Below are 70586 nucleotides of genomic sequence, written 5' to 3'. Positions count from 1 at the left end.
ACTTGTACATTTTGTATTGCTCTTCTGGTGACAATGTAGTTTGTTTTTTGTCAATTACCATTTTACTAATAGGGTAAAGAAAATTAAGTGGATTTTTGAAAGAAAACAATACTGTCAATATACTATTAAAACAAATTAAAATGGTAAAAGTTATATTACTTTAAGTAAAAATAAAAGAACCAAAATATCAATCCCAGTTTTGGATTACTTTAATTAACAAAAAAAAAATGCATATAGCAGAGGATAGTTTCAATCTGCCTACCTCTGGGTTATGGGCCCAGCATGCTTCCATTGCAGTACTCTGCTGCACATGTAAGTGCAAGAGAACCTGAAGCACTCACTCATCATGGAAAAGTACCAATGTGTTTCTTCGTTGGTTGATGGAAGAAACATCTTACAAAAACTCTCCAGATTATTGACTTTTTAAAGTTTTTCTAGGAAACGTTCTAGATAAATGCTTATTAGCCTTTGTCAGTATGTACTTTTTGCAAAGTGTCTCTGTGGCGCAATCGGTTAGTGTGTTCGGCTATTAACCAAAAGGTTGGTGGTTCAATCCCACCCAGGGACGTAATTGACCTTGTGATCAGATTTTGGTGATCTTTAAGTAGACAAGTCAAAATTTCAAACCCCCTGTTATGGTGTAGGGTACCTGGCCTTCTCTGATGTAATCAGAGTTAGATTTGATTCAGTGATTTTATAAAAACAGCTAGGAAGCACAATTTAGCAGTGGGTTGCAGAGAAAAAGAAATATGCTGCAAAAAAATCCAATTGAGTGATTAAACAGCTCTTCATTTTCTGGCTTTACTTTTATGCTAACAAAGTTGTTCTCTGAAAAGTGTCCACAAAGCCAAGTCTCTGATTAACACCTTTGTAGGGATGGTTTTTCACCTATTACTAAATTAAACTTGCTTCATTGGAAAGGCAGCAAGAAACACTAGACTAATTGGAGGTGCGCCCTAAAGCAAATTACAATGTTAGGATTAGGGGGTTCGGAAAGACCTCTAGTGTATACTGTCACGATCCGGGTATCTGGACGCCATAACTTACCTTTCAGATGCCTCCTAAGGCTGGCTCAGCACTCCAGGACCGGATCCCATCTGTTATTCTGATGTCCCCATTCCTGCCTCCTCTCCTGTCACTCTGAGACGCTGTCACAGCGGCGCCATGTTACATCTTGAATGGCATCTCCCGCGGCCTCCGCCGCCATCCCTGAGTTTCTGCATGCAGGATGTCAGAGTGGCGCTTATGTCAGCCGCGGCCTCCGCTGTTGCCCGCGTGGTTCAAATGTGCACTCATCAGTCTGGCGTCTCCTGTTTACTGTGGCCGGCGCCGCCATTGCTGTTAAAGTTCCCACATGGATTATCAAACCAATCTTCCCTCCAAGTGTCTGCATGGGCGCAGCCATGTTGGATTCTGTCACCTGTTCATTTCCACCAATCCGCTGTTTCCATTGTAATCTGCATAATTGCCTAGCCAATCCCTTCCTTGCTGCAGGTATAAGTATTCTGTGCCTGAGCAAGGAAGGCGTCAGTGATTTGGTTGTCAAACCTAGTTCCAGTTTGTCTCTCTCCCGTGGTTGTTTTCCAGGTTCCAGTTACCATCTCCAAACCTCCACTAAAGAGACCCGCTCTAGTCTACCACCTGCGGTGCAGCCTGACTCTCCAGTCCTCTGGGACTCATCTGTTTCCAGTTACAGATTTACCTGCTTCCAGCCTAGCTTCCAGCAGAGATCAGCTCTTCTTAAAGTGCCGGTATCATTTCCGCAGATTACCACTCACCACCGGCACTATTATTTCACCGCTCTCAAACGCCATATATCAATCATATTTCATCGCTCTCAAGCTTCATTTATTATTTGGCTGGTTCCATCCAGCAATCCACTCCGTGCTTACATCAGTTTGGTTTCAGCCAGTACCCACAGCAGCCATTTTATCCACAGCAGCCCAGCTTTTCCTGGAACACCAGCTAGTATGATCCTGGGCTATCTCCATTGCTACAGTCGGGCCTGGTAAGGACTTTCCAACTAGAAGATAATAAGAACTGTCTCATACTACCAGAGCCCTGTGGTCCTTGTCCTCCTGTAGTACCCAGGAACTGTATTATTTCTCTGCTGATTTTATGTTTCTCTTTTATTACTGCTGTGATGCATGGAGTTTGTCAAAATAAACATCATTGACTTTTATCCTGGTTGTCGTGGGCACGCCTTCGGGCAATTCTTCTACATTTAACTTACATGTCCAGGGGTCTGATACAACCTCCCAGGTTCCACTACACCTCAGCCCCTACAACTGAGGCTGCCTCCAGTCAGCTCAGGCCCTCAGTTGTGACATATACACTGTATATACATTTTAAGATAGGAAGGTACAAATTACATATTCACATTGCATCTATGGGCTGGATTCAAATGTCCCTTTCCTCCCTCAATCGTGCCCGTCAGCAGCTATTCTATTCTATATAAGGAGCCACGAGTCGCCACCATTTTCACTTGTGCATTGGGGATGATAGGGAGAGGACGTGCAGCGTTTTCTCAGTTTCTGTGTTCAGTGTGCTGCAAATATCTGTGCTCAGTGTGCTTGCAAATATCTGTGCTCAGTGTGCTGAAAATATCTACGTTCTCTGCCTGAAAAATGCTCCATATCTGTGCTGCATTGTATTATATAGTATGAGGACAGGGCAGAATTTTGCTGACCACCAGTATATAATATATAGCAGTACGGTACAGTAGGCCACTGCTCTACCTACCTCTGTGTCGTCAAGTATACTATCCATCCATACCTGTGGTGTATTTTAGTAGTTGTGCGCAGTATATATAGTAGGAGGACAGGGCAGAATTTTGCTGACCACCAGTATATAATATATAGCAATACGGTACAGTAGGCCACTGCTCTACCTACCTCTGTCGTCAAGTATACTATCCATCCATACCTGTGGTGTATTTTAGTAGTTGTGCGCACTATATATAGTAGGAGGACAGTGCAAAATTTTGCTGACCACCAGACTTCTACTTAAGTCCAATGGTGTAGGATGTGCAAAGCTGTTTGGCTGTGCATTTATTGATCTAAGCATGCATTTTTATCAAAGCGTGATAAAATTGACACAACGCAGCGTTCAATCAGCGTTAATTTATCTTCAGCTGATATCGATTGTGAATTGACGTTTCTTCTCTTCTTGTCACCTACAGGTAATTACAATTGACTACAACCACCAATCTATTCTGCTGCACTATATCTATATATGCAAAGCTAATTCTGCTGGGTAATTACAATTGACTACAACCACCAATCTATTCTGCTGCACTATATCTATATATGCAAAGCTAATTCTGCTGGGTAATGCAAATTGAAACATTATTGCATAGTATGTTATTTTGAAGTACTTTTTTAAAGTTTTGAATGATATAGACCCAGTTTAATCTTTGTGGAATGCCTGGTTGTTGTTTTTAAGGTAATTTATTGCCTGGCATTTGAGGGGGTGGGGTGTGGTTACAGATTTCAATTATTGGTTTCACTTGTAATAGTCTTCTACTAAAGTCCAATGGTGTAGGCTGTGCAAAGCCATTTGGCTGTGCATTTATTGATCTAAGCGTGCATTTTTATCAAAGCGTGATAAAATTGACACATAACAGCAGTGTTCAATCAGCGTTCAATCGAAGTGAAAAAGAAGGAAAACAGAAGCACACCAATCTAACAAAACAAAGAAAACTGAAGAACTAATAACAAATGTGAGTCACTTACTCCTCAGATCACTCACCTCCTGATTGTTGCATCTGATTACATAGCACAGAACTACCTTACTTGGACATTTCATAAACCATCCATTTCACCTACAAATGCCTGTATCTGTATTATTGTAATTTTGTTTTTTAAGCACAGCTGCACCAATGCAATTTTACCTGCAAACACTTAAAACATCTAACATAATTACCATTGCTTCTTAAACCTCTCACAATCCTTTCATTTCTTACACTCCAAATACATTTCTGCACCCACTTTATCTACGCTTTTGACTCATTTCATACTAAATCTACACCCCTTGAGCCTACACTGCTTTTCTCACCTGCATTTCTACAATTCTTCTGCTCGGATTCCCTTACAGTCTCCTCTCCTACTTCCACTTTCCCTCAACCTATTTACCTACTTAACACTATGTGAATGCTTTCTTATACTCCCCACATCACTCAGTGTCTACCTAATAATGTATCTTTATCCTTCCCCCCTAGTCTCCTCCACCTCCTCCTCTGTCTCCCCTCCATCCCTCTGTTTCCTTCCCCCACCTTTCCTGTTACCCCACTTTCATTCACCTCTGCCCCATGGTCCTGCTACCCCACAACTCAGCCCTGCTCCCTCTCTCCCTTCCCTGTCACCTCCCCACACCCCATCCACATCACACTGACCTCCCTCCCTGCCCACCTCCTGCAGTTTCCCCTCCTATCTCAGGCACCCGTACCATCACTACTCTCTCATCCCTGCCCTCAAAGTTAATCCCACCTCATCGCTACAGCAACCCTGAAAATCTAATTCACATCTCTCCCACAAACTCATACCCCCTATCCTGTGCCCTCTGGAATGCCAGATCCGTTTGTAACAAACTGGTCCCCACTCATGACCTTTTCATTTCCAACTCCCTACACCTACTAGCCATTACTGAAACTTGGATTACGCCCTCTGACACTACTTCTGCTGCTGCTCTCTCTGCTGGGGGCCTTACATTCACACACACCCCCCGACCTGGGGGTCGCCATGGGGGTGGTGTTGGGGTCCTTTTACCTTCTAGTTACTCCTACCAACTCATACCACCAGAACCATCCCTTATATTATCTACATTTGAGGTCCACTCCATATGTCTCTTCCAACCAGTCCATCTTAGAGTAGCTGTCATTTACCGCCCCCCTGGCACTGCTTCCAAATTCATCGACAACTTTGCTTCCTGGCTTCCTCACTTCCTCTCTTCTGACATTCCCACCATTATCCTAGGCGATTTCAACATCCCTATTGACATCCCCACACAATCCCCTGCCTCTAAACTCCTTAACCTCACCTCTTCACTTGGTCTCTCCCAGTGGACCTCCTCACCCTCCCATGTGAATGGGAGCTCACTGGATCTGGTCTTCACTCACCGCTGTGATATTTCTGATTTTTCCAACTCCCCATTTCCCCTCTCTGACCACCACCTGCTCTCCTTCAACCTATCTCTCTCGACTTCCCCATCTCTACCTCCTAAGGCTACCATCACTAAGCGTAACATTGAAGCTATTGACACCACATTCCTTTCCTCCCTGTTTGACTCACTTCTCTCTCCTATTCTCTCTCTCTCTCATGCCCTGAACAAGCCACTTCCACATACAATGCTTCCCTTACTTCTGCTCTTGACTCTGTTGCTCCACCAACCACTGTTCACCCTCGCAAATTAACACCTCAACCCTGGCACACCAAATGCACCAGATATCTGCAAAAATGCTCACGTACTGCTGAGCGACACTGGAGGAAATCACGCTCTAAGGCAGACTTCCTCCATTTCAAACTTATGCTCTCATCCTTCAGTGCTGCCCTTTCTCTTGCTAAACTGTCATACTTCAAGAACCTCATCTCCTCCCAGTCTTCCAACCCCCGGCGCCTCTTTGCCACTCTCAACTCACTCCTCTGCCCACCTCCACCTCATCTCCCTTCCTCACTCTCTGCTCTTGACTTTGCCACTTACTTCACATCCAAAATTGACTCCATACGTCAGGACATCACATCACACCAGACTATCAGAAACCAGCCTTCTCCCATCCCTTACCAACCCTCCCCATCCCTCGCACCAACTCTGTCATCTTTCTCCCATGCATCTGGAGAGGAAGTCATGGCCCTCATTCGTTCCTGTTCCCTCACCACCTCCCCACTTGACCCTAACCCCCCCCGCCTCCTCTGCCACATCTCTTCTTCTGCTTGTTCACATCTTTCCCACCTTCTCAATCTCTCCCTCTCATCAGGCACTGTCCCCTCTGCCTTCAAGCACGCTCTCATCTCTCCTATTCTTAAAAAACCTACCCTTGATCCAAACTCTCTCTTTAACTACCGACCCATCTCTCTTCTCCCTTTTGCCTCCAAACTCCTTGATCGTATTGTCTACAACCGCCTTACTTCCTTTCTTTCCTCACACTCACTGCTTGACCCATTCCAGTCTGGCTTCCGTCCTCTCCACTCCACTGAAACTGCCCTTACAAAAGTATGCAATGACCTCCATGCTGCTAAATCTAAGGGACACTACTCTCTACTTATTCTACTTGATCTCTCTGCTGCTTTTGACACTGTGGACCATCCTCTCCTACTGCAAATCCTTCACTCCATTGGTCTGCGTAACACTGCCCTCTCTTGGTTGTCGTCCTACCTTTCTGACCGTTCATTCTCTGTCTCCTCTCATGACTCCACCTCCCCCTCACTTCCACTAACTGTAGGGGTACCCCAAGGTTCTGTCCTTGGTCCTCTTCTCTCTCTATACGTCCTCACTAGGTAAGCTCATTAGTTCTTTTGGTTTCCAATATCATCTCTATGCTGATGACACTCAAATCTATCTTTCCTCTCCAGACCTCTCCCCTACTCTCCTCACTCGTATCTCCAACTGTCTCTGCTATCTCTTCCTGGATGTCCCAGCTCTTTCTTAAACTTAACATGTCTAAGACCGAGCTGATCATCTTCCCTCCCTCCCGCATAACCTCACCTCCTACAATCTCATTATCTATTGATGGCACTACTATCTCCTCTACCCCCCAAGTGCGCTGTCTTGGAGTAATCCTTGACTCCTCCCTCTCCTTCAAACCACATATTCAGCACCTCTCACAAACCTGCCGTTTTCATCTAAAAAATATTTCCAGGATCAGACCCTTTCTGACCCAGGATGCTACTAAGACTCTTATCCACTCACTGGTCATCTCCAGACTGGACTACTGTAATCTCCTCCTGACTGGCATTCCTGACAAATACCTCTCTCCACTCCAATCTATCCTCAATGCTGCTGCCCGGCTAATTTTCCTCACCAAATGCACTACGTCCACCTCTCCTCTCTTACTAGTCCTTCACTGGCTCCCCTTCCCTTTCAGAATCCATTTCAAGCTTCTCACACTTGCTTACAAAACCCTCACCCACTCCTCTCCCATCTACATCTCTGATCTTATCTCGCTTTACACTCCCACCCGTCCTCTTCGCTCTGCTAATGCACGCCGACTCTCCTGCCTACGGATTACTTCCTCCCACTCCTACCTCCAAGATTTTTCACGTGCTGCACCACTTCTCTGGAATTCCCTACCTCTCCCCCTCAGACTCTCCACCTCTCTACAAAACTTCAAATGGGCTCTCAAGACCCACTTCTTCACCAAACCCAGCCAAATCTCATCCTAAACCTCTGTTCCACGCTCTCTATGTACCCCATCTGTCTCACCCCTGTCTGTCTACCCCTCCCCTTTAGAATGTAAGCTCTCATGAGCAGGGCCCTCTTCCCTCATGTGCTTACTCTTTTCTTACTTTAATAATCTTCAGCTGCACCAAATCCAGCAGTCTTCTGCCACCTGATACTTATTCCAGTGTCATCTGCTGATGTAGCTATGTTTATTTACCCTGTACTTGTCCTATATTGTCGTCAACTGTAAGTTGCTGTTTTCCTGTTTGATTATTTGTTTATGTACTCTGTAATTGGGCACTGCGGAACCCTTGTGGCGCCATATAAATAAAGGATAATAATAATAAATAATATATTATATAGCAGTACGGTACAGTAGGCCACTGCTCTACCTACCTCTGTGTCGTCAAGTATACTATCCATCCATACCTGTGGTGCATTTTAGAAAAAAAACATATCTCGGCAGAGCAATCTATATATCCATCATTTTTCAGACAGCAACAGTGGGTATTGTAATAGTCACCCAATCCATCACTTTTATAGGGTTACATGCATCCACATGCTACAGCCTGTCTCAATAATTTTACTGTCACGGTGTGTGTGTTTGTGTTTTTATTTGGGTATTTTTTGTTGTTGTAGAACTACAGGTACCAGCGAGCCCGTTATTTCCCCGCCTGCTGGTACTTGAGGTTCTCCAAGTACCAGCAAGTGGGGGAGGCTTGCTGGGCCTTGTAGTTCCACAACAAAAAAACAATATTCTTTTTTTACACATATGGCTATCAGCCCGGCACCCACCACACAGGGGTGCTGGGGACAGCCTCGGGCTTCACCCCTGGCCCTTGGGTGCCTCGAGGGGAGGAATCTCTTGATTTAAGGGATCCCCACTCCTCCAGGGAACCCCGGCCAGGGGTGACTAGTTGGAGGGGTAATGCCAGGGACGCAGGGACCTACATAAAAGTGTCCCCTGGCTGTGGCATTATCTCTCTGGCTAGTGGAGCCCGGTGCTGGTTTTAAAAATATGGGGGACCCCTACATCTTTTGTCCCACGTATTTTTGGAACCAGGACCCGTCTAAGAGCCCGGTGCTGGTTGTCTAAATACGGGGAACCTCTGTCCAATTTTTCCCCCAGTATTTAAATAACCAGGACCGGCTCAAAGAGGCTGGTTATACTAAGGAGGGGGGACCGCACACATTTTTTTTAACCCATTCAGACCCTTCTCCTTTAAGTTAATGGAAGCCCTGGACAACAAAATTGCATTCATGTCCTCCTCCCTCACCCTTCCCAGTCCCAAACACTCATTTTTTTTTCTTTAAAAATTTATAATATATCACAAGAACAATGAGCAGGCAGGCAGCGGGCATTGGCGGCATCGGACTGATATAGAAATTAGTGGTGGAGGGCTGGGTCAGTTGATTGTGGGAGAGTTTGTAAGCCATTGGCGGTGGCAGTGGGTATCGGCTCAGAGGCAGTAGCGGGCATTGGCTAAGGGTCATCGGCAGGATTCGGCGGACATTATGGCTGTAGTGCCTCACTAGCCACTGACCTCACCGCACGCCACTGTGGGACAGATGTAACATGCAGAGAGAGGTAGATTTTGGGAGAAGGAATGTCCTAGCATAACTGTTAATTGCAGTGTAATACTGTAATTCAACTGTGCAGCATTTGTGGCTAAATGTCAAAGAAGCCAGTATTTACCCTGCATGCAAAACAATAAATGTATTTGCACATACCTCCAAACTAACCCAATTTTTGCAGGACAGTCACTTTTTTTGGGAATGTCCAGCTAACCCAAATAACCCCCCCCCCCCCCCAGTGTCCCATAGTCATGGGGAAGGGGGGGGTGGAAGGCTCCCTGTAGCTTGTTGCTCTGCAAATATGCACATTGTGGATAATTCAGACCTGATCGCTAGGGTGTGTTTTTTGCATCCCTGTGATCAGGTGGTTGCCGCCTACAGCGGAAGGGAAAATTTGCTGTGCAGGTGTGTGATCACATGTGCACAAGAGCTGCACAGCTCAGCACTTACTCAGCCATTGAGGTGACGTCACAAATCCTCCCACAAAACGCCGGGTCCCTCCAGTGTTTTTCCGGACACTCCCTAGAAACATTCAGTTGCCACCCACACAAACACCCTCTTCTTGTCAATCTTCTTGTGATCTCCGGACCGTCGCACCTATGCATTGTGGCGCATACGCATGTGCAGTGCAGACCTGATTGCCCGCTGGGTGAAAATAAATTGAAGCGATCTGGTCTGAATAAGCCCCAATGTCTATTCACGGGAGACAGAGGGGCTGGGGTATGGTCAGCAGCTCACAGAGCACCTATAATGACAAAAATGGGAGACATGGCTCATGATCGCGATATACCTGCGAAGGTACGCCCTCTATTGATTGACAGGCAGAGGCATTCGCATTTTCTGCGGAGCACCCGGAGAAAATGTAGGCACATGCACAGGATGGACCCTGCGTATATGCCCCCATCCTCTTCATAGTTTTTGGGGTTGGAACGAGCAGTGTGAAAACATCAATCGATGGGGGTAATTCCAAGTTGATCGCAGCAGGAATTTTGTTAGCAGTTGGGCAAAACCATGTGCACTGCATTTACGAACAGATGATTTTTTTATATAAATTTTAAAATGTTAGTAAATGTGTGTTTTTTTCAACCTGGAAGCCCAACATCGATTAAGATCGATCTTAAATAGACCCCTGGGTTTTAAGGATAACCATGGTTGAGTCCAATAATTAATTCACATTGACCGAAGTTCTAATTAAGTAGTGATGTGCACCGGAAATTTTTCGGGTTTTGGGTTCGGTTCCGCGGCCGTGTTTTGGGTTCGGACGCGTTTTGGCAAAACCTCACCGAAATTTTTTGTCGGATTCGGGTGTGTTTTGGATTCGGGTGTTTTTTTCAAAAAACCCTAAAAAACAGCTTAAATCATAGAATTTGGGGGTCATTTTGATCCCATAGTATTATTAACCTCAATAACCATAATTTCCACTCATTTTCAGTCTTTTTTGAACACCTCACACCTCACAATATTATTTTAATTGGTATTTGGTACCGGGGACACAGTACCTCAATCAAGTCTATAGTTGGCTCTGAAATCAGCATTAAACTGGATCCACACTTAGATTATCTGTCCAATTTTTTTTTCTAGTTGAAACAAAATTATGCTAATATGTGGCAGCAAATGACAATTGACCATTTGCTCCCAAACACTGGAAAACATCCAAAAATGGTCATTTAGATAAATTGGTTAAATCCATTTCATTTAGCTAATTTATCCAAACTACCTTTATTGTATCTTTGTGGGTGAATGATGTGTGGGTCAGTGTTGAGGGTGGTGGAGGAGATGGGTAATAGGCACAGCAGGGTGTGGACAGTCAAATAGTGTGCTTAGAGGTGCAGATAAATAGGGATATCTAATAATTCACCCACTATTCTATAGAATTATTAGATATCCCTATTTATCTGCATTACTCACCTAACACTCAGCATTTATCTACATGCTGATGCTATTCATAGCACTTAGCTTGCAAGTATTTTACCCATAAGAAGACACATTAGATGTTCCCTCTCTTTTCATTAAAGACGTCCCCAGCAACCATACTGTACTATACTACAACAGGAATAATTACTGTGGGGGATTATACCATTTGATCTGGAATAAAGGGAAAATATTGTGGAAAGAGTGCTGTAAGTGTATGATATGTAGAACTATTGCCAGGTTCTGACATTTGTCAAGTGAATTACTAATATACATTCAACTAATATTACATAGTGTCCAGTAATTCAGTATCAGACTAATTGATAAAGTCAATTTGGATCAATAATAAAGACACAACACAGGTAGCGAACCTTGATATTAATAAATGTATTTCCATTTATTATATATGGTAATTACATTATACAAACTTATTGTACTTTATCTCGTGTTTAGACAATTTTAACGAATTTATTAAAAGTAAATTTTTAAATCATCATTTGTGCGCCAGCAAAAGAGACATTCTTTTCTCTTCTCCTTTCCTGCATAACATTACTTGTCTCTGGTAGCACCCCCGAACGTCCTACAATTAATATTTAATATAACTGATGGACATTTATTGGGGCCTCTTCATACAAATATTTAGAATTTAATAGCTGGTGCAGAACACATCCCCTTCCCCCCATTCCCTGTATATCTGGATTCACCAAGGAAATGCTGATACTGACTCCAAGAAGAAAGGGAGTCTCTTCCCTTTGAAGGTGAAGCCTTGTTTGGCGACGGCCTAGTTAATTTGATCTCGGCAGCTCCCGCAGGTAAGTCAACCTTCTTGCACTATGTTCCCTCTCAACGGATAAAGACGCATCATTATCTGATGCAGTCATTTCGGCCCAATAGATATGCAAGAAGTTAAGATTCCCCTTTCTTTGCAGGTAGAGGAAGGAGAAGAGGGAAGAGGTCTGTAGCCTCTTCAAGATTGCAGGAGCAGAGATTGTCCTCTGCTTCTGCCAAATCAACTGCATGACGCTAGGGCTTTCTTGCAGGAGCCCGCACCAGTGGGGGCACGTCTAAAACTCTTCAGTCAGTTCTGGATTCATTCGGACCTGGACTCGTGGGTTTTATAAATAGTGTCCCAAGGGTACAAACTGGGGTTTCAAGACGTTCCCCCTCACCGATTGTTCAAATCAGCCTTAGACAGCAGGGAGAAGGTTTTTATTCAAGCCACTTCGTGGTCCCGAAGCCGGACGGCTCAGTCAGACCAATCTGAAATCTGAAATCCCTCAATTTCTACCTAAAGAAATTCAATTTCAAGATGGAATCTCTCACGGTAGTGATCTCCAGTCCGGAGGAAGGAGATTTCATGGTTTTGGTAAACTTAAAGGATGCCTACTTACATGTTCCCATTTAGCCACTGCATCAAGCTACCTGAGGTTTGCAATTCAGGATTGTCATTACTAATTTCAGACGTTGCCATTTGGTCTGTCCACGGCTCCGAGGATTTTCACCAGGGTGATGGCGGAAATGATGGTTCTCCTTCGCAAGCAAGGAGTCACAATTATCCCGTACTTGGATAATAGTTTGCTGTCTGTTTCCACTTCTCTTTTCTTGAGCCGCTCCCTTCTATGCCCTTGCGCACTATCCTAACTTCTCCCGTCTGCTTACTTTGTGCCTTCCAACGCACAATGCGAACTACAGGTAGTGCTGCAGGGCCCACACCTTTTTACTTGCCTTACAGAGCAGCTCTGGAGCTGTTACAGTGCCCAGCTGCTGCAAGAAATCAGCTTGAATGCTTCAGGGGCTGGGGCATAGCCAACATGAGCCCCACACCGAAGGAGGGTGGAGGTGTTTAATGCGAACTAGGGGTCATCCAAGCGCCGCAAAAGGCCGCCATGCCCTGCATAACCCTTTTCTCTTTTCATATGCAGATGAGGGTTCCAGCCAACTTTGGCCCACTGCTTGGATGACATCACCGTATGCAAATCCGTCTTCTGCAGACCTTCTCCCAGGAATGCTTTTACTAGTTGTTGCATTTGGTTTGTTGTTTGGGGGTGCTTCAGTATTAGGCAGCCTTCTACCCTCCCATGTTCATCTCACCTGCCAGGTGAGATACTATGATCATGAAGTTGCTTCTCCCAGGGCAAGGCTCACCCATTGCCAGGCCGATGCAAGAACTGGCAGCCCGACTAGAACATCAGGAGGCTGCACAGGGCCACATCATCCGCTGTCTCCAGGATCTCTCTACTCGGCTGGATGGGATTCAGACAACTCTCCGTGGATCAGGCGCGTCTGGTGCGTCAACCACAGTGACTCCAGCTATAACCCCACCCACCTTACCCATTTCTGCTCCACGTCTTCATCTTCCAACGCCAGCAAAATTTGACGGATCTCCAAGATTCTGCAGGGGATTTCTCAACCAGTGCGAGACTGCAAGGGATATTGGACTCTTGAGTTCACGGGCCAATTTCATGGCAGTCTCGGATAGGAGGGCATTGTGGATTCACCAAGGGAATGCTGATGCTGACTCCAAGAAGAAAGGGAGTCTCTTCCCTATGAAGGTGAAGCCTTGTTTGGCGACGGCCTAGTTAATTTGATCTCGGCAGCTCCCGCAGGTAAGTCAACCTTCTTGCCCTATGTTCCCTCTCAACGGATGAAGACGCATCATTATCTAACGCAGTCATTTTGGCCCAATAGATATGCAAGAAGTTAAGATTCCCCTTTCTTTGCAGGTAGAGGAAGGAGAAGAGGGAAGAGGTCTGTAGCCTCTTCAAGATCGCAGGAGCAGAGATCGTCCTCTGCTTCTGCCAAATCCACTGCATGACGCTGGGGCTCTCTTGCAGGAGCCCACACCAGTGGGGGCACGTCTAAAACACTTCAGTCAGTTCTGGATTAATTTGGACCTGGACTCGTGGGTTTTACAAATAGTGTCCCAAGGGTACAAACTGGGGTTTCAAGACGTTCCCCCTCACCGATTGTTCAAATCGGCCTTAGTCAGCAGGGAGAAGGCTTTTATTCAAGCCTCTTCGTGGTCCCGAAGCCGGAAGGCTCAGTCAGACCAATCTGAAATCTGAAATCCCTCAATTTCTACCTAAAGAAATTCAATTTCAAGATGGAATCTCTCAGGGTAGGGATCTCCAGTCCGGAGGAAGGAGATTTCATGGTTTTGGTAGACATAAGGATGCCTACTTACATGTTCCGTTTAGCCACTGCATCAAGCTACCTGAGGTTTGCAATTCAGTATTGTCAAAACCAATTTCAGACGTTGCCGTTTGGTCTGTCCACGGCTCCGAGGATTTTCACCAGGGTGATGGCGGAAATGATGGTTCTCCTTCGCAAGCAAGGAGTCACAATTATCCCGTACTTGGATGATCTCTTGATAAAGGCGAGATCCAGGGACCAGTTGTTGCAAAACATTGCACTCTCCCTGACAGTTCTTCAACAACATGGTTGGCTCCTAAACTTGCCAAAATCGCAGTTGGTCCCAATGACGCGGTTGTTGTTTTTGGGAGTGATACTGGACACAGAAGAGGTTTTCTTCCAGTGGAAAGGCTATGGAGATCCAGAGTCTGGTCAAACAAATTCTGAAACCAGCAAGAGTGTTAATCCATCAATGCATTCGGTTGCTGGGGAAGATGGTTGCGGCCTACGAGGCCATTCAGTTTGGCAGGTTCCATGCTAGAGTGTTCCAGTGGGACCTGTTGGACAAGTTGTCCGGATCCCACCTACACATGCACCGGAGGATAATCCTGTCTTCCAAGACCAGAATATCACTCCATTGGCGGCTGCACAGTTCTCACCTCCTAGAGGGGCGATGGTTCGGGATCCAGGACTGGATCCTAGGGACCACGGATGCAACCCTCCGAGGCTGGGGAGCAGTCACACAGGGGGAAAACATCCAAGGAAGATGGTCAAGTCGGGAAAGTTGTCTCCACATAAATGTTCTGGAGTTAAGGGCCATTTAATAACTGCAGACACAGTACGCACTGGGACGGGTGCCCAGCATCCTCTACGGACTAAGAGAAAAGGATTTACCGGTAGGTATTAAAATCCTATTTTCTCTAACGTCCTAGAGGATGCTGGGGACTCTGTAAGGACCATGGGGATAGACGGGCTCCGCAGGAGACATGGGCACTTTAAGAAAGACTTTAGTTCTGGGTGTGCAGAGGCTCCTCCCTCTATGCCCCTACTCCATACCTCAGTTTGATACTGTGCCCAGTGGAAACTGTGTGCTTTTCAGGAGCTCTCCTGAGCTTTCTGACAGAAAGTATTTTATTAGGTTTTTAATTTTCAGGGAGCACTGCTGGCAACAGACTCCCTGCATCGAGGGACTGAGGGGAGAGAAGCAGCCCTACTCTCTGAGTTGCAAGGTCCTGCTTCTTAGGCTACTGGACACCATTAGCTCCAGCGGGATTGGTACGCAGGATCTCACCCTCACCGTCCGTCCCAGAGCCGCGCCGCCGTCCCCCTCGCAGAGCCGGAAGATAGAAGCCGGGTGAGTATGAGAAGAAAAGAGACTTCAGCGGTGGCAGAAGACTTCATGATCTTCACTGAAGTAACGCACAGCACTGCAGCTGTGCGCCATTGCTCCCATACACCTCACATACTCTGGTCACTGTAAGGGTGCAGGGCGCCCTGGGCAGCAATATAAACCTCTTTTTGCCAAAAATATAACATATATACAGCTGAGCACTGTATATATGTATGAGCCCCCGCCAATTTTACAGTTTAAGCGGGACAGAAGCCCGCCGCCGAGGGGGCGGGGCTTCTCCCTCAGCACTCACCAGCGCCATTTTTTCTCCACAGCACCGCTGAGGCAGCTCCCCAGACTCTCGCCTGCTGAAACCACGGTAGACAAGAGGGTTGAAAAGAGGGGGGGGGGCACATAATTCGGCGCAAATTACATACAGCAGCACTACTGGGCAAACATTAAGTTACTGTGCTATTCCTGGGTTATATAGCGCTGGGGTGTGTGCTGGCATACTCTCTCTCTCTGTCTCTCCAAAAGGCCTTGTGGGGAAACTGTTTTCAGAAAAAGCATTCCCTGTGTGTGTGGTGTGTCGGTACACGTGTGTCGACATGTCTGAGGAAGAAGGCTATATTAGAGAGGAGCGGGAGCAAATTAATGTGGTGTCTCTGCGACAGCTGATTGGATGGATATGTGGAATGTTTTAAATGCTAGTGTAAACTCAGTGCACAAAAGATTAGACAAGGCTGAAGCTTCGGGACAGTCAGGGTCTCAACCCATGCCTGATCCTATGTCGCAGGGACTGTCAGGGTCTCATAAGCGCCCACTATCCCAGATTGTTGACACAGATACTGACACGGATTCTGACTCCAGTGTCGATTACGATGATGCAAAGTTACAGCCAAAATTGGCAAAATCCATTCGATATAGGATTATGGCAATAAAAGATGTTTTGCACATCACAGAGGAACCCCCTGTCCCTGACAAGAGGGTACATAAGTACAAGGGAAAGAAGCCTGAGGTAACCTTTCCCCCCTCACACGAGCTGAACGAGTTATGTGAAAAAGCCTGGGAATCTCCAGATAAAAGACTGCAGATTTCCAAAAGGATTCTTATGGCGTATCCTTTCCCATCAATGGATAGGTTAAGATGGGAATCCTCCCCTAGGGTGGACAAAGCATTAACACGCTTATCCAAGAAGGTAGCCCTCCCGTCCCAGGATACGGCTACCCTCAAAGAGTCTGCTGACCGCAAACAGGAGATAACCCTGAAGTCCATTTATACACATTCGGGTACCTTACTCAGACCGGCAATTGCGTCGGCCTGGGTGTGTAGTGCTGTAGCAGCATGGACGGATACCTTATCTGAGGGGATGGATACCCTAGATAAGGATACTATTTTATTGACCCTGGGGCATATAAGAGATGCTGTCCTATATGTGTGTATGCAAAGTACAGGTGGTGCTGCAGGGCTCACACCCTTTTACTTGTCTTGTAGAGCAACTCTGGAGCTGTTATTGGATCCATCTGCTGCAGGCCTTCCCCCAGGAATGCTTGCACTAGTTGTTGCATTTGGTTTGTTGTTTGGGGGTGCTTCAGTATTAGGCAGCCTTCTGCCCTCCCACATTCATCTGAAAATGTGTTCTCCCTGCAGTTGTTGTCCCCAGATGAGAGTTCCCTTGTGCTTCCTCAGTTGAATCTCCTTAACTTGACGGGGGTGTGCCCGAGCAGCCGCCCTCCACAGCCCTATCCCAACACATACTTATCTTGCATATGAGATCTCTTGATCATGAAGATAGTTCTCACAGGGTGAGGTTCATCCATTACATTTTAAAGTAGGAAGGTACAAATTACATATTCGAATTACATATATGTGCTGGATTCAAATGTTTTCCCCCCTTCCTTTCTCAATTGTGCCCATCAGCAGCTATTCTTATGTTGCTGCCAATGGTTGTGACACATTTTTTTCTTCTGTGGGGTACACTGGACTCCACAAGGATTCATATTGGGGTGTAGAGTAGGATCTTGATCTGAGGCACCAACAAGCTCAAAGCTTTTGACTGTTCACAAGATACTCAGCGCCCCCTCCTCTATAACCTCGCTTCCATGAACAGGGAGCTCAGTTTGTAGTTGGTGCCTTCAGTAGCAGGCCACTTAACAGGGGGCTGCCTCAGGCATCCTATTCTTAGCTATTAATTTTAACAAGAAAAGAAGAACTTTTTTTAATAAGAATCTACAAGGGCTGCAGCAGGCTAGGTCTAATAGACATATTTACTGCAGCTCCATCACTCCCAGCGGCACAGTATACTCCAGTGCCCCGGTTGCTGGGTCACTGCAGCGGAGGCTCCGGTTTCTTCCTGAGGTCAGTCACACACACACCGCCCTCCGGGATCACGAGGCCGCTGATGAAAGGGTGGTAAGGGTCTTCTGTGCCCGCTTTATACTGTGATCCAGCGTGGCTGTAGGGGGCGGGCCGTGTGCGCACTGGCGTGGACACTGATTACTGGGCAGCTGCTCCACTAGCCACCAGGGACAGTTAAGGAGCACAGCTCTGGGGGGTTTTCTCCTATATTAACCCCATTTTGTACTACCCGCAGTGCATTGTGATAGGTAATAGGGCCTGATTCGGGTTGGATTGCAATCGCAATAAGCAATCCAACTGCAAAAATTGCTAAGAGCATACGCATCCGCCTGCAGATAATGCGATCGCCTCTGCCAGTCAATCGGTGCAGGGGGGTGGAGGGGGGTCAACAACACTCCATTCCCAAGTCAGAGATGGAGCGGTGCGGGGGCAGGGTTTCAATATTGGGTCGGCAACGGAGAAACAGGAGGCGTGGTCAGAGCGGCTGCATGACATCTCATGGGCCGGACTCCGCCAGTGGAGCCCCAGCGTCATGCAGTAGATTTTGTAGAGGCCGGGGAGGACTTCTGTTCCTGGGAGCTAGCTGTGTTGTGCATCTTTTTTCCTCTGCCCCTACCTCTGGCAAGAAAGGACGCACCTCACACTTTCTTGTTTCTTTGTGACCGAAAGGACTGCATTTGATAATGCAGAGCTTTCTTATGCTGTGAGGGAACATAAGGTAAAAAATTTGATTTTCCAGCTGTAGCTGTGCGTGTTAATGCTTTGTCCATCCTAGGGGAGGATTCCCATCGTAACCTATCCGTTGATGGGAAAGGATACGCCATAAGAATCCTTTTGGAAATCTGCAGTCTTTTATCTGGAGATTCCCAAGCTTTTTCACATAACTCGTTCAGCTCGTGTGAGGGGGGAAAGGTTACCTCAGGCTTCTTTCCCTTGTACATATGTACCCTCTTGTCAGGGACAGGGGGTTCCTCTGTGATGTGCAAAACATCTTTTATTGCCATAATCCTATATCGAATGGATTTTGCCAATTTTGGCTGTAACTTTGCATCAACGTAATCGACACTGGAGTCAGAATCCGTGTCGGTATCTGTGTCAACAATCTGGGATAGTGGGCACTTATGAGACCCTGACAGTCCCTGCGACATATGATCAGGCATGGGTTGAGACCCTGACTGTCCCAAAGCTTCAGCCTTGTCTAATCTTTTGTGCAATGAGTTTACACTAGCATTTAAAACATTCCACATATCCATCCAATCAGGTGTCGGCGGAGACACCACATTCATTTGCTCCCGCTCCTCTCTAATATAGCCATCTTCCTCAGACATGTCGACATACGTGTACCAACACACCACACACACACACAGGGAATGCTTTTCTGAAGACAGTTTCCCCACAAGGCCCATTGGAGAGACAGAGAGAGAGAGTATGCCAGCACACACCCCAGCGCTATATAACCCAGGAATAACACAGTAACTTAATGTTTGTCCAGTAGCACTGCTGTATGTCATTTGCGCCGAATTATGTGCCCCCCCTCTCTTTTCAACCCTCTTGTCTACCATGGTATAAGCAGGGGAGAGTCCGGGCAGCTTCCTCTCAGCGGTGCTGTGGAGAAAAAATGGCGCTGGTGAGTGCTGAGGGAGAAGCCCCGCCCCCTCGGCGGCGGGCTTCTGTCCCGCTTAAACTGTAAAATTGGCAGGGGCTCATACATATACAGTGCCCAGCTGTATATATGTTATATTTTTGCCAAAAAGAGGTTTATATTGCTGCCCAGGGCGCCCCCCCTGCGCCCTGCACCCTTACAGTGACCGGAGTATGTGAGGTGTATGGGAGCAATGGTGCACAGCTGCAGTGCTGTGCGTTACCTCAGTGAAGATCATGAACTCTTCTGCCGCCTCTGAAGTCTTCTTTTCTTCTCATACTCACCCGGCTTCTATCTTCTGAATCTGCAAGGGGGACGGCGGCGCGGCTCTGGGACGGACGGCGAGGGTGAGATCCTGCGTACCAATCCCTCTGGAGCTAATTGTGTCCAGTAGCCTAAGAAGCAGGACCTTGCAACTCAGAGAGTAGGGCTGCTTCTCTCCCCTCAGTCCCTCGATGCAGGGAGTCTGTTGCCAGCAGTGCTCCCTGAAAATTAAAAACCTAACAAAATACTTTCTGTCAGAAAGCTCAGGAGAGCTCCTGAAAAGCACCCAGTTTCAAATGGGCACAGTATCAAACTGAGGTATGGAGGAGGGGCATAGAGGGAGGAGCCAGTGCACACCCAGAACTAAAGTCTTTCTTAAAGTGCCCATGTCTCCTGCGGAGCCCGTCTATCCCCATGGTCCTTACGGAGTCCCCAGCATACTCTAGGACATTAGAGAAACTAGAATTTTAGTTTGGGGGTGCTTCAGTATTAGGCAGCCTTCTGCCCTCCCATGTTCATCTAAAAAAGATGTGTTCTCCCTGCAGTTGTTGTCCCCAGATGAGAGTTCCCTTGTGCTGCCTCAGTTGAATCTCCTTTACTTGACAGAGATGTGCCTGAGCAGCGGCCCTCCCCAGCCCTATCCCAAATCATACTTATTTTGCATAGGAGATACCATGGTCATGAAGATTGTTCTCCCAGGGTGAGGTTCATTCATTGCATTCTGGGTATGCTGACCCCTGTGATTTCCCCAAATGTGGGAAACTCGACTGCATTATTTGTGGTAGTGGGGGACTGTGTTTGTGCTTTCCTCTGGTCTGCTCTGGTAAAAGTCAGATTTCTTTGTCTCAGATCTTCCTCTAGCCTTGTTCTTTTTTCGAGAGTTCCCTTGTGCTGCCTCAGTTGGATCTCCTTCATTTGACAGAGGGGTACCCGAGCAGCGACCCTCCCCAGCTCTAGCCCAACTCCTACTTACCTGCCAGGTGAGATACTATGATTATGAAGGTGCTTCTCCCAGGGAAAGGCTCACCCATTGCACTCTGGGTGTGCTGCTCCTGCGATTTCCCCAAATGTGGGAAACTTGACTGCATAATTTGTGTTTCCCCTGGTCGGTTCTCATATAATTCAGATCTCTTTGTCTCAGGTCTCTCTCCAGCCTAGTTTGCTGTCTGTTTCCACTTCTTTTTTCTTGAGCCCCTCCCTTCTATACCCTTGTGCACTATCCTGACTTCTCCTCCCATCCGCTTACTTTGTACCTTACAATGCACAATGCAAACTACAGGTAGTGCTGCAGGGCCCACACCCTTTTACTTGCCTTACAGAGCAGCTTTGGAGCTGTTACAGTGCCAAGCTGCTGCAAGAAATCAGCTTGAATGCTTCAGGGGCTGGGGCATGGCCAACATGAGCCCCACACCGAAGGAGGGTGGGGGTGTTTAATGCGAACTAAGGGTCATCCAAGCGCCGCAAAAGGCCGCCATGCCCTGCATACCCCTTTTCTCTTTTCATATGCAGATGAGGGTTCCAGCCAACTTTGGCCCACTGCTTGGATGACATCACCGTATGCAAATCCGTCTTCTGCAGACCTTCCCCCAGGAATGCTTGTACTAGTTGTTGCATTTGGTTTGTTGTTTGGGGGTGCTTCAGTATTAGGCAGCCTTCTGCCCTCCCATATTCATCTGAAAATATGTGTTCTCCCTGCAGTTGTTGTCCCCAGATGAGAGTTCCCTTGTGCTGCCTCAGTTGAATCTCCTTTACTTGACAGAGATGTGCCTGAGCAGCGGCCCTCCCCAGCCCTATCCCAAATCATACTTATTTTGCATAGGAGATACCATGGTCATGAAGATTGTTCTCCCAGGGTGAGGTTCATTCATTGCATTCTGGGTATGCTGACCCCTGTGATTTCCCCAAATGTGGGAAACTCGACTGCATTATTTGTGGTAGTGGGGGACTGTGTTTGTGCTTTCCTCTGGTCAGCTCTGGTAAAAGTCAGATTTCTTTGTCTCAGATCTTCCTCTAGCCTTGTTCTTTTTTCGAGAGTTCCCTTGTGCTGCCTCAGTTGGATCTCCTTCATTTGACAGAGGGGTACCCGAGCAGCGACCCTCCCCAGCTCTAGCCCAACTCCTACTTACCTGCCAGGTGAGATACTATGATTATGAAGGTGCTTCTCCCAGGGAAAGGCTCACCCATTGCACTCTGGGTGTGCTGCTCCTGCGATTTCCCCAAATGTGGGACACTTGACTGCATAATTTGTGTTTCCCCTGGTCGGCTCTCGTATAATTCAGATCTCTTTGTCTCAGGTCTCTCTCCAGCCTAGTTTGCTGTCTGTTTCCACTTCTCTTTTCTTGAGCAGCTCCCTTCTATGCCCTTGCGCACTATCCTAACTTCTCCCGTCTGCTTACTTTGTGCCTTCCAACGCACAATGCGAACTACAGGTAGTGCTGCAGGGCCCACACCTTTTTACTTGCCTTACAGAGCAGCTCTGGAGCTGTTACAGTGCCCAGCTGCTGCAAGAAATCAGCTTGAATGCTTCAGGGGCTGGGGCATAGCCAACATGAGCCCCACACCGAAGGAGGGTGGAGGTGTTTAATGCGAACTAGGGGTCATCCAAGCACCGCAAAAGGCCGCCATGCCCTGCAAAACCCTTTCCTCTTTTCATATGCAGATGAGGGTTGAAGCCAACTTTGGCCCACTGCTTGGATGACATCACCATATGCAAATCCATCTGCGGCAGGCCTTCCCCCAGGAATGCTTGCACTAGTTGTTGCATTTGGTTTGTTGTTTGGGGGTGCTTCAGTATTAGGCAGCCTTCTGCCCTCCCATGTTCATCTGAAAATATGTGTTCTCCCTGCAGTTGTTGTCCCCAGATGAGAGTTCCCTTGTGCTGCCTCAGTTGAATCTCCTTTACTTGACAGAGATGTGCCTGAGCAGCGGCCCTCCCCAGCCCTATCCCAAATCATACTTATTTTGCATAGGAGATACCATGGTCATGAAGATTGTTCTCCCAGGGTTAGGTGCATTCATTGCATTCTGGGTATGCTGACCCCTGTGATTTCCCCAAATGTGGGAAACTCGACTGCATTATTTGTGGTAGTGGGGGACTGTGTTTGTGCTTTCCTCTGGTCAGCTCTGGTAAAAGTCAGATTTCTTTGTCTCAGATCTTCCTCTAGCCTTGTTCTTCTTTCGAGAGTTCCCTTGTGCTGCCTCAGTTGGATCTCCTTCACTTGACAGGGGGCTGCTCGAGCAGCGACCCTCCCCAGCTCTAGCCCAACTCCTACTTACCTGCCAGGTGAGATACTATGATCATGAAGTTGCTTCTCCCAGGGCAAGGCTCACCCATTGCACTCTGGGTGTGCTGCCCCTGCGATTTCCCCAAATGTGGGACACTTGACTGCATAATTTGTGTTTCACCTGGTCGGCTCTCGTATAATTCAGATCTCTTTGTCTCAGGTCTCTCTCCAGCCTAGTTTGCTGTCTGTTTCCACTTCTCTTTTCTTGAGCCCCTCCCTTCTATACCCTTGTGCACTATCCTGACTTCTCCTCCCATCCGCTTACTTTGTACCTTACAATGCACAATGCAAACTACAGGTAGTGCTGCAGGGCCCACACCCTTTTACTTGCCTTACAGAGCAGCTCTGGAGCTGTTACAGTGCCAAGCTGCTGCAAGAAATCAGCTTGAATGCTTCAGGGGCTGGGGCATGGCCAACATGAGCCCCACACCGAAGGAGGGTGGGGGTGTTTAATGCGAACTAAGGGTCATCCAAGCGCCGCAAAAGGCCGCCATGCCCTGCATACCCCTTTTCTCTTTTCATATGCAGATGAGGGTTCCAGCCAACTTTGGCCCACTGCTTGGATGACATCACCGTATGCAAATCCGTCTTCTGCAGACCTTCCCCCAGGAATGCTTGTACTAGTTGTTGCATTTGGTTTTTTGTTTGGGGGTGCTTCAGTATTAGGCAGCCTTCTGCCCTCCCATGTTCATCTGAAAATGTGTTCTCCCTGCAGTTGTTGTCCCCAGATGAGAGTTCCCTTGTGCTGCCTCAGTTGAATCTCCTTTACTTGACAGAGATGTGCCTGAGCAGCGGCCCTCCCCAGCCATATCCCAAATCATACTTATTTTGCATAGGAGATACCATGGTCATGAAGATTGTTCTCCCAGGGTGAGGTTCATTCATTGCATTCTGGGTATGCTGACCCCTGTGATTTCCCCAAATGTGGGAAACTCGACTGCATTATTTGTGGTAGTGGGGGACTGTGTTTGTGCTTTCCTCTGGTCAGCTCTGGTAAAAGTCAGATTTCTTTGTCTCAGATCTTCCTCTAGCCTTGTTCTTTTTTCGAGAGTTCCCTTGTGCTGCCTCAGTTGGATCTCCTTCATTTGACAGGGGGGTACCCGAGCAGCGACCCTCCCCAGCTCTAGCCCAACTCCTACTTACCTGCCAGGTGAGATACTATGATTATGAAGGTGCTTCTCCCAGGGCAAGGCTCACCCATTGCACTCTGTGTGTGCTGCTCCTGCGATTTCCCCAAATGTGGGACACTTGACTGCATAATTTGTGTTTCCCCTGGTCGGCTCTCGTATAATTCAGATCTCTTTGTCTCAGGTCTCTCTCCAGCCTAGTTTGCTGTCTGTTTCCACTTCTCTTTTCTTGAGCCGCTCCCTTCTATGCCCTTGCGCACTATCCTAACTTCTCCCGTCTGCTTACTTTGTGCCTTCCAACGCACAATGCGAACTACAGGTAGTGCTGCAGGGCCCACACCTTTTTACTTGCCTTACAGAGCAGCTCTGGAGCTGTTACAGTGCCCAGCTGCTGCAAGAAATCAGCTTGAATGCTTCAGGGGCTGGGGCATAGCCAACATGAGCCCCACACCGAAGGAGGGTGGAGGTGTTTAATGCGAACTAGGGGTCATCCAAGCGCCGCAAAAGGCCGCCATGCCCTGCATAACCCTTTTCTCTTTTCATATGCAGATGAGGGTTCCAGCCAACTTTGGCCCACTGCTTGGATGACATCACCATATGCAAATCCATCTGCGGCAGGCCTTCCCCCAGGAATGCTTGCACTAGTTGTTGCATTTGGTTTGTTGTTTGGGGGTGCTTCAGTATTAGGCAGCCTTCTGCCCTCCCATGTTCATCTGAAAATATGTGTTCTCCCTGCAGTTGTTGTCCCCAGATGAGAGTTCCCTTGTGCTGCCTCAGTTGAATCTCCTTTACTTGACAGAGATGTGCCTGAGCAGCGGCCCTCCCCAGCCCTATCCCAAATCATACTTATTTTGCATAGGAGATACCATGGTCATGAAGATTGTTCTCCCAGGGTTAGGTGCATTCATTGCATTCTGGGTATGCTGTCCCCTGTGATTTCCCCAAATGTGGGAAACTCGACTGCATTATTTGTGGTAGTGGGGGACTGTGTTTGTGCTTTCCTCTGGTCAGCTCTGGTAAAAGTCAGATTTCTTTGTCTCAGATCTTCCTCTAGCCTTGTTCTTCTTTCGAGAGTTCCCTTGTGCTGCCTCAGTTGGATCTCCTTCACTTGACAGGGGGCTGCTCGAGCAGCGACCCTCCCCAGCTCTAGCCCAACTCCTACTTAGTTGCTTCTCCCAGGGCAAGGCTCACCCATTGCACTCTGGGTGTGCTGTCCCTGCGATTTCCCCAAATGTGGGACACTTGACTGCATAATTTGTGTTTCACCTGGTCGGCTCTCGTATAATTCAGATCTCTTTGTCTCAGGTCTCTCTCCAGCCTAGTTTGCTGTCTGATCCACTTCTCTTTTCTTGAGCCGCTCCCTTCTATGCCCTTGTGCACTATCCTGACTTCTCCCGTCTGCTTACTTTGTGCCTTCCAACGCACAATGCAAACTACAGGTAGTGCTGCAGGGCCCATACCCTTTTACTTGCCTTACAGAGCAGCTCTGGAGCTGTTACAGTGCCCAGCTGCTGCAAGAAATCAGCTTAAATGCTTCAGGGGCTGGGGCATAGCCAACATGAGCCCCACACCGAAGGAGGGTGGAGGTGTTTAATGCGAACTAGGGGTCATCCAAGCGCCGCAAAAGGCCGCCATGCCCTGCATAACCCTTTTCTCTTTTCATATGCAGATGAGGGTTCCAGCCAACTTTGGCCCACTGCTTGGATGACATCACCATATGCAAATCCATCTGCGGCAGGCCTTCCCCCAGGAATGTTTGCACTAGTTGTTGCATTTGGTTTGTTGTTTGGGGGTGCTTCAGTATTAGGCAGCCTTCTGCCCTCCCATGTTCATCTGAAAATATGTGTTCTCCCTGCAGTTGTTGTCCCCAGATGAGAGTTCCCTTGTGCTGCCTCAATTGAATCTCCTTTACTTGACAGAGATGTGCCTGAGCAGCGGCCCTCCCCAGCCCTATCCCAAATCATACTTATTTTGCATAGGAGATACCATGGCCATGAAGATTGTTCTTCCAGGGTTAGGTGCATTCATTGCATTCTGGGTATGCTGACCCCTGTGATTTCCCCAAATGTGGGAAACTCGACTGCATTATTTGTGGTAGTGGGGGACTGTGTTTGTGCTTTCCTCTGGTCAGCTCTGGTAAAAGTCAGATTTCTTTGTCTCAGATCTTCCTCTAGCCTTGTTCTTCTTTCGAGAGTTCCCTTGTGCTGCCTCAGTTGGATCTCCTTCACTTGACAGGGGGCTGCTCGAGCAGCGACCCTCCCCAGCTCTAGCCCAACTCCTACTTAGTTGCTTCTCCCAGGGCAAGGCTCACCCATTGCACTCTGGGTGTGCTGTCCCTGCGATTTCCCCAAATGTGGGACACTTGACTGCATAATTTGTGTTTCACCTGGTCGGCTCTCGTATAATTCAGATCTCTTTGTCTCAGGTCTCTCTCCAGCCTAGTTTGCTGTCTGATCCACTTCTTTTTTCTTGAGCCCCTCCCTTCTATACCCTTGTGCACTATCCTGACTTCTCCTCCCGTCTGCTTACTTTGTGCCTTCCAACGCACAATGCAAACTACAGGTAGTGCTGCAGGGCCCACACCCTATTACTTGCCTTACAGAGCAGCTCTGGAGCTGTTACAGTGCCCAGCTGCTGCAAGAAATCAGCTTGAATGCTTCAGGGGCTGGGGCATAGCCATCATGAGCCCCACACCGAAGGAGGGTGGAGGTGTTTAATGCGAACTAGGGGTCATCCAAGCACCGCAAAAGGCCGCCATGCCCTGCATGCCAATTTTATCTTTTCATATGCAGACGAGGGTTGAAGCCAACTTTGACCCACTGTTTGGATGACATCACCATATGCAAATCCATCTGCTGCAGGCCTTCCCCCAGGAATGCTTGCACTAGTTGTTGCATTTGGTTTGTTGTTTGGGGTTGCTTCAGTATTAGGCAGCCTTCTGCCCTCCCATGTTCATCTGAAAATATGTGTACCTCCTGCAGTTGTTGTCCCCAGATGAGAGTTCCCTTGTGCTGCCTCAGTTGAATCTCCTTTACTTGACAGAGAAGTGCCTGAGCAGCGGTCCTCCCCAGCCCTATCCCAAATCATACTTATTTTGCATAGGAGATACCATGGTCATGAAGATTGTTCTCCCAGGGTGAGGTTCATTCATTGCATTCTGGGTATGCTGACCCCTGTTATTTCCCCAAATGTGGTAAACTTGACAGCATTATTTGTGGTAGTGGGGGACTGTGTTTGTGCTTTCCTCTGGTCAGCTCTGGTAAAAGTCAGATTTCTTTGTCTCAGATCTTCCTCTAGCCTTGTTCTTCTTTCGAGAGTTCCCTTGTGCTGCCTCAGTTGGATCTCCTTCACTTGACAGGGGGGTGCCCGAGCAGCGACCCTCCCCAGCTCTAGCCCAACTCCTTCTTACCTGCTAGGTAAGATACTATGATCATGAAGGTGCTTCTCCCAGGGCAAGGCTCACCAATTGCACTCTGGGTGTGCTGCTCCTGCGATTTCCCCAAATGTGGGAAACTTGACTGCATAATTTGTGTTTCCCCTGGTTGGCTCTCGTATAATTCAGATCTCTTTGTCTCATGTCTCTCTCCAGCCTAGTTTGCTGTCTGTTTACACTTCTCTTTTCTTGAGCCACTCCCTTCTATGCCCTTGCGCACTATCTTGACTTCTCCCGTCTGCTTACTTTGTGCCTTCCAACGCACAATGCGAACTACAGGTAGTGCTGCAGGGCCCACACCCTTTTAGTTGCCTTACAGAGCAGCTCTGGAGCTATTACAGTGCCCAGCTGCTGCAAGTAATCAGCTTGAATGCTTCAGGGGCTGGGGCATAGCCAACATGAGCCCCACACCGAAGTAGGGTGGAGGTGTTTAATGTGAACTAGGGGTCATCCAAGCGCCGCAAAAGGCCGCCATGCCCTGCACGCCCCTTTTCTCTTTTCATATGCAGACGAGGGTTGAAGCCAACTTTGACCCACTGCTTGGATGACATCACCATATGCAAATCCATCTGCTGCAGGCCTTCCCCCAGGAATGCTTGTACTAGTTGTTGCATTTGGTTTGTTGTTTGGGGGTGCTTCAGTATTAGGCAGCCTTCTGCCCTCCCATGTTCATCTGAAAATATGTGTTCTCCCTGCAGTTGTTGTCCCCAGATGAGAGTTCCCTTGTGCTGCCTCAGTTGAATCTCCTTTACTTGACAAGGGAGGCATTTTGGATTTTTTCTTTGGGTACCCTTACACCTGATGGTCTGAATGAGAGCATCGAACTGAACAACATTGGCAGTCTCTGAAGATTTTATCTATTGATTTACCTAATATATTATTTATTGAATATCCATTTATTGTATGTTTAATAAATAAACAAAATTATTAGAAGTAGCTATTTTGGAAACAGCTTTCCTCTTAGGATGAAACTGTATAACCCTGTTGTGTGTATTTCTTTAAAGTTCCTTAGTAAAATCCACTAGTAATGATGAACATCAGATTTCTTCCTCCATCCTCTTTTTACACTTTCTCTTGGTTCTATATATATATATTTTTTTCTATTTTTATTATTTTCCCCTCCTTCTCCCAAAAGGCCCCCCTCCCTCCCCCCCCCTCCCTGTTTTAAATTTTAAAATCTTTAAATATTTAAATCTTCGAATCCTTAAATTGTCTGTTTAATATTAATTTTTTCTTCAATTCTTTTTGTTGTTTAAACAGCAATGTAATTATTCCAGGGGTTAAAATAATGAAATATAGAAATAATATTAACAAAAATTAAAGGTAAAAATGAATTGATAGAATGATCCCATTAAAAGTAAATAAATAATATTGATGTTAAGCTGAGCGGGTTGGATTCGAACATGGGACTAGCTGCATAGAATGCAGGTGATGTTTCCCCTGCGCCACAAGAACTGCTTTAGTAGTGGCCTGGATTTATGTTACCCTAAAAGGTTTTATATAAGTAAATGGGGATCCTTAGTGCTGAGTCTCTGAATTATGTATATGTGATTATAGATATGAGGTATTGATTGAAAGATTATAGGTTAATCTGTATATAGATTATATATTTTCTGTTATTTTTTAATCCACCTTGTTGCTTATTTTATTATTATTTTTAATCACCATGTTGCTTATTTTTATATTATGAAATGCCTTTATATGTGCAAATGCAATTAGAAAGTTGTTCCATATGTGAGTCATTACATGTATGCATCCAATTAGTACATGTATGTATCCAATCAACTAATTAGTAATACTATTGGTCCGGTGCATTTTAAAAAGAGCCTGCTAGGCTGCTGATGTATCCTCTGACGAAACCGCTCTTGGATAACAGCGGAGAAACGCGTAAGGAAGGTGATTACCGGACACTCTGATTGCTGAGATATAAGCCCGTTCATGAACGAGCTACATCACGGCGGACGTCTGATGTAAAGACAGCGGTGAAGGGGAAAAAGCAATTTGAGACCGAGCAAAAGCAGGTCTCTACCCACGGCAGGAAGAAATATCCCGACCGCGAGTGCCAATAAGATCCAGCCACGGTTAACGGGGGTCGTAGCATACCGCTGTGTTTCACCAACCATCACAGCGCTCTCCCCCTGTTTTCTTTCATTACTCACGTGAGTTACATATGAACTTTAACTGCAGTAAATAAGAGGCGTTGGTTACAACTGTTGCTGTTCATCCACAAGAAGGAATTTAATGTATCAATTACAATTGGAAAGTAACGATTAAATTACAACAGCTGTATCCAGGAGGATTTTTTGGACACTTTAATAAATATTCCGTTGTCATCAAGGGCAATATGAAATAGATCCTGATTACATTTAGATATGGATAGTGGTGCCTATATATGTTGACTCCATTGTATTTTATTGAATGTGGGTTTCTTCTGTCTATATATATTTTTTAAAAATAAAGAGCTTGTATATTTTATTTTTTGCGCTCCCTTGATAACAAGTGTGATTATCTTTAAAATTTGGTTTATTATTAGTAGAACAGTACTACCTATGGGAGCACCATTTTATAATATATGGTGAAAATTAATAGATGTATAAAGATTAAATAAGCAACAAATTGGTGAAATAGATAAGTTTTGAAAGGAGCACTGGGTTCTATATATATATTGACATTTGGTTATATATATGTATAGACTTTATAAATTCTTGACAGAGATGTGCCTGAGCAGCGGCCCTCCCCAGCCCTATCCCAAATCATACTTATTTTGCATAGGAGATACCATGGTCATGAAGATTGTTCTCCCAGGGTGAGGTTCATTCATTGCATTCTGGGTATGCTGACCCCTGTGATTTCCACAAATGTGGGAAACTCGACTGCATTATTTGTGGTAGTGGGGGACTGTGTTTGTTCTTTCCTCTGGTCAGCTCTGGTAAAAGTCAGATTTATTTGTCTTAGATCTTCCTCTAGCCTTGTTCTTCTATCGAGAGTTTCCTTGTGCTGCCTCAGTTGGATCTACTTCACTTGACAGGGGGGTGCCCGAGCAGCGACCCTCCCCAGCTCTAGCCCAACTCCTACTTACCTGCCAGGTGAGATACTATGATCATGAAGTTGCTTCTCCCAGGACAAGGATCACCCATTGCACTCTGGGTGTGCTGCTCCTGCGATTTTCCCAAATGTGGGAAACTTGACTGCATAATTTGTGTTTCCCCTGGTCAGCTCTCATATAATTCAGATCTCTTTGTCTCAGGTCTCTCTCCAGCCTAGTTTGCTGTCTGTTTCCACTTCTTTTTTCTTGAGCCCCTCCCTTCTATACCCTAGTGCACTATCCTGACTTCTCCTCCCGTCTGCTTACTTAGTGCCTTACAATGCACAATGCAAACTACAGGTAGTGCTGCAGGGCCCACACCCTTTTACTTGCCTTACAGAGCAGCTCTGGAGCTGTTACAGTACCCAGCTGCTGCAAGAAATCAGCTTGAATGCTTCAGGGGCTGGGGCATAGCCAACATGAGCCCCACACCGAAGGAGGGTGGAGGTGTTTAATGCGAACTAGGGGTCATCCAAGCGCCGCAAAAGGCCGCCATGCCCTGCACGCCCCTCTTCTCTATTCATATGCAGATGAGGGTTGAAGCCAACTTTGACCCACTGCTTGGATGACATCACCATATGCAAATCCATCTGCTGCAGGCATTCCCCCAGGAATGCTTGCACTAGTTGTTGCATTTGGTTTGTTGTTTGGGGGTGCTTCAGTATTAGGCAGCCTCTGCCCTCCCATGTTCATCTGAAAATATGTGTTCTCCCTGCAGTTGTTGTCCCCAGATGAGAGTTCCCTTGTGCTGCCTCAGTTGAATCTCCTTTACTTGACAGAGATGTGCCTGAGCAGCGGCCCTCCCGAGCTCTATCCCAAATCATACTTATTTTGCATAGGAGATACCATGGTCATGAAGATTGTTTTCCCAGGGTGAGGTTCATTCATTGCATTCTGGGTATGCTGACCCCTGTGATTTCCCCAAATGTGGGAAACTGGACTGCATTATTTGTGGTAGTGAGGGACTGTGTTTGTGCTTTCCTCTGGTCAGCTCTGGTAAAAGTCAGATTTCTTTGTCTCAGATCTTCCTCTAGCCTTGTTCTTCTTTCAAGAGTTCCCTTGTGCTGCCTCAGTTTGATTTCCTTCACTTGACAGGGGGGTGCCCGAGCAGCGACCCTCCCCAGCTCTAGCCCAGCTCCTACTTACCTGCCAGGTGAGATACTATGATCATGAAGGTGCTTCTCCCAGGGCAAGGCTCACCCATTGCACTCTGGGTGTGCTACTCCTGCGGTTTCCCCAAATGTTGGACACTTGACTGCATAATTTGTGTTTCACCTGGTCGGCTCTCGTATAATTCAGATCTCTTTGTCTCAGGTCACTCTCCAGCCTAATTTGCAGTCTGTTTCCACTTCTCTTTTCTTGAGTTGCTCCCTTCTATGCCCTTGCGCACTATCCTGACTTCTCCCGTCTGCTTACTTTGTGCCTTCCAACGCACAATGCAAACTACAGGTAGTGCTGCAGGGCCCACACCCTTTTACTTGCCTTACAGAGCAGCTCTGGAGCTGTTACAGTGCCCAGCTGCTGCAAGAAATCAGCTTGAATGCTTCAGGGGCTGGGGCATAGCCATCATGAGCCCCACACCGAAGGAGGGTGGAGGTGTTTAATGCGAACTAGGGGTCATCCAAGCACCGCAAAAGGCCGCCATGCCCTGCATGCCAATTTTCTCTTTTCATATGCAGACGAGGGTTGAAGCCAACTTTGACCCACTGCTTGGATGACATCACCATATGCAAATCCATCTGCTGCAGGCCTTCCCCCAGGAATGCTTGCACTAGTTGTTGCATTTGGTTTGTTGTTTGGGGGTGCTTCAGTATTAGGCAGCCTTCTGCCCTCCCATGTTCATCTGAAAATATGTGTACCTCCTGCAGTTGTTGTCCCCAGATGAGAGTTCCCTTGTGCTGCCTCAGTTGAATCTCCTTTACTTGACAGAGATGTGCCTGAGCAGCGGCCCTCCCCAGCCCTATCCCAAATCATACTTATTTTGCATAGGAGATACCATGGTCATGAAGATTGTTCTCCCAGGGTGAGGTTCATTCATTGCATTCTGGGTATGCTGACCCCTGTTATTTCCCCAAATGTTGTAAACTTGACAGCATTATTTGTGGTAGTGGGGGACTGTGTTTGTGCTTTCCTCTGGTCAGCTCTGGTAAAAGTCAGATTTCTTTGTCTCAGATCTTCCTCTAGCCTTGTTCTTCTTTCGAGAGTTCCCTTGTGCTGCCTCAGTTGGATCTCCTTCACTTGACAGGGGGGTGCCCGAGCAGCGACCCTCCCCAGCTCTAGCCCAACTCCTTCTTACCTGCTAGGTAAGATACTATGATCATGAATGTGCTTCTCCCAGGGCAAGGCTCACCAATTGCACTCTGGGTGTGCTGCTCCTGCGATTCCCCCAAATGTGGGAAACTTGACTGCATAATTTGTCTTTCCCCTGGTCGGCTCTCGTATAATTCAGATCTCTTTGTCTCATGTCTCTCTCCAGCCTAGTTTGCTGTCTGTTTACACTTCTTTTTTCTTGAGCCGCTCCCTTCTATGCCCTTGCGCACTATCCTGACTTCTCTCGTCTGCTTAATTTGTGCCTTCCAACGCACAATGCGAACTACAGGTAGTGCTGCAGGGCCCAAGCCCTTTTACTTGCCTTACAGAGCAGCTCTGGAGCTGTTACAGTGCCTAGCTGCTGCAAGAAATCAGCTTGAATTCTTCAGGGGCTGGGGCATAGCCAACATGAGCCCCACACCGAAGGAGGGTGGAGGTGTTTAATGCGAACTAGGGGTCATCCAATTGCCGCAAAAGGCCGCCATGCCCTGCACGCCCAGGGGTACAAGCTGGAATTCGAGATGTCTCCCCCCAGCCGTTTCCTAAAATATGCCTTGCTGACAACTCCCTCAGGCAGGGAGGCTGTGCTAGAGGCAATTAATAAGCGGTATTCCCAGCAGGTAATACTCAAGGTGCCCCTACTTCAATAAGGACGGGGTTACTATTCCACACGGGTTGGGGTACCGAAACCGCATGGTTCGGTGTGACCCATTTTATATTTAAAATCCTTGAACAAAAAAATTCAAGTTCAAGATGGAATCGCTCAGGGCGGTTATTCCAAGCCTGGACGAGGGGGATTACATGGTATCCTGGGACATCAAGGATGCTTACCTGCATGTCCCCATTTACCATCCTCGCCAGGAGTACCTCAGATTTGTGGTACAGGATTACCATTACCAAGTCCAGACACTGCCGTTTGGACTGTACATGGCACCGAGGGTGTTTTATTAAGGTAATGGCCGAAATGTTGATACTCCTTCAAAAAAAAGGGAGTTGTAATTATCCCGTACTTGGACAATCTCGTTATAAGGGCGAGGTCCAAGGAGCAGTTGGTAGTCGGGGTAGCACTATTTTGGAAAGTGCTACAACAGCATGGTTGGATTCTAAACAGTCCAAAGTCACAGCTGGTTCCTATGACACGTCTACTGTTCCTGGGGATGGTTCTGGACATAAACCAGAAATAGTGTTTCTCCCGGAGGAGAAAGCCAAGGAGTTGTCATCTCTAGTCAGAGACCTCCTGAAGCCAAAATAGGTAGCGGTGCATCATTGCACGCGAGTCCTGGGAAAAATGGTAGCTTCATACGAAGCAATCCCATTAGGCAGGTTCCATACAAGAACTTTTCAGAGGGACCTGTTGGACAAGTGGTCCGGATCGCATCTTCCGATGCATAGGCTGATAACCCTGTCTCCAAGGACCAGGGTATCTCTACTGTGGTGGCTGCAGAGTGCCCATCTTCAAGAGGGCCGCAGGTTCGGCATACAGGACTAGGTCCTAGTGACCATGGATTCCAGCCTTTGAGGCTGGGAGGCAGTCACACAGGGAAGAAATTTCCAGGGACTTTGGTCAAGTCAGGTTATTTCCCTACACATAAATATTCTGGACCTGAGGGCCATTTACAATGCCCTGAGGCCGGCAAGTCCTCTGCTTCAAAACCAGCCGGTACTGATCCAATCAGACAACATCACGGCAGTCGCCCATGTAAACCAACAGGGCGGCACAAGAAGCAGGATGGCGATGGCAGAAGCCACAAGGATTCTCCGATAGGCGGAAAATCATGTGTTAGCACTGTCAGCAGTGTTCATTCCCGGAGTGGACAACTGGGAAGCAGATCTTCTCAACAGACACGACCTCCACCCGGGAGAATGGGGACTTCCTCCAGAAGTCTTCCAATAGGATTGTACACCATTGGGAAAGGCCACAGGTGGACATGATGGCATCCCGCCTCAACAAAAAGCTATAAAAGATATTGCACCGGGTCAAGGGACCCTCAGGCGATAGCTATGGACGCTCTGGTAACACCGTGGGTGTACCAGTCGGTTTATGTGTTCTCCCCTCTGCCTCTCATACCAAAGGTACTGAGAATAATAAGAAGGCGAGGAGTAAGAACGATACTCGTGGATGGCCAAGAAGAGCTTGGTACCCAGAACTTCAAGAATTTATATCGGAGGACCCATGGCCTCTGCCACTCAGACAGGACCTGCGGCAGCAGGGGCCCTGTCTGTTCCAAGACTTACCGCGGCTGCGTTTGTCGGCATGGCGGTTGAACGCCGGATCCTGAAGGAAAAGGGCATTCCGGAGGAAGTCATTCCTACGCTTACTAAAGCCAGGAAAGAGGTTACAGCAACTCATTATCACCGCATATGGCGAAAATATGTTGCATGGTGTGACGCCGAAAGGGCCCCAACAGAGGAATTTCAACTAGGTCGATTTCTGCATTTCCTGCAAGCAGGAGTGACTATGGGCCTTAAATTGGGTTCCATTAAGGTACAGATCTCGGCTCTGTCGATTTTCTTTCAAAAAGAACTAGCTTCAGTACCTGAAGTTCAGACATTTATAAAAGGAGTGCTGCAGAGTCAGCCCCCGTTTGTGCCTCCTGTGGCACCTTGGGATCTCAACGTGGTGTTGAGTTTCTTAAAATCACATTGGTTTGAACCACTAAAAACCGTGGATCTGAAATATCTCACGTGGAAGGTGGTTATGTTATTGGCCTTGGCTTCTGCCAGGCGAGTATCAAAGTTGGCGGCTTTGTCTTGTAAAAGCCCTTATTTGATTTTCCATATGGATAGGGCAGAATTGAGGACTCGTCCCCAGTTTCTCCCAAAGGTGGTGTCAGCGTTTCACATGAACCAGCCTATTGTGGTGCCTAGGCTACTAGGGACTTGGAGGACTCCAAGTTGCTAGACGTTGTCAGGGCACTGAAAATATATGTTTCCAGAATGGCTAGAGTCAGAAAATCTGACTCGCTGTTTATCCTATATGCACCTAACAAGCTGGGTGCTCCTGCTTCTAAGCAGACTATTGCTCGTTGGATTTGTAGTACAATTCAGCTTGCACATACTGTGGCAGGCCTGCCACAGCCAAAATCTGTCAATGCCCATTCCACAAGGAAGGTGGGCTCATCTTGGGCGGCTGCCCGAGGGGTCTCGGCTTTACAACTTTGCCAAGCAGCTACTTGGTCAGGGGCAAACACGTTTGCAAAATTCTACAAATTTGATACCCTGGCTGAGGAGGACCTGGAGTTCTCTCATTCAGTGCTGCAGAGTCATCCGCACTCTCCCGCCCGTTTGGGAGCTTTGGTATAATCCCCATGGTCCTTACGGAGTTCCCAGCATCCACTAGGACGTTAGAGAAAATAAGAATTTACTCACCGGTAATTCTATTTCTCGTAGTCCGTAGTGGATGCTGGGCGCCCATCCCAAGTGCGGTTTATCTGCAATACTTGTACATAGTTATTGTTAACTAAATCGGGTTATTGTTGAGCCATCTGTTGAGAGGCTCTATTGTTTCATACTGTTAACTGTGTTTCATATCACGAGTTGTACGGTGTGATTGGTGTGGCTGGTATGAGTCTTACCCGGGATTCAAAATCCTTCCTTATTGTGTACGCTCGTCCGGGCACAGTACCTAACTGAGGCTTGGAGGAGGGTCATAGTGGGAGGAGCCAGTGCACACCAGGTAGTCTAAGATCTTTCTAGAGTGCCCAGCCTCCTTCGGAGCCCGCTATTCCCCATGGTCCTTACGGAGTTCCCAGCATCCACTACGGACTACGAGAAATAGAATTACCGGTGAGTAAATTCTTATTATAGTAGTGTATACACTAGAGGTCTTTCCGAACCCCCTAATCCTAACATTGTAATTTGCTTTAGGGCGCACCTCCAATTAGTCTAGTGTTTCGTATTTTCACATTAAATACTTTCTTGCATTGGTTGGTTAAAGATTAGATCGTATATTTTTCTAGATATAGCTGTGCATAGTCTACAAGGCTACATGCTTCTCCCCTAACTAGAGATGTGCAGCGGGCATTTTTCGTGTTTCATGTTTTGGTTTTGGTTTTGGTTTCGGATCCACAGTTGTGTTTTGGATACGGACGCGTTTTGCCAAAACCACCCTTTTGGGTTTTGGATTCGGGTGATTTTTTTTTAAAACCTCAAACAGCTAAAATCATAGAATTTCGGGGTAATTTTGATCCTATAGTATTAAGCTCAATAACCATAATTTCTACTCCTTTCCAGTCTATTCTGAACACCTCACACCTCCCAATATTATTTTTAGTCCTAAAATTTGCACCAAGGTCCCTGGATGACTAAGCTAAGCGACCCAAGTGGGCAGCACAAACACCTGGCCCATCTAGGAGTGGCACTGCAGTGTCAGACAGGATGGCACTTAAAAAAATAGCCCCAAACAGCACATGATGCAAAGATAAATAAAAAAAGAGGCGCAAGATGAAATTGTAGCGTGTCTCTCCTGCTCAGTGTCAGTTCTCAGTAGTATCCTCATCAGTGCTCAGTATCACTGCTCATTGTCTTGTGCTGCATTGTGGTGCTCAGTATACTAGAGTACATTACTAATAGTCCAGTGCTGCATCTTGCTGCTCAGTGTCAGTTCTAGTATCCTCATCAGTGCTCAGTATCACTGCTCATTGTTTTGTGCTGCATTGTGGTGCTCAGTATACTACAGAACATTACTAATAGTCCAGTGCTGCATCTGGCTGCTCAGTGTCAGTTCTAGTAATCTCATCAGTGCTCCGTATCACTGCTCATTGTCTTGTGGTGCTCAGTATACTACAGTACATTACTAATACTCCAGTGTCTTGTGCCGCATATGGCTGCTGTAGGGTGCTGTGGTAGTGTCCTGTCACTGTGCATATGTCATCATTCCAGTCACAGTGACATACCCTCCAACTGTACCTTTTTAATAGGTACAGTACCTTTTTTTCATGGTCTGTACCTATTTTTGGCTCTCCAAACTTCCATTGAAAGTATAGGAAAAGGGGCGTGACCACGCCCCCTTTACCCATGACCACGCCCCTTTTTCTAATTTGTACCAATTTTTGTGTGTAAAATGTTGGAGGGTATGCAGTGATATCTGGTATCTATCTAGTGGTATCTAATTCCAGACATTACCACCGTCTAATTCCAGATATATTACTGGCATATAATTCCACACATAAAAAATGGAGAACAAAAAGGTGGAGGGTAAAATAGGGAAAGATCAAGATCCACTTCCACCTAGTGCTGAAGCTGCTGCCACTAGTCAAGGCAGAGACAATTCAATGCCATCAACATTATGTAATGATTATACGATACATTATATATCATATCATTGTATGGTTGTAAAATACAACTTAAAAACTTTAATGAATAAATACATAAAGTAGCTTTTATGTAACCTTTTTAAACCTATTAGCATAGACCGAATCTCATCGTGTGTATAGGCCTTTAGTTCAACAACAGCATGGGACCAGTTAGTGTGTTTTGACCACTGCACAGCACCTGGTGTTATATAGTAAGCACCACTATGGCATAGTATACAGCATTATGGGCCTGATATGAGTGTGACCAGCGGTGATGTGGAATGCAGTAGGAGGTGCTGTTTAGTAAGCACCACTTCTATATTCACCATGCAGTATATTGTGTGAATATAGAAGTGTTGGCTGTGTTATATATTAGAGTAATTATTGCAGCTCCCAGCTAAAATTGCAACAATGTAATTTAGTGACAAGCTGCAGAGATTAACCCTTTCTGTGGCTGCTGCACAACCTCTATTCATATCGCTGAATTCAATTAGGGAGATGTTCTCACCCCGCGAGCAAGCGCAGGTATATGCCACAGTTATGGTAACATTGGATTTACAGATATTTTCTTGCAGGGGTGTTTCTAAACAATTTGGCTTCAAATGCGTGCCCCCCGCCACCATTGGCATTAAAAATTGTGCCCCTCCCCCATATATATATATATATATATATATATAAAAAAACTATATTTGCGTGAGCGCTCCGGACGGGATGGGGGGGGGCGTGACCTCGCAAAAATGGGTATGGTCTCCATAAAATGGGCGTAGCCTTGCAGGCAAAGACTACCTTACACCCCAGTTCTTGACCCTGCACCAACAGACCTCGGCCACCACAGGGAAAAAAGTACAGTAATTTCCACCATGTTAAGCCCCACACATTAATGCCCTTTGGAACATATTATGTCACTCACCACAATATCTGTGATACACTATGCCCTACAGTAAAGCTTCTAATTACTTTTACAAAAACTGCTCAATGCCAAGAGTTTCACGTGCTGGGTGTCATGCTTATTGCCAGGGGTTTCACTCTCTGGGTGTCATGCTCATTGCCAGGGGGAACGCAGTAGGAGGTGTTATATAGTAAGCACCACTATGGCATAGTATATAGCATTATATATATTGTGAGCACTGGTGATGTTGAGTGCAGTAGAGCTGCTGCTGGGTAATTACAATTGACTACAACCACCAATATATTCTGCTGCACTATATATATGCAAAGCTAATTCTGCTGGGTAATTACAACTGACTACAACCACCAATATATTCTGCTGCACTATATATTTGCAAAGCTAATTCTGCTGGGTAATTACAATTGACTACAACCACCAATATATTCTGCTGCACTATATCTATATATGCAAAGCTAATTCTGCTGGGTAATGCAAATTGAAACATTATTGCATAGTATGTGATTTTGAAGTACTTTTTTAAAGTTTTGAATGATATAGACCCAGTTTAATCTTTGTGGAATGCCTGGTTGTTGTTTTTAAGGTAATTTATTGCCTGGCATTTGAGGGGGTGGGGTGTGGTTACAGATTTCAATTATTGGTTTCACTTGTAATAGTCTTCTACTTAAGTCCAATGGTGTAGGCTGTGCAAAGCCATTTGGCTGTGCATTTATTGATCTAAGCGTGCATTTTTATCAAAGCGTGATAAATCAGCGTTCAATCGAAGTGAAAAAGAAGGAAAACAGAAGCACACCAATCTAACAAAACAAAGAAAACTGAAGAACTAATAACAAATGTGAGTCACTTACTCCTCAGATCACTCACCTCCTGATTGTTGCATCTGATTACATAGCACAGAACTACCTTACTTGGACATTTCATAAACCATCCATTTCACCTACAAATGCCTGTATCTGTATTATTGTAATTTTGTTTTTTAAGCACAGCTGCACCAATGCAATTTTACCTGCAAACACTTAAAACATCTAACATAATTACCATTGCTTCTTAAACCTCTCACAATCCTTTCATTTCTTACACTCCAAATACTTTTCTGCACCCACTTTATCTACGCTTTTGACTCATTTCATACTAAATCTACACCCCTTGAGCCTACACTGCTTTTCTCACCTGCATTTCTGCAATTCTTCTGCTCGGATTGCCTTCCAGTCTCCTCTCCTACTTCCACTTTCCCTCAACCTATTTACCTACTTAACACTATGTCAAGGTTTTCTTATACTCCCCACATCACTCAGTGTCTACCTAATAATGTATCTTTAGCCTTCCCCCCTAGTCTCCTCCACCTCCTCCTCTCTCCCCTCCTCTGTCTCCCCTCCATCCCTCTGTTTCCTTCCCCCACCTTTCCTGTTACCCCACTTTCATTCACCTCTGCCCCATGGTCCTGCTACCCCACAACTCAGCCCTGCTCCCTCTCTCCCTTCCCTGTCACCTCCCCACACCCCCATCCACATCACACTGACCTCCCTCCCTGCCCACCTCCTGCAGTTTCCCCTCCTAGCTCAGGCACCCGTACCATCACTACTCTCTCATCATCCCTGCCCTCAAACTTAATCCCACCTCATCGCTACAGCAACCCTGAAAATCTAATTCACATCTCTCCCACAAACTCATACCCCCTATCCTGTGCCCTCTGGAATGCCAGATCTGTTTATAACAAACTGGTCCCTACTCATGACCTTTTCATTTCCAACTCCCTACACCTACTAGCCATTACTGAAACTTGGATTACGCCCTCTGACACTACTTCTGCTGCTGCTCTCTCTGCTGGGGGCCTTACATTCACACACACACCCCGACCTGGGGGTCGCCATGGGGGTGGTGTTGGGGTCCTTTTACCTTCTAGTTACTCCTACCAACTCATACCACCAGAACCATCCCTTATATTCTCTACATTTGAGGTCCACGCCATATGCCTCTTCCAACCAGTCCATCTTAGAGTAGCTGTCATTTACCGCCCCCCTGGCACTGCTTCCAAATTAATCGACAACTTTGCTTCCTGGCTTCCTCACTTCCTCTCTTCTGACATTCCCACCATTATCCTAGGCGATTTCAACATCCCTATTGACATCCCCACACAATCCCCTGCCTCTAAACTCCTTAACCTCACCTCTTCACTTGGTCTCTCCCAGTGGACCTCCTCACCCTCCCATGTGAATGGGAGCTCACTGGATCTGGTCTTCACTCACCGCTGTGATATTTCTGATTTTTCCAACTCCCCATTTCCCCTCTCTGACCACCACCTGCTCTCCTTCAACCTATCTCTCTCGACTTCCCCATCTCTACCTCCTAAGGCTACCATCACTAAGCGTAACATTGAAGCTATTGACACCACATTCCTTTCCTCCCTGTTTGACTCACTTCTCTCTCCTATTCTCTCTCTCTCATGCCCTGAACAAGCCACTTCCACATACAATGCTTCCCTTACTTCTGCTCTTGACTCTGTTGCTCCACCAACCACTATTCACCCTCACAAATTAACACCTCAACCCTGGCACACCAAATGCACCAGATATCTGCAAAAATGCTCACGTACGGCTGAGCGACACTGGAGGAAATCACGCTCTAAGGCAGACTTCCTCCATTTCAAACTTATGCTCTCATCCTTCAGTGCTGCCCTTTCTCTTGCTAAACAGTCATACTTCAAGAACCTCATCTCCTCCCAGTCTTCCAACCCCCGGCGCCTCTTTGCCACTCTCAACTCACTCCTCTGCCCACCTCCACCTCGTCTCCCTTCCTCACTCTCTGCTCTTGACTTTGCCACTTACTTCACATCCAAAATTGACTCCATACGTCAGGACATCACATCACACCAGACTATCAGTAACCAGCCTTCTCCCAACCCTTACCAACCCTCCCCATCCCTCGCACCAACTCTGTCATCTTTCTCCCATGCATCTGGAGAGGAAGTCATGGCCCTCATTCGTTCCTGTCCCCTCACCACCTCCCCACTTGACCCAATCCCCTCCCGCCTCCTTTGCCACCTCTCTTCTTCTGCTTTTTCCCATCTTTCCCACCTTCTTAATCTCTCCCTCTCATCAGGCACTGTCCCCTCTGCCTTCAAGCACGCTCTCATCTCTCCTATTCTTAAAAAACCTACCCTTGATCCAAACACTCTCTCCAACTACCGACCCATCTCTCTCCTCCCTTTTGCCTCCAAACTCCTTGAGCGTATTGTCTACAACCGCCTTACTTCCTTTCTTTCCTCACAATCACTGCTTGTCTGGCTTCCGTCCTCTCCACTCCACTGAAACTGCCCTTACAAAAGTATGCAATGACCTCCATGCTGCTAAATCTAAGGGACACTACTCTCTACTTATTCTACTTGATCTCTCTGCTGCTTTTGACACTGTGGACCATCCTCTCCTACTGCAAATCCTTCACTCCATTGGTCTGCGTAACACAGCCCTCTCTTGGTTGTCGTCCTACCTTTCTGACCGTTCATTCTCTGTCTCCTCTCATGACTCCACCTCCCCCTCACTTCCACTAACTGTAGGGGTACCCCAAGGTTCTGTCCTTGGTCCTCTTCTCTTCTCTCTCTATACGTCCTCACTAGGTAAGCTCATTAGTTCTTTTGGTTTCCAATATCATCTCTATGCTGATGACACTCAAATCTATCTTTCCTCTCCAGACCTCTCCCCTACTCTCCTCACTCGTATCTCCAACTGTCTCTCTGCTATCACTTCCTGGATGTCCCAGCTCTTTCTTAAACTTAACATGTCTAAGACCGAGCTGATCATCTTCCCTCCCTCCCGCATAATCTCACCTCCTACAATCTCATTATCTATTGATGGCACTACTATCTCCTCTACCCCCCAAGTGCGCTGTCTTGGAGTAATCCTTGACTCCTCCCTCTCCTTCAAACCACACATTCAGCACCTCTCACAAACCTGCCGTTTTCATCTAAAAAATATTTCCAGGATCAGACCCTTTCTGACCCAGGATGCTTCTAAGACTCTTATCCACTCACTGGTCATCTCCAGACTGGACTGCTGTAATCTCTTCCTGACTGGCATTCCTGACAAATACCTCTCTCCACTCCCACTATCCTCAATGCTGCTTCCCGGCTCATTTTCCTCACCAAACGCACTACGTCCACCTCTCCTCTCTTACTAGTCCTTCACTGGCTCCCCTTCCCTTTCAGAATCCATTTCAAGCTTCTCACACTTGCTTACAAAGCCCTCACCCACTCCTCTCCCATCTACATCTCTGATCTTATCTCGCTTTACACTCCCACCCGTCCTCTTCGCTCTGCTAATGCACACCGACTCCTGCCTACGGATTACTTCCTCCCACTCCTACCTTCAAGATTTTTCACGTGCTGCACCACTTCTCTGGAATTCCCTACCTCTCCCCCTCAGACTCTCCACCTCTCTACAAAACTTCAAATGGGCTCTCAAGACCCACTTCTTCACCAAACCCAGCCAAATCTCATCCTAAACCTCTGTTCCACGCTCTCTATGTACCCCATCTGTCTCACCCCTGTCTGTCTACCCCTCCCTTTTAGAATGTAAGCTCTCACGAGCAGGGCCCTCTTCCCTCATGTGCTTACTCTTTTCTTACTTTAATAATCTTCAGCTGCACCAAATCCAGCAGTCTTCTACCACCTGATACTTATTCCAGTGTCATCTGCTGATGTAGCTATGTTTATTTACCCTGTACTTGTCCTATATTGTCATCAACTGTAAGTTGCTGTTTTCCTGTTTGATTATTTGTTTATGTACTCTGTAATTGGGCACTGCGGAACCCTTGTGGCGCCATATAAATAAAGGATAATAATAATAATAAATAATATAATATATAGCAGTACGGTACAGTAGGCCACTGCTCTACCTACCTCTGTGTCGTCAAGTATACTATCCATCCATACCTGTGGTGCATTTTAGAAAAAAACATGTCTCGGCAGAGCAATCTATAAATCCATAATTTTTCAGACAGCAACAGTGGGTATTGTAATAGTCACCCAATCCATCACTTTTATAGGGTTACATGCACCGACATGCTACAGCCTGTCTCAATAATTTTACTGTCACGCTGTGTGTGTTTGTGTTTTTATTTGGGTATTTTTTGTTGTTGTAGAACTACAGGTACCAGCAAGCCCATTATTTCCCCGCCTGCTGGTACTTGAGGTTCTCCAAGTACCAGCAAGCGGGGGAGGCTTGCTGGGCCTTGTAGTTCCACAACAAAAAAACCAATATTCTTTTTTTACACACATGGCTATCAGCCCGGCACCCACCACCCAGGGGTGCTGGGGACAGCCTCGGGCTTCACCTCTGGCCCTTGGGTGCCTCGAGGGGAGGAACCTCTTGATTTAAGGGGTCCCCACTCCTCCAGGGAACCCCGGCCAGGGGTGACTAGTTGGAGGGGTAATGCCAGGGACGCAGGGACCTACATAAAAGTGTCCCCGGCTGTGGCATTATCTCTCTGGCTAGTGGAGCCCGGTGCTGGTTTTAAAAATATGGGGGACCCCTACATCTTTTGTCCCACGTATTTTTGGAACCTGGACCGTTCTAAGAGCCCGGTGCTGGTTGTCTAAATACGGGGAACCCCTGTCCAATTTTTCCCCCAGTATTTAAATAACCAGGACCGGCTCAAAGAGCCCGAGGCTGGTTATACTAAGGAGGGGGGACCTCACGCATTTTTTTTTAACCCATTCAGACCCTTCTCCTTTAAGTTAATGGAAGCCCTGGACATCAAAATTGCATTCATGTCCTCCTCCCTCACCCTTCCCAGTCCCAAACACTCATTTTTTTTTTCTTTAAAAATGTATAATATATAACAAGAACAATGAGCAGGCAGGCAGCGGGCATTGGCAGCATCGGACTGAGATAGAAATTAGTGGTGGAGGGCTGGGTCAGTTGATTGTGGGAGAGTTTGTAAGCCATTGGCGGTGGCAGCGGGTATCGGCTCAGAGGCAGTAGCGGGCATTGGCTAAGGGTCATCTGCAGGATTCGGCGGAAATTATGGCTGTAGTGCCTCACTAGCCACTGACCTCACCGCACGCCACTGTGGGACAGATGTAACATGCAGAGAGAGGTAGATTTGGGAGGGGGAATGTCCTAGCATAACTGTTAATTGCAGTGTAATACTGTAATTCAGCTGTGCAGCATTTGTGGCTAAATGTCAAAGAAGACAGTATTTACCCTGCATGCAAAATAATAAATGTATTTGAACATACCTCCCAACTATACCAATTTTTGCAGGACAGTCACTTTTTTTGGGAATGTCCAGCTAACCCAAACCCCCCCCCCCCCCCTGTGGGGGCCGCAGTGTCCCATAGTCATGGGGAAGGGGGGGGGGGGGGTGGAAGGCTCCCTGTAGCTTGTTGCTCTGCAAATATGCACATTGTGGGTAATTCAGACCTGATCGCTAGGGTGTGTTTTTTGCATCCCTGTAATCAGGTAGTTGCCGCCTACAGCGGAAGGGAAAATTTGCTGTGCAGGTGTGTGATCACATGTGCACAAGAGCTGCACAGCTCAGCACTTACTCAGCCATTGAGGTGACGTCACAAATCCTCCCACAAAACGCCGGGTCCCTCCAGTGTTTTTCCGGACACTCCCTAGAAACATTCAGTTGCCACCCACACAAACACCCTCTTCTTGTCAATCTTCTTGTGATCTCCGGACCGTCGCACTTACGCATTGTGGCGCATACGCATGTGCAGTGCAGACCTGATTGCCCGCTGGGTGAAAATAAATTGAAGCGATCTGGTCTGAATAAGCCTCAATGTCTATTCACGGGAGACAGAGGGGCTGGGGCATGGCCAGCAGCTCACAGAGCACCTATAATGACAAAAATGGGAGACATGGCTCATGATCGCGATATACCTGCGAAGGTACGCCCTCTACTGATTGACAGGCAGAGGCATTCGCATTTTCTGCGGGGCACCCGGAGAAAATGTAGGCACACGCACAGGATGGACCCTGCGTATATGCCCCCTTCCTCTTCATAGTTTTTGCGGTTGTAACGCGTATTACGATCCAAACTATGTCTTATATACACGAGCAGTGTGAAAATGGGGGTAATTCGATGGGGGTAATTCCAAGTTGATCGCAGCAGGAATTTTGTTTGCAGTTGGGCAAAACCATGTGTACTGCAGGGGAGGCAGATATAACATGTGCAGAAAGAGTTAGATTTGGGTGAGTTATTTTGTTTCTGTGCAGGGTAAATACTGACTGCTTTATTTTTACACTGCAAATTAGATTGCAGATTGAACACACCACACCCAAATCTAACTCTCTCTGCACATGTTAAATCTGCCTTCCCTGCAGTGCACATAGGTGGTCATTCCGAGTTGTTCGCTCGGTAATTTTCTTCGCATCGCAGCGATTTTCCGCTTAATGCGCATGTGCAATGTTCGCACTGCGACTGCGCCAAGTAAATTTGCTATGCAGTTAGGAATATTACTCACGGTTTTTTCATCGTTCTGGTGATCGTAATGTGATTGACAGGAAGTGGGTGTTTCTGGGCGGAAACAGACCGTTTTAGGGGCGTGTGGGAAAAAATGCTACCGTTTCTGGGAAAAACGCGGTAATGGCTGGAGAAACGGAGGAGTGTCTGGGCGAACGCTGGGTGTGTTTGTGACGTCAAACCAGGAACGACAAGCACTGAACTGATCGCACTGGCAGAGTAAGTCTCGAGCTACTCAGAAACTGCACAGAGATGTCTTATCGCAATATTGCAAATCTTTCGTTCGCAATTTTAAGATGCTAAGATTCACTCCCAGTAGGCGGCGGCTTAGCGTGTGCAATGCTGCTAAAAGCAGCTTGCGAGCGAACAACTCGGAATGAGGGCCATGGGGGGTAATTCTGAGTTGATCGCAGCAGGATTTTTGTTAGCAGTTGGGCAAAACCATGTGCACTGCATTTACGAACAGATGATTTTTTATATAAATTTTAAAATGTTAGTAAATGTGTGTTTTTTTTCAACCTGGAAGCCCAACATCGATTAAGATCGATCTTAAATAGACCCCTGGGTTTTAAGGATAACCATGGTTGAGTCCAATGGTTAATTCACATTGACCGAAGTTCTAATTAAGTCACCTGTGCTCAAGCATGATATCCTTAAAATCTGGATTGCAATGACAGCATTTGGGAACTATGCCTAAGGGTTTAATTTTTACATTTATCCACTGACAATAAATCTACCTACAATATCCCTGTAACTGTTATGATTACAGTATTTCACTAAATAATGTAATTTGCTGAACCTTCTGTAAAAAGAAATATTAAGATGCTGTAATTCCCAGATGCAGCAAATTTGTTAGCTAGTGGGCAAAACCATGTGCACTGCAGGGATGGGGGGGGCAGATATAACATTTGCAGAGAGATTTAGGTGGGTTATATTGTTTGTGTGCAGGGTAAATACTAGAGATGAGCGCCTGAAATTTTTCGGGTTTTGTGTTTTGGTTTTGGGTTCGGTTCCGCGGCCGTGTTTTGGGTTCGAACGCGTTTTGGCAAAACCTCACCGAATTTTTTTTGTCGGATTCGGGTGTGTTTTGGATTCGGGTGTTTTTTTCAAAAAACACTAAAAAACAGCTTAAATCATAGAATTTGGGGGTCATTTTGATCCCAAAGTATTATTAACCTCAAAAACCATAATTTACACTCATTTTCAGTCTATTCTGAATACCTTACACCTCACAATATTATTTTTAGTCCTAAAATTTGCACCGAGGTCGCTGTGTGAGTAAGATAAGCGACCCTAGTGGCCGACACAAACACCGGGCCCATCTAGGAGTGGCACTGCAGTGTCACGCAGGATGTCCCTTCCAAAAAACCCTCCCCAAACAGCACATGACGCAAAGAAAAAAAGAGGCGCAATGAGGTAGCTGTGTGAGTAAGATTAGCGACCCTAGTGGCCGACACAAACACCGGGCCCATCTAGGAGTGGCACTGCAGTGTCACGCAGGATGGCCCTTCCAAAAAACCCTCCCCAAACAGCACATGACGCAAAGAAAAAAAGAGGCGCAATGAGGTAGCTGTGTGAGTAAGATTAGCGACCCTAGTGGCCGACACAAACACCGGGCCCATCTAGGAGTGGCACTGCAGTGTCACGCAGGATGTCCCTTCCAAAAAACCCTCCCCAAACAGCACATGACGCAAAGAAAAAAGAGGCGCAATGAGGTAGCTGTGTGAGTAAGATTAGCGACCCTAGTGGCCGACACAAACACCGGGCCCATCTAGGAGTGGCACTGCAGTGTCACGCAGGATGTCCCTTCCAAAAAACCCTCCCCAAACAGCACATGACGCAAAGAAAAAAAGAGGCGCAATGAGGTAGCTGACTGTGTGAGTAAGATTAGCGACCCTAGTGGCCGACACAAACACCGGGCCCATTTAGGAGTGGCACTGCAGTGTCACGCAGGATGTCCCTTCCAAAAAACCCTCCCCAATCAGCACATGATGCAAAGAAAAAGAAAAGAAAAAAGAGGTGCAAGATGGAATTGTCCTTGGGCCCTCCCACCCACCCTTATGTTGTATAAACAAAACAGGACATGCACACTTTAACCAACCCATCATTTCAGTGACAGGGTCTGCCACACGACAGTGACTGATATGACGGGTTGGTTTGGACCCCCCCCAAAAAAGAAGCAATTAATCTCTCCTTGCACAAACTGGCTCTACAGAGGCAAGATGTCCACCTCATCATCACCCTCCGATATATCACCGTGTACATCCCCTTCCTCACAGATTATCAATTCGTCCCCACTGGAATCCACCATCTCAGCTCCCTGTGTACTTTGTGGAGGCAATTGCTGCTGGTCAATGTCTCCGCGGAGGAATTGATTATAATTCATTTTAATGAACATCATCTTCTCCACATTTTCTGGATGTAACCTCGTACGCCGATTGCTGACAAGGTGAGCGGCGGCACTAAACACTCTTTCGGAGTACACACTTGTGGGAGGGCAACTTAGGTAGAATAAAGCCAGTTTGTGCAAGGGCCTCCAAATTGCCTCTTTTTCCTGCCAGTATAAGTACGGACTGTGTGACGTGCCTACTTGGATGCGGTCACTCATATAATCCTCCACCATTCTATCAATGTTGAGAGAATCATATGCAGTGACAGTAGACGACATGTCCGTAATCGTTGTCAGGTCCTTCAGTCCGGACCAGATGTCAGCATCAGCAGTCGCTCCAGACTGCCCTGCATCACCGCCAGCGGGTGGGCTCGGAATTCTGAGCCTTTTCCTCGCACCCCCAGTTGCGGGAGAATGTGAAGGAGGAGATGTTGACAGGTCGCGTTCCGCTTGACTTGACAATTTTGTCACCAGCAGGTCTTTCAACCCCAGCAGACCTGTGTCTGCCGGAAAGAGAGATCCAAGGTAGGCTTTAAATCTAGGATCGAGCACGGTGGCCAAAATGTAGTGCTCTGATTTCAACAGATTGACCACCCGTGAATCCTTGTTAAGCGAATTAAGGGCTCCATCCACAAGTCCCACATGCCTAGCGGAATTGCTCCGTGTTAGCTCCTCCTTCAATGTCTCCAGCTTCTTCTGCAAAAGCCTGATGAGGGGAATGACCTGACTCAGGCTGGCAGTGTCTGAACTGACTTCACGTGTGGCAAGTTCAAAGGGCATCAGAACCTTGCACAACGTTGAAATCATTCTCCACTGCGCTTGAGACAGGTGCATTCCACCTACTATATCGTGCTCAATTGTATAGGCTTGAATGGCCTTTTGCTGCTCCTCCAACCTCTGAAGCATATAGAGGGTTGAATTCCACCTCGTTACCACTTCTTGCTTCAGATGATGGCAGGGCAGGTTCAGTAGTTTTTGGTGGTGCTCCAGTCTTCTGTACGTGGTGCCTGTACGCCGAAAGTGTCCCGCAATTCTTCTGGCCACCGACAGCATCTCTTGCACGCCCCTGTCGTTTTTAAAAAAATTCTGCACCACCAAATTCAAGGTATGTGCAAAACATGGGACGTGCTGGAATTTGCCCATATTTAATGCACACACAATATTGCTGGCGTTGTCCGATGCCACAAATCCACAGGAGAGTCCAATTGGGGTAAGCCATTCCGCGATGATCTTCCTCAGTTGCCGTAAGAGGTTTTCAGCTGTGTGCGTATTCTGGAAACCGGTGATACAAAGCGTAGCCTGCCTAGGAAAGAGTTGGCGTTTGCGAGATGCTGCTACTGGTGCCGCCGCTGCTGTTCTTGCGGCGGGAGTCCATACATCTACCCAGTGGGCTGTCACAGTCATATAGTCCTGACCCTGCCCTGCTCCACTTGTCCACATGTCCGTGGTTAAGTGGACATTGGGTACAGCTGCATTTTTTAGGACACTGGTGACTCTTTTTCTGAGGTCTGTGTACATTTTCGGTATCGCCTGCCTAGAGAAATGGAGCCTAGATGGTATTTGGTACCGGGGACACAGTACCTCCAACAAGTCTCTAGTTGGCTCTGCAGTAATGATGGATACCGGAACCACGTTTCTCACCACCCAGGATGCCAAGGCCTCAGTTATCCGCTTTGCAGTAGGATGACTGCTGTGATATTTCATCTTCCTCGCAAAGGACTGTTGAACAGTCAATTGCTTACTGGAAGTAGTACAAGTGGGCTTACGACTTCCCCTCTGGGATGACCATCGACTCCCAGCGGCAACAACAGCAGCGCCAGCAGCAGTAGGCGTTACACGCAAGGATGCATCGGAGGAATCCCAGGCAGGAGAGGACTCGTCAGAATTGCCAGTGACATGGCCTGCAGGACTATTGGCATTCCTGGGGAAGGAGGAAATTGACACTGAGGGAGTTGGTGGGGTGGTTTGCGTGAGCTTGGTTACAAGAGGAAGGGATTTACTGGTCAGTGGACTGCTTCCGCTGTCACCCAAAGTTTTTGAACTTGTCACTGACTTATTATGAATGCGCTGCAGGTGACGTATAAGGGAGGATGTTCCGAGGTGGTTAACGTCCTTACCCCTACTTATTACAGCTTGACAAAGGGAACACACGGCTTGACACCTGTTGTCCGCATTTCTGGTGAAATACCTCCACACCGAAGAGCTGATTTTTTTGGTATTTTCACCTGGCATGTCAACGGCCATATTCCTCCCACGGACAACAGGTGTCTCCCCGGGTGCCTGACTTAAACAAACCACCTCACCATCAGAATCCTCCTGGTCAATTTCCTCCCCAGCGCCAGCAACACCCATATCCTCCTCATCCTGGTGTACTTCAACACTGACATCTTCAATCTGACTATCAGGAACTGGACTGCGGGTGCTCCTTCCAGCAGTTGCAGGGGGCGTGCAAATGGTGGAAGGCGCATGCTCTTCACGTCCAGTGTTGGGAAGGTCAGGCATCGCAACCGACACAATTGGACTCTCCTTGTGGATTTGGGATTTCGAAGAATGCACAGTTCTTTGCTGTGCTGCTTTTGCCAGCTTGAGTCTTTTCATTTTTCTAGCGAGAGGCTGAGTGCTTCCATCCTCATGTGAAGCTGAACCACTAGCCATGAACATAGGCCAGGGCCTCAGCCGTTCCTTGCCACTCCGTGTCGTAAATGGCATATTGGCAAGTTTACGCTTCTCCTCCGACAATTTTATTTTAGGTTTTGGAGTCCTTTTTTTTCTGATATTTGGTGTTTTGGATTTGACATGCTCTGTACTATGACATTGGGCATCGGCCTTGGCAGACGACGTTGCTGGCATTTCATCGTCTCGGCCATGACTAGTGGCAGCAGCTTCAGCACGAGGTGGAAGTGGATCTTGATCTTTCCCTAATTTTGGAACCTCAACATTTTTGTTCTCCATATTTTAATAGGCACAACTAAAAGGCACCTCAGGTAAACAATGGAGATGGATACTAGTATACAATTATGGACTGCCTGCCGAGTGCAGACACAGAGGTAGCCACAGCCGTGAACTACCGTACTGTACTGTGTCTGCTGCTAATATAGACTGGTTGATAAAGAGATGTCTATGTAACTATGTATGTATAAAGAAGAAAGAAAAAAAAACCACGGTTAGGTGGTATACAATTATGGACGGACTGCCTGCCGAGTGCCGACACAGAGGTAGCCACAGCCGTGAACTACCGCACTGTACTGTGTCTGCTGCTAATATATAGACTGGTTGATAAAGAGATAGTATACTCGTAACTAGTATGTATGTATAAAGAAAGAAAAAAAAAACCACGGTTAGGTGGTATATACAATTATGGACGGGCTGCCGAGTGCCGACACAGAGGTAGCCACAGCCGTGAACTACCGCACTGTACTGTGTCTGCTGCTAATATATAGACTGGTTGATAAAGAGATAGTATACTCGTAACTAGTATGTATGTATAAAGAAAGAAAAAAAAAAACCACGGTTAGGTGGTATATACAATTATGGACGGGCTGCCGAGTGCCGACACAGAGGTAGCCACAGCCGTGAACTACCGCACTGTACTGTGTCTGCTGCTAATATAGACTGGTTGATAAAGAGATAGTATACTCGTAACTAGTATGTATGTATAAAGAAAGAAAAAAAAACCACGGTTAGGTGGTATATACAATTATGGACGGGCTGCCGAGTGCCGACACAGAGGTAGCCACAGCCGTGAACTACCGCACTGTACTGTGTCTGCTGCTAATATATAGACTGGTTGATAAAGAGATAGTATACTCGTAACTAGTATGTATGTATAAAGAAAGAAAAAAAAACCACGGTTAGGTGGTATATACAATTATGGACGGGCTGCCGAGTGCCGACACAGAGGTAGCCACAGCCGTGAACTACCGCACTGTACTGTGTCTGCTGCTAATATAGACTGGTTGATAAAGAGATAGTATACTCGTAACTAGTATGTATGTATAAAGAAAGAAAAAAAAACCACGGTTAGGTGGTATATACAATTATGGACGGGCTGCCGAGTGCCGACACAGAGGTAGCCACAGCCGTGAACTACCGCACTGTACTGTGTCTGCTGCTAATATATAGACTGGTTGATAAAGAGATAGTATACTCGTAACTAGTATGTATGTATAAAGAAAGAAAAAAAAACCACGGTTAGGTGGTATATACAATTATGGACGGGCTGCCGAGTGCCGACACAGAAGTAGCCACAGCCGTGAACTACCGCACTGTACTGTGTCTGCTGCTAATATATAGACTGGTTGATAAAGAGATAGTATACTCGTAACTAGTATGTATGTATAAAGAAAGAAAAAAAAACCACGGTTAGGTCACTGGTATATACAATTATGGACGGGCTGCCGAGTGCCGACACAGAGGTAGCCACAGCCGTGAACTACCGCACTGTACTGTGTCTGCTGCTAATATAGACTGGTTGATAAAGAGATAGTATACTACTAATATTATATACTGGTGGTCAGGTCACTGGTCACTAGTCACACTGGCAGTGGCACTCCTGCAGCAAAAGTGTGCACTGTTTAATTTTAATATAATATTATGTACTCCTGGCTCCTGCTATAACCTATAACTGGCACTGCAGTAGTGCTCCCCAGTCTCCCCCACAATTATAAGCTGTGTGAGCTGAGCAGTCAGACAGATATATAATATATATAGATGATGCAGCACACTGGCCTGAGCCTGAGCAGTGCACACAGATATGGTATGTGACTGAGTCACTGTGTGCTGTGTATCGCTTTTTTCAGGCAGAGAACGGATTATAAATAAAAGTGGTGGTCACTGGTCACTATCAGCAAAACTCTGCACTGTACACTACTGAGTACTCCTAATGCTCCCCAAAATTAGTAAATCAAGTGTCTCTCTAATCTATTCTAATTCTAAACGGAGAGGACGCCAGCCACGTCCTCTCCCTATCAATCTCAATGCACGTGTGAAAATGGCGGCGACGCGCGGCTCCTTATATAGAATCCGAGTCTCGCGATAGAATCCGAGCCTCGCGAGAATCCGACAGCGTCATGATGACGTTCGGGCGCGCTCGGGTTAACCGAGCAAGGCGGGAAGATCCGAGTCGCTCGGACCCGTGAAAAAAAACATGAAGTTCTGGCGGGTTCGGATTCAGAGAAACCGAACCCGCTCATCTCTAGTATACACTAGAGGTCTTTCCGAACCCCCTAATCCTAACATTGTAATTTGCTTTAGGGCGCACCTCCAATTAGTCTAGTGTTTCGTATTTTCACATTAAATACTTTCTTGCATTGGTTGGTTAAAGATTAGATCGTATATTTTTCTAGATATAGCTGTGCATAGTCTACAAGGCTACTTGCTTCTCCCCTAACTAGAGATGTGCAGCGGGCATTAGTAAATACTGGCTGTTTTGTTTTTACACTGCAATTTAGATTTCAGTTTGAACACACCGCACCAAAATCTAACTCTCTCTGCACATATTATACACCCCCCCCCCCCTGCAGTGTACATGGTTTTAGCTAATAAATTTGCTGCTGTGATCAGATCTGAGTTAAGCCCTATGTATTTGGCACTGGCAAAGGGTTAGAGGCCTTGCTGTAGAGCTCACACCTTTCTTATCATGCATTGTAATATTTCCTATGTCCTGATGTTGTGCTCTCTGCTCCATCCAAGTAAACAGCAATGTAGCGTGGCTATCAAAGAGCGTGAAGATTGCAGATTTCCTTGGATTAATGCTAAAGAATGCTATTATAGAGGCTGCTGCTTTAATTCAAGTGTCACTGGGGTTAAATGGTGTTTTTACCTTAAAAACACAGGTAGAGTATACAGTACAGTGGTAGAGTGGGAGCATGTAGTGCTATTGATTACAGATTTGATGGAGCTTAAACATGGATAAGGTCCATAGCTATAAGAGTTTATCTTGTGTATCCTTTATTCTTAGTCATGGTCAGATAAGATTAGAAAATACCATTTAAGTGGAAATTTCCTGTTAGCTGTTTTAGCTAAATTGCACCAGTTAAAAAAAAAAAAAAAAACTAAGCTGCTGTAATTCCTGGATGTTTCCTTACTGCATCAACAGGAAGTGACAAGAAACAATGTAATGTGGAACCGTACAGCAGAAGGGGTTGCGGCTACCCCACAATAAGTGCAGCGGAATGTAAGAAGAGGAATTGTTGCTTTGACTGCAGCATTCCCGGGGTTAACTGGTGTTTCTTCAAGTCACAAGGTATGGAGCTACTGTATAGTTACTCGCAAGTCAGTAGTTGTATGATGCTCACACCTGTTAAGCTGGATACACACAGAATGCCCTACACAGGGGGTGAAATGAGCGCCCCCCCACCCCCCGTACGCTCAGTACACATCACGCTGTGCTGAGCGGGGGGAGAGATGTGTGCTGAGCAGTTCGCTCAGCACACATCTCCCCAAAATCGGGCCGTGAATACGGACCTTTAAACTGGATCCACACTTAGATTATCTGTCCAATTTTTTTTTTCTAGTTGAAACAAAATTATGCTAATATGTGGCAGCAAATGACAATTGACCATTTGCTCACAAACACTGGAAAACATCCAAAAATGGTCATTTAGATAAATTGGTTAAATCCATTTCATTTAGCTAATTTATCCAAACTACCTTTATTGTATCTTTGTGGGTGAATGATGTGTGGGTCAGTGTTGAGGGTGGTGGAGGAGATGGGTAATAGGCACAGCAGGGTGTGGACAGTCAAATAGTGTGCTTAGAGGTTCAGAGTCATTGTATGAGACTCTGGCAACAGTGACTTGATGAGTCTGGTGTCCATAGGGTGGGACGCACTAACCTTTTTATGCTATTGAAATAGTTCTCCTCCTGACCGACGCAGTTCCTTGCTCCGAGGTTGGTGCATTGTCCTGTTGCAGCGCCTCTCCACTGTGGTCACAGTGAGCTGTGTGGTGTTGCTGGCGCATGCCAATCTCCCCCCAACCTCCCTCTGGCATTTCAGACCTACGTACGCATGATGGGATCTTGTATGATATGCGCGTGTGCTGTAGAGATGAAAGTGGCGGTGAGGAGGCAGATCGTGAGATGGGGAAACTTTGTGGACTGTTAGCGAAGGGGAGCACTGGGCAATCTGAGTTGCAAAGAGGGCAGCAGAAGAGGTTATTGCATGTGTACTGGTGACAGGTCCATCCTTGGTGGCTAGCCTCAGTGGTAAAGGGGTACATGAGCTAGTGTCCCTTGGTCAGCCATGTACCATGGCCACCTCCCTACCTCCTATATATTCTCCCTAATCTGTCACTTTGTTACGGTCTGCTGCTGGCACTGGTGTATCGTCCTGCAGATGCCGTCTCCACCCATTGATGTGACTTCCCCCAGAGTTAGCCACACAGAGTGACAGATCTGGGAAAATATATAGGAGATCATTACTTTCACTTGCAGCCTACCTTATTTTTTGCAGCCTAGCATGCTCCTGACCCCTTCTCTCACTAATACTTATACAACATTTATGAACTCATCTTAAGGTTTCTTTATTATTCAGTCACACTGTCTTGGATCCAAACCATTTCCTGTGGCATTGCAGTCAAACGATTGAGCTATTTACCCTTGCATAGAAAGGTATAATCTAAGCTAGAGAATTCTATTTGGAGCTCACCTTGTACTTTGTGAAGAAATAATCAGCATTGTGGCTGAGCAGATATATGGAGTGTGTGGCTGCACACTGCATTGATCTGCTGAGTTGCAATGCTAATAATATTTTTTTGCAAAGTACCAATAGCTTCATATAATGTTCACAATTTTTATGCAGGATCAAGTAGCTCAATGGGTAGGGTGTTTGATTAGAATTCAACAGGTTATAGGTTTGAATCCTGGGTATGGTAGTTTGAGGTGTTATTTAATAAAGTGTGTTTATATATTAGTCACACATGGCTTACTTGTACAAATGGCATGTCACCAGTTAGTGCTGACTGCTGATATGCCATTTGCACAAGCAAGCCATGTGTGACTGTATATGCATTTAAGGAGGGCCCCCCGGCAATACCACAAACCATTGAGTGTCAAGTATACTAGATATATCTTCATATCTCATGTGCTTTCTCTGAGACCAATCTTGTTATGCCCCTTCCCCACGAGGCATGCGCCTTTTGTCCATATTGCAAAAATAGTGGGGGGGGGGGGGCATATAATTCTCTGTCACAGGGCACTAAAAAGTCTAGTTATGGCTCTGGTATGCATTATGTAATCTGGCAGACCATCTCTCCAACACTGGCTGATTGGAATAGAAATCCGGTTATCTATGTGAGCAAATGACCATCAACGATTTACTCTCAAACACTAGAAAATGGACAAAAATGGTCCCCTAAACAAATTGGTTAAATTTTGGGTTTAACCAATTTGTGTAATGACCATTTCTCTGACGTCCTAGTGGATGCTGGGACTCCGTAAGGACCATGGGGAATAGCGGCTCCGCAGGAGACAGGGCACAAGAATAAAAGCTTTAGGATCAGGTGGTGTGCACTGGCTCCTCCCCCTATGACCCTCCTCCAAGCCTCAGTTAGATTTTTGTGCCCGAACGAGAAGGGTGCAGGCTAGGTGGCTCTCCTGAGCTGCTTAGAATAAAAGTTTAATTTAGGTTTTTTATTTTCAGTGAGTCCTGCTGGCAACAGGCTCACTGCATCGTGGGACTAAGGGGAGAAGAAGCGAACTCACCTGCGTGCAGAGTGGATTGGGCTTCTTAGGCTACTGGACATTAGCTCCAGAGGGACGATCACAGGTTCAGCCTGGATGGGTCCCGGAGCCGCGCCGCCGGCCCCCTTACAGAGCCAGAAGAGCGAAGAGGTCCGGTGAAATCGGCGGCAGAAGACGGTCCTGTCTTCAGACTAAGGTAGCGCACAGCACCGCAGCTGTGCGCCATTGCTCTCAGCACACTTCACACTCCGGTCACTGAGGGTGCAGGGCGCTGGGGGGGGAGCGCCCTGAGACGCAATATAAACAGATAATACCTTAGGTTGGCAAAAGAATACATCACATATAGCTCCTGGGCTATATGGATGTATTTTAACCCCTGCCATTTTTACAGAAAAGAGCGGGAGATAAGGACGTCGTGAAGGGGCGGAGCCTATCTCCTCAGCACACAAGCGCCATTTTCCCTCACAGCTCCGCTGGAAGGACGGCTCCCTGACTCTCCCCTGCAGACCTGCTACAGAATCAGGGTAAAAAAGAGAAGGGGGGCACTATTGGCAGCTAATAATAATAATAAACAGCAGCTATAAGGGAATAACACTTATATAAGGTTATCCCTGTATATATATATAGCGCTTGGTGTGTGCTGGCAGACTCTCCCTCTGTCTCTCCAAAGGGCTAGTGGGGTCCTGTCCTCTATCAGAGTATTCCCGGTGTGTGTGCTGTGTGTCGGTACGTGTGTGTCGACATGTATGAGGAGGAAAATGATGTGGAGGCGGAGCAATTGCCTGGGTTAGTGATGTCACCCCCTAGGGAGTCGACACCTGACTGGATGATCGTATTTAAAGAATTAAGTGATAATGTCAGCACTTTGCAAAAAACTGTTGACGACATGAGACAGCCGGCAAATCAATTAGTGCCTGTCCAGGCGTCTCAGACAGATACTGAGTCTAGTGTCGACGGTGAGGAGACAAACGTAATGTCCAGTAGGGCCACACGTTACATGATCACGGCAATGAAGGAGGCATTGAACATTTCTGACACTACAAGTACCACAAAGAAGGGTATTATGTGGGGTGTGAAAAAACTACCAATAGTTTTTCCTGAGTCAGATGAATTAAATGAGGTGTGTGATAAAGCGTGGGTTTCCCCCGACAAAAAACTGCTAATTTCTAATAAATTATTGGCACTATATCCTTTCCCGTCAGAGGTTAGGACGCGTTGGGAAACACCCCCTAGGGTAGATAAGGCGCTCACACGTTTATCTAAACAAGTAGCGCTACCGTCTCCTGATACGGCCACCCTCAAAGAACCAGCTGATAGAAGGCTGGAAAATATCCTAAAAAGTATATACACACATACTGGTGTTATACTGTGACCAGCAATCGCTTCAGCCTGGATGTGCAGTGCTGGAGTCGCGTGGTCGGATTCCCTGACTGAAAATATTGATACCCTGGATAGGGACAATATATTGTTAACTATAGAGTATTTGAAGGATGCATTACTATATATGCGTGATGCACAGAGGGATATTTGCACCCTGGCATCAAGAGTAAGTGCTATGTCCATTTCTGCCAGAAGAGCGTTATGGACGCGACAGTGGTCAGGGGATGCGGATTCCAAACGACATATGGAAGTATTGCCGTATAAAGGGGAGGAGTTATTTGGGGCTGGTCTATCGGACCTGGTGGCCACGGCAATGGCTGGAAAGTCCACCTTTTTACCCCAGGTCACTTCACATCAGCAGAAAAAGACACCGTCTTTTCAAACTCAGTCCTTTCGTTCCCATAAGTACAAGCGAGCAAAAGGCCACTCTTTTCTGCCCCGGGGCAGAGGAAGAGGAAAAAGACTGCACCATGCAGCCGCTTCCCAGGAGCAGAAGCCCTCCCCTGCTTCTGCCAAGTCTTCAGCATGACGCTGGGGCTTTACAAGCAGACTCAGACATGGTGGGGGCCCGTCTCAAGAATTTCAACGCGCAGTGGGCTCACTCGCAAGTGGACCCCTGGATTCTACAGGTAGTATCGCAGGGGTACAAACTGGAATTCGAGGCGTTTCCCCCTCGCCGGTTCCTGAAGTCTGCTCTACCAAAGTCTCCCTCCGACAGGGAGGCAGTTTTGGAAGCCATTCACAAGCTGTATTCCCAGCAGGTGATAATCAAGGTACCCCTCCTACAACAGGGAAAGGGGTATTATTCCACGCTGTTTGTGGTACCGAAGCCGGACGGCTCGGTGAGACCAATTTTAAATCTGAAATCCTTGAACACTTGCATAAAAAGGTTCAAATTCAAGATGGAGTCACTCAGAGCGGTGATAGCGAACCTGGAAGAAGGGGACTATATGGTGTCTCTGGACATCAAAGATGCTTATCTCCACGTCCCAATCTACCCTTCTCACCAAGGGTACCTCAGGTTTGTAGTACAAAACTGTCATTATCAGTTTCAGACGCTGCCGTTTGGGTTGTCCACGGCACCTCGGGTCTTTACCAAGGTAATGGCCGAAATGATGATTCTTCTTCGAAGAAAAGGCATCTTAATTATCCCTTACTTGGACGATCTCCTGATAAGGGCAAGGTCCAGGGAACAGTTAGAAGTCGGAGTAGCACTATCTCAGGTAGTGTTACGTCAGCACGGGTGGATCCTAAATATTCCAAAATCGCAGCTGATTCCAACGACACGTCTACTGTTCCTAGGAATGATTCTGGACACAGTCCAGAAGAAGGTGTTTCTCCCGGAGGAGAAGGCCAGGGAGTTATCCGAGCTAGTCAGGAACCTCCTAAAACCAGGCCAGGTGTCAGTGCATCAGGGAAGAAATTTCCAGGGCTTGTGGTCAAGCATGGAAACATCTCTTCATATAAACATTCTGGAACTAAGGGCCATTTACAATGCCCTACGTCAAGCGAAACCCCTGCTTCAGGGTCAGGCGGTATTGATCCAATCGGACAACAACACGTCAGTCGCCCACGTAAACAGACAGGGCGGCACGAGAAGCAGGAGGGCAATGGCAGAATCTGCAAGGATTCTTCGCTGGGCGGAAAATCATGTGATAGCACTGTCCGCAGTGTTCATTCCGGGAGTGGACAACTGGGAAGCAGACTTCCTCAGCAGACACGACCTCCACCCGGGAGAGTGGGGACTTCACCCAGAAGTCTTCCACCTGATAGTAAACCGTTGGGAAAAACAAAAGGTGGACATGATGGCGTCCCGTCTAAACAAAAAACTAGACAGATATTGCGCCAGGTCAAGGGACCCTCAGGCAATAGCGGTGGACGCTCTGGTAACGCCGTGGGTGTACCAGTCAGTGTATGTGTTCCCTCCTCTGCCTCTCATACGAAAAGTACTGAGAATCATAAGAAGGAGAGGAGTAAGAACTATACTCGTGGTTCCGGATTGGCCAAGAAGGACTTGGTACCCGGAACTTCAAGAGATGCTCACGGACGAACCGTGGCCTCTACCTCTAAGAAAGGACCTGCTCCAGCAGGGGCCTTGTCTGTTCCAAGACTTACCGCGGCTGCGTTTGACGGCATGGCGGTTGAACACCGGATCCTGAAGGAAAAAGGCATTCCAGATGAAGTCATCCCTACCCTGGTCAAGGCCAGGAAGGACGTAACCGCAAAACATTATCACCGCATTTGGCGAATATATGTTGCGGGGTGTGAGGCCAAGAAGGCCCCTACAGAGGAATTTCAACTGGGTCGTTTCCTCCATTTCCTGCAAACAGGACTATCTATGGGCCTAAAATTAGGGTCCATTAAGGTTCAAATTTCGGCCCTGTCGATTTTCTTCCAGAAAGAACTGGCTTCAGTGCCTGAAGTTCAGACATTTGTAAAAGGGGTACTGCATATACAGCCTCCTTTTGTGCCTCCAGTGGCACCTTGGGATCTCAATGTTGTGTTGATTTTCCTAAAGTCACATTGGTTTGAACCACTCACCACTGTGGACTTAAAATATCTCAAATGGAAGGTGACGATGCTGTTAGCCCTGGCTTCAGCCAGGCGTGTGTCAGAATTGGCGGCTTTATCATATAAAAGCCCTTACTTAATTTTTCATTCTGACAGGGCAGAATTGAGGACTCGTCCTCAATTTCTACCTAAGGTGGTTTCTGCATTTCACATGAACCAACCTATTGTGGTACCTGCGGCTACTAGGGACTTGGAGGACTCTAAGTTGCTTGACGTTGTCAGGGCCCTGAAAATAAATGTTTCCAGGACGGCTGGAGTCAGAAAATCTGACTCACTGTTTATCCTGTATGCACCCAACAAACTGGGTGCTCCTGCTTCTAAGCAGACGATTGCTCGTTGGATTTGTAGTACAATTCAGCTTGCACATTCTGTGGCAGGCCTGCCACAGCCAAAATCGGTAAAAGCCCATTCCACAAGGAAAGTGGGCTCATCTTGGGCGGCTGCCCGAGGGGTCTCGGCTTTACAACTTTGCCGAGCAGCTACTTGGTCAGGGGCAAACACGTTTGCTAAATTCTACAAATTTGATACCCTGGCTGAGGAGGACCTGGAGTTCTCTCATTCGGTGCTGCAGAGTCATCCGCACTCTCCCGCCCGTTTGGGAGCTTTGGTATAATCCCCATGGTCCTTACGGAGTCCCAGCATCCACTAGGACGTCAGAGAAAATAAGATTTTACTTACCGATAAATCTATTTCTCGTAGTCCGTAGTGGATGCTGGGCGCCCATCCCAAGTGCGGATTGTCTGCAATACTTGTATATAGTTAGTTATTGTTACAAAAATTCATGTTATTATTGTTGTGAGCCATCTTTTCAGAGGCTCCCTTTCGTTTTATCATACTGTTAACTGGGTTCAGATCACGAGTTGTACGGTGTGATTGGTGTGGCTGGTATGAGTCTTACCCGGGATTCAATATCCTTCCTTATTATGTACGCTCGTCCGGGCACAGTATCCTAACTGAGGCTTGGAGGAGGGTCATAGGGGGAGGAGCCAGTGCACACCACATGATCCTAAAGCTTTTATTCTTGTGCCCTGTCTCCTGCGGAGCCGCTATTCCCCATGGTCCTTACGGAGTCCCAGCATCCACTACGGACTACGAGAAATAGATTTATCGGTAAGTAAAATCTTATTTTTTGACCACTTTTCTAGTGTTTGGGAGCAAATGGTTAATCGACATTTGCTCCTATACATTACCAGATTTTTATTCCATCCATCCAGACAGGATAGATAGCCTGACAGATAATTGTGTAGTGTACGCCCAGGATAACTGTCAGTTATGCTTTCTTTTATGATGGTACACAAATGGGTGGGCAGATCCAGGGCAAGCACTGCCCACTCATGCATAGTTGTCAACTGATGTGAAGTTCCAGGGGGCAATCTCAGTTATAAATAAAAGTATCTGGAAATTGTCCCTAGTTTAATAAAAAAAAAAAAAAAAAAATGATCAACTCCATTTATTTAGTATGATATCCCAGGTGATAGGATGCCGGCAGTCAGAATAACATGCTTTATTAAATAACACATCTCAAACTACAATACCCAGGATTCAAACCTATAACCTGTTGAATTCTAATCAAACACCCTACCCATTGAGCTATTTGATCCTGCATAAAAATTGTGAACATTATATGAAGCTATTGGTACTTTGAAAAAAAAATGTATCAGCATTGCAACGCAGCAGATCCATGCAGTTTGCAGCCACACACTACATGTATCTGCTCAGCCACAATGCTGATTATTTCTTCACAAAGTACAAGGTGAGCTCCAAATAGAATTCTCTATCTTAGAATTATACCTTTCTATGCCAAACCTAGAAGTCGGGCCCCCCACCCTGGGATCCCCCAGAGGGAGGCCCGCCCCGTCATGCGGCAGGCTTGTCCGTTTTGGAAGCAGGCTGACGGGCAGCCCAGGCTTGCTTCAGTCTGGGCTTGGCAGGTCTGGAAGCATGAGCTTGCTTTGGGTATGCCTGACCATGAGTACGCTTTACCTGGAGGATGAAAGGGCCAAGGAAAAGTACTTTTAGCCTTCTGCGTGGTAGGAGTCATACTAGGTAGGCAAGTTGTTTTAGCAGTAGCCAGATCAGCTACAATCTTATTGAGGTCTTCTCCAAAGAGAGTGTCTCCCTTGAAAGGAAGCACCTCCAGGGTTTTCTTGGAATCCATATCCACCGACCAGGATCTCAACCAGCTGTATAAAGTATTACCTTGGAACTGGCTCTCCACTCCCCATTATCTGGTTATCATGACTTCCTCCGCCAGTTTCCAGACTCGCTTGCTGAAGCTCGGCCACTTCTTCCTAGCAGCAGGCTCCTGGATCACTGGGCAGCAGAGGTGCTTGGGAGCCGGATGGGGGAGGAGCAATAAGGCAGGCAGCCTTTGGCACCCACACACCCACACACCCACACACACCCACACACACCCACACACACACCAAAAAAGAACATATCCCAGTTTAACATAACTCTATGTGGTGCAAGGTATGGAGCTGGTCACTTGTATCAGACCTCTGACATTTGCCTTTTCACCCATATTGCATACTTTTTCTTGCAGGTTGTGTCTTAATTCAAGAAGTGTTCTAAGTACTTCAGCTTAGTATCTTTACTGACCCCTCTTTACCCCACACTACATCACTGACCTTTCTATAACCATCACTGCATTACTGACCCCTCTTTACAGTACACTGACCTCTATATACCTGCTAGTACATCCCTGATGCCTATATTCCCTACGCTACATCCCTGACACCTCTATTCCCTACGCCACATCCCTGATGCCTCTATTCCCTACGCCACATCCCTGACGCCTCTATTCCCTACGCCACATCCCTGACGCCTCTATTCCCTACGCCACATCCCTGACGCCTCTATTCCCTACGCCACATCCCTGACGCCTCTATTTCCTACGCCACATCCATGACGCCTCTATTTCCTACGCCACATCCATGACGCCTCTATTCCCTACGCCACATCCCTGACGCCTCTATTCCCTACGCCACATCCCTGACGCCTCTATTCCCTACGCTACATCCCTGACGCCTCTATTCCCTACGCTACATCCCTGACGCCTCTATACAGTACAATGCATTACTGATCCCTCTAGACCATACATCCTCATTACATCAGAGAGTTAGTGAAACACTGGAAAAAATAAGGGTATAAGTGGACTACAGAAACTGATGCTCTAAACAAAGGAGAGAGAGAGAGAGAGAGAGAGTAAAGCACAAGGGAAAGTGGGCAATTGGAACACCATAGAGAGAGGAGAGATAGAAATGCCTGAAAAAGTAAAGGGGGTTGGGTATGGCATCCGGCGCTCGGGATTCCAGAGGTCACATGATCCCCAATCCTAATACTAACCCTCTGGGGGGTGGCGGATAGGGCTAACCCTCAGGGGGTGGCAGCTAGGGCTACCCCCCCCCCTCCTAGTGCCTTCCCTTACACCACCTCCCCTGGTCCGACTCCTAACCCTCCCTCCAATACTCACCTTCGGGATGTTGGCTGTCTGTGTGCCGGCACCAGTCTCCCAAGTGGTGTCAGGATTCCAACATCGGTCAAATGACCGCCGGTATACCGTCTGCCAGGATGGTAAATGTATCCTGAGGACAGGTAGTGAGTGTGGAGGGATAGGTGGTTCAGTAAAATGTAACGGCTCAAACTGCGATCATTCACTGATAAATTGATTTATAGCTCTCCCTTTTTAACCATTGCAATTATAAAAGCAATGTTTTTTAAACTTTTAAATAAAGCTTGTTAGCATCCCCAGCACACTGTATATGCTGGGAGATGTAGTTCTCAATATGAAAACATTTAATTACTGTATGAACTCTAATCCCCCAACTGAAACCTGGATGGTGCTCCTGGCAAGTGACATCCTGGCCAATTTTATTTATTATTTATTTATTACCAGTTATTTATATAGCGCACACATATTCCGCAGCGCTGTACAGAGAATATTTGCCCATTCACATCAGTCCCTGCCTCAGTGGAGTTTACAATCTATATTCCCTATCACATGTACACACAGACACATTAACACTAGGGTTAATTTTTGTTGGGAGCCAATTAACCTACCAGTATATTTTTGGATTGTGGGAGGAAACCGGAGTACCCGGAGGAAACCCACGCAAGTACGGGGAGAATATACAAACTCCACACAGTTAGGGCCATGGTGGGAATCGAACCCATGACCTCAGTGCTGTGAGGCAGTAATGCTAACCATTACACCATCCGTACTGCCCAAAGGGGTAGATACGCCCCTGAGGGTCAGGGCCAGCAACAGAAATCTTGGGCCCCAGTACACTGATATCTCTGGGGCCCCCTTAAGCCCCCCTTAACTTGGCAGAGGAATCTTTAAAAAAAAAATGGAGCCTTTGACTCGGACCGTCAGTGAGGCCGGCAGGTGGTTTTCATACTGGGCTATCCAGCTCTTCGGTGGCGGTGGCAGGGACATTCAGAAAAGGGCCAGCACAGCAACATGCATAATAATGGCAATACAGTATGGACCACAGGGACTGGACAAAGTGATGGGGTAAAAGGAGGGGGGAGGGTTTAGTTGGCCTGTTGACACTGCAGCATACTTACGACTGCAAGGGATATAGGACTCTTGAGTTCACGGGCCAATTTCATGGCAGTCTCGGATAGGAGGGCATTGTGGATTCACCAAGGGAATGCTGATGCTGACTCCAAGAAGAAAGGGAGTCTCTTCCCTATGAAGGTGAAGCCTTGTTTGGCGACGGCCTAGTTAATTTGATCTCGGCAGCTCCCGCAGGTAAGTCAACCTTCTTGCCCTATGTTCCCTCTCAACGGATGAAGACGCATCATTATCTACCGCAGTCATTTTGGCCCAATAGATATGCAAGAAGTTAAGATTCCCCTTTCTTTGCAGGTAGAGGAAGGAGAAGGAAGAGGTCTGTAGCCTCTTCAAGATCGCAGGAGCAGAGATTGTCCTCTGCTTCTGCCAAATCCACTGCATGACGCTGGGGCTTTCTTGCAGGAGCCCACACCAGTGGGGGCACGTCTAAAACTCTTCAGTCAGTTCTGGATTCATTCGGACCTGGACTCGTGGGTTTTACAAATAGTGTCCCAAGGGTACAAACTGGGGTTTCAAGACGTTCCCCCTCACCGATTGTTCAAATTGGCCTTAGTCAGCAGGGAGAAGGTTTTTATTCAAGCCTCTTCGTGGTCCCGAAGCCGGACGGCTCAGTCAGACCAATCTAAAATCTGAAATCCCTCAATTTCTTCCTAAAGAAATTCAATTTCAAGATGGAATCTCTCAGGGTAGTGATCTCCAGTCCGGAGGAAAGAGATTTCAAGGTTTTGGTAGACATAAAGGATGCCTACTTACATGTTCCCATTTAGCCACTGCATCAAGCTACCTAAGGTTTGCAATTCAGGATTGTTATTACCAATTTCAGACATTGCCGTTTGGTCTGTCCACGGCTCCGAGGATTTTCACCAGGGTGATGGCGGAAATGATGGTTCTCCTTCGCAAGCAAGGAGTCACAATTATCCCGTACTTGGATGATCTCCTGATAAAGGCGAGATCCAGGGGCCAGTTGGTGCAAAACATTGCACTCTCCCTGACAGTTCTTCAACAACATGGTTGGCTCCTACACTTGCCAAAATCGCAGTTGGTCCCAATGACGCGGTAGTTGTTTTTGGGAGTCATACTGTACACCGAAGAGGTTTTCTTCCAGGGGAAAGGCTATGGAGATCCAGAGTCTGGTCAAACAAATTCTGAAACCAGCAAGAGTGTTAATCCATCAATGCATTCGGTTGCTGGGGAAGATGGTTGTGGCCTACGAGGCCATTCAGTTTGGCAGGTTCCATGCCAGAGTGTTCCAGTGGGACCTGTTGGACAAGTGGTCCGGATCCCACCTACACATGCACCGGAGGATAATCCTGTCTTCCAAGACCAGAATCTCACTCCATTGGTGGCTGCACAGTTCTCACCTCCTAGAGGGGCGATGGTTCGGGATCCAGCACTGGATCCTAGGGCCCACAGATGCAACCCTCCGAGGCTGGGGAGCAGTCACACAGGGGGAAAACGTCCAAGGAAGATGGTCAAGTCAGGAAAGTTGTCTCCACATAAATGTTCTGGAGTTAAGGGCCATTTAATAACTGCAGATACAGTACACACTGGGACGGGTGCCCAGCATCCTCTACAGACTAAAAGAAAAGGATTTACCGGTAGGTATTAAAATCCTAGTTTCTCTAACGTCCTAGAGGATGCTGGGGACTCCGTAAGGACCATGGGGATAGACGGGCTCCGCAGAGTTCATGATCTTCACTGAGGTAACGCACAGCACTGCAGCTGTGCGCCATTGCTCCCATACACCTCACATACTCCGGTCACTGTAAGGGTGCAGGGCGCAGGGGGGGCACCCTGGGCAGCAATATAAACCTCTTTTTGGCAAAAATATAACATATATACAGCTGGGCACTGTATATATGTATGAGCCCCCGCCAATTTTACAGTTTAAGCGGGACAGAAGCCCGCCGCCGAGGGGGCAGGGCTTCTCCCTCAGCACTCACCAGCGCCATTTTTTCTCCACAGCACCGCTGAGAGGAAGCTCCCCGGACTCTCCCCTGCTTATACCACGGTAGAGAAGATGGTTGAAAAGAGGGGGGGGGGCACAAAATTCGGCACAAATTACATACAGCAGCGCTACTGGACAAACATTAAGATACTGTGTTATTCCTGGGTTATATAGCGCTGGGGTGTGTGCTGGCATACTCTCTCTCTGTCTCTCCAAAGGGCCTTGTGGGGAAACTGTCTCCAGAAAAAGCATTCCCTGTGTGTGTGGTGTGTCGGTACACGTGTGTCGACATGTCTGAGGAAGAAGGCTATATTAGAGAGGATTGGGAGCAAATGAATGTGGTGTCCTCGCTGACACCTGATTGGATGGATATGTGGAATGCTTTAAATGCTAGTGTAAACTCATTGTACAAAAGATTAGACAAGGCTGAAGCTTTGGGACAGTCAGGGTCTCAACCCATGCCTGATCCTATGTTGCAGGGACTGTCAGGGTCTCATAAGCGCCCACTATCCCAGATTGTTGACACAGATACCGACATGGATTCTGACTCCAGTGTCGATTACGATGATGCAAAGTTACAGCCAAAATTGGCAAAATCCGTTCGATATATGATTATGGCAATAAAAGATGTTTTGCACATCACAGAGGAACCCCCTGTCCCTGACAAGAGGGTACATATGTACAAGGGAAAGAAGCCTGAGGTAACCTTTGAGGGGGTCACACGAGCTGAACGAGTTATGTGAAAAAGCTTGGGAATCTCCAGATAAAAGACTGCAGATTTCCAAAAGGATTCTTATGGCGTATCCTTTTCCATCAACGGATAGGTTACGATGGAAATCCTCCCCTAGGATGGACAAAGCATTAACACGCACAGCTACAGTTGGAAAATCAAATTTTTACCTTATGTTCCCTCACAGCATAAGAAAGCTCCGCATTATCAAATGCAGTCCTTTCGGTCACAAAGAAACAAGAAAGTGCGAGGTGCGTCCTTTCTTGCCAGAGGTAGGGGCAGAGGAATAAAGCTGCACAACACAGCTAGTTCCCAGGAACAGAAGTCCTCCCCGGCCTCTACAAAATCTACCTCATGACGCTGGGGCTCCACTGGCAGAGTCCGGCCCATGTGATGACATGCAGCTGCTCTGACCACACCTCCTGTTTCTCCGTTGCCGACCCCATTTTGAAACCGTGCCCCCGCACCGCTCCATCTCCGACTTGGAAATGGAGTGTTGTTGACCCCCCTCCCCCCCCCCCCCCCCCCCTTCACCGATTCACAGGCAGAGGCGATCGCATTATCTGCGGGGTGCCGCAGAAAATGCAGGCGGATGCGTATGCTCTTAGCAGTTTTTGCAGTTGGATTGCGATCCAACCTGAATCAGGCCCCATTACCTATCACAATGCACTGCGGGTAGTACAAAATGGGGTTAATATAGGAGAAAAAACCCCAGAGCTGTGCTCCTTAACTCCCCCTGGTGGCTAGTGGAGCGGCTGCCCAGTAATCAGTGTCCACGCCAGTGCGCACACGGCCCGCCCCCATCAGCGGCCTCGTGATCCCGGAGGGTGGTGTGTGTGTGACTGACCTTAGGAAGAAACTGGAGCCTCCGCTGCAGTGACCCAGCAACCGGGGCACGGGAGTATACTGCGCCACTGGGAGTGATGGAGCTGCAGTAAAGAAGTCTATTAGACCTAGCCTGCTGCAGCCCTTGTAGATTCTTATGAAAAAAGTTCTTCTTTTCTTGCCAAAATTAATAGCTAAGAATAGGCTGCCTGAGGCAGCCCCCTGTTAAGTGGCCTGCTACTGAAGGCACCAACTACAAACTGAGCTCCCTGTTCATGGAAGCGAGGTTATAGAGGAGGGGGCGCTGAGCATCTTGGGAACAGTCAAAAGCTTTGAGCCTGTTGGTGCCTCAGATCAAGATCCTACTCTACACCCCAATGTGAATCCTTGTGGAGTCCAGTGTACCCCACAGAAGAAATTAATGTGTCACACCCATTGGCAGCAACATTAGAATAGCTGCTGATGGGCACAATTGAGAAAGGAAGGGGGGAAAACATTTGAATCCAGCACATATATGTAATTTGAATATGTAATTTGTACCTTCCTACTTTAAAATGTAATGGATGAACCTCACCCTGTGAGAACTATCTTCATGATCAAGAGATCTCATATGCAAGATAAGTATGTGTTGGGATAGGGCTGTGGAGGGCGGCTGCTCGGGCACACCCCTGTCAAGTTAAGGAGATTCAACTGAGGCAGCACAAGGGAACTCTCATCTGGGGACAACAACTGCAGGGAGAACACATTTTCAGACGAATGTGGGAGGGCAGAAGGCTGCCTAATACTGAAGCACCCCCAAACAACAAACCAAATGCAACAACTAGTGCAAGCATTCCTGGGGGAAGGCCTGCAGCAGATGGATTTGCATATGGTGATGTCATCCAAGCAGTGGGCATAGTTGGCTGCAACCCTCGTCTGCATATGAAAAGAGAAAAGGGTCACGCAGGGCATGGCGGCCTTTGTGGGGTTGCGCTTGGATGACACCT

At 47.0% G+C, this 70586-nt stretch overlaps 17 non-coding genes and 1 pseudogene across 17 annotated transcripts; all 18 read left to right on the top strand.

Moving 5' to 3' along the window:
- Window positions 1–20235: 20235 nt before the first annotated feature.
- On the top strand, window positions 20236–20399 carry LOC135020847 (U1 spliceosomal RNA). The gene has a single exon (XR_010218197.1). It is a non-coding gene; the product is annotated as a U1 spliceosomal RNA (small nuclear RNA).
- Window positions 20400–20551: 152 nt separating this feature from the next.
- On the top strand, window positions 20552–20714 carry LOC135020794 (U1 spliceosomal RNA). The gene has a single exon (XR_010218145.1). It is a non-coding gene; the product is annotated as a U1 spliceosomal RNA (small nuclear RNA).
- A 674-nt stretch (window positions 20715–21388) lies between these two features.
- Window positions 21389–21552, top strand: LOC135020845 (U1 spliceosomal RNA). Its single transcript, XR_010218196.1, has one exon. It is a non-coding gene; the product is annotated as a U1 spliceosomal RNA (small nuclear RNA).
- A 152-nt stretch (window positions 21553–21704) lies between these two features.
- LOC135020807 (U1 spliceosomal RNA) lies at window positions 21705–21867 on the top strand. Its single transcript, XR_010218158.1, has one exon. It is a non-coding gene; the product is annotated as a U1 spliceosomal RNA (small nuclear RNA).
- A 671-nt stretch (window positions 21868–22538) lies between these two features.
- On the top strand, window positions 22539–22702 carry LOC135020863 (U1 spliceosomal RNA). Its single transcript, XR_010218212.1, has one exon. It is a non-coding gene; the product is annotated as a U1 spliceosomal RNA (small nuclear RNA).
- Window positions 22703–22854: 152 nt separating this feature from the next.
- LOC135020800 (U1 spliceosomal RNA) lies at window positions 22855–23017 on the top strand. Its single transcript, XR_010218151.1, has one exon. It is a non-coding gene; the product is annotated as a U1 spliceosomal RNA (small nuclear RNA).
- A 672-nt stretch (window positions 23018–23689) lies between these two features.
- Window positions 23690–23853, top strand: LOC135020844 (U1 spliceosomal RNA). Its single transcript, XR_010218195.1, has one exon. It is a non-coding gene; the product is annotated as a U1 spliceosomal RNA (small nuclear RNA).
- A 152-nt stretch (window positions 23854–24005) lies between these two features.
- On the top strand, window positions 24006–24168 carry LOC135020818 (U1 spliceosomal RNA). The gene has a single exon (XR_010218168.1). It is a non-coding gene; the product is annotated as a U1 spliceosomal RNA (small nuclear RNA).
- A 671-nt stretch (window positions 24169–24839) lies between these two features.
- Window positions 24840–25003, top strand: LOC135020865 (U1 spliceosomal RNA). The gene has a single exon (XR_010218214.1). It is a non-coding gene; the product is annotated as a U1 spliceosomal RNA (small nuclear RNA).
- A 956-nt stretch (window positions 25004–25959) lies between these two features.
- Window positions 25960–26123, top strand: LOC135020774 (U1 spliceosomal RNA). Its single transcript, XR_010218125.1, has one exon. It is a non-coding gene; the product is annotated as a U1 spliceosomal RNA (small nuclear RNA).
- Window positions 26124–27082: 959 nt separating this feature from the next.
- Window positions 27083–27246, top strand: LOC135020775 (U1 spliceosomal RNA). The gene has a single exon (XR_010218126.1). It is a non-coding gene; the product is annotated as a U1 spliceosomal RNA (small nuclear RNA).
- A 152-nt stretch (window positions 27247–27398) lies between these two features.
- Window positions 27399–27561, top strand: LOC135020836 (U1 spliceosomal RNA). Its single transcript, XR_010218187.1, has one exon. It is a non-coding gene; the product is annotated as a U1 spliceosomal RNA (small nuclear RNA).
- Window positions 27562–30185: 2624 nt separating this feature from the next.
- On the top strand, window positions 30186–30349 carry LOC135020876 (U1 spliceosomal RNA). The gene has a single exon (XR_010218225.1). It is a non-coding gene; the product is annotated as a U1 spliceosomal RNA (small nuclear RNA).
- A 152-nt stretch (window positions 30350–30501) lies between these two features.
- LOC135020817 (U1 spliceosomal RNA) lies at window positions 30502–30643 on the top strand (annotated as a pseudogene).
- A 694-nt stretch (window positions 30644–31337) lies between these two features.
- Window positions 31338–31501, top strand: LOC135020777 (U1 spliceosomal RNA). The gene has a single exon (XR_010218128.1). It is a non-coding gene; the product is annotated as a U1 spliceosomal RNA (small nuclear RNA).
- Window positions 31502–31653: 152 nt separating this feature from the next.
- LOC135020827 (U1 spliceosomal RNA) lies at window positions 31654–31816 on the top strand. The gene has a single exon (XR_010218177.1). It is a non-coding gene; the product is annotated as a U1 spliceosomal RNA (small nuclear RNA).
- Window positions 31817–32487: 671 nt separating this feature from the next.
- Window positions 32488–32651, top strand: LOC135020784 (U1 spliceosomal RNA). Its single transcript, XR_010218135.1, has one exon. It is a non-coding gene; the product is annotated as a U1 spliceosomal RNA (small nuclear RNA).
- Window positions 32652–32803: 152 nt separating this feature from the next.
- LOC135020838 (U1 spliceosomal RNA) lies at window positions 32804–32966 on the top strand. Its single transcript, XR_010218189.1, has one exon. It is a non-coding gene; the product is annotated as a U1 spliceosomal RNA (small nuclear RNA).
- The last annotated feature ends 37620 nt before the right edge of the window (window positions 32967–70586 follow it).

The sequence above is a fragment of the Pseudophryne corroboree genome, unplaced genomic scaffold (assembly GCF_028390025.1).
Source record: "Pseudophryne corroboree isolate aPseCor3 unplaced genomic scaffold, aPseCor3.hap2 scaffold_359, whole genome shotgun sequence".
Lineage (NCBI taxonomy): Eukaryota > Metazoa > Chordata > Amphibia > Anura > Myobatrachidae > Pseudophryne > Pseudophryne corroboree.
The sequence above is the reverse complement of the archived record's forward strand: the minus strand, read 5'-3'. Positions and strand labels throughout refer to the sequence as shown.